The 72,089-nt window shown below is 28.9% G+C and overlaps 2 protein-coding genes across 2 annotated transcripts; both read left to right on the forward strand.

Moving 5' to 3' along the window:
• Positions 1-13,861: 13,861 nt before the first annotated feature.
• Positions 13,862-20,176, forward strand: LOC145839534 (thimet oligopeptidase-like). Its single transcript, XM_082947134.1, has 14 exons — positions 13,862-13,962; positions 14,291-14,416; positions 14,815-14,956; positions 15,360-15,468; positions 15,600-15,742; positions 15,998-16,148; positions 16,529-16,643; positions 17,222-17,347; positions 17,584-17,774; positions 17,967-18,091; positions 18,427-18,549; positions 18,777-18,923; positions 19,310-19,464; positions 19,747-20,176. The coding sequence occupies exons 1-14, from the start codon at positions 13,922-13,924 to the stop codon at positions 19,907-19,909; spliced, it is 1,857 nt and encodes a 618-aa protein (XP_082803260.1). The 5' UTR covers positions 13,862-13,921; the 3' UTR covers positions 19,910-20,176.
• Positions 20,177-30,903: 10,727 nt separating this feature from the next.
• On the forward strand, positions 30,904-58,562 carry LOC145839107 (protein unc-80 homolog). The gene is made up of 50 exons (XM_082946716.1): positions 30,904-31,010; positions 31,398-31,446; positions 31,906-32,062; positions 33,467-33,650; positions 33,826-33,945; positions 34,916-35,104; positions 35,816-35,886; positions 35,990-36,033; positions 36,586-36,652; positions 36,708-36,793; positions 37,759-37,974; positions 38,577-38,705; positions 39,093-39,252; positions 39,551-39,684; positions 40,178-40,311; positions 40,871-41,017; positions 41,103-41,205; positions 41,439-41,544; positions 41,991-42,178; positions 42,414-42,578; positions 42,859-42,961; positions 43,170-43,307; positions 44,003-44,322; positions 44,605-44,745; positions 44,840-44,928; positions 45,185-45,339; positions 45,602-45,783; positions 46,091-46,257; positions 46,558-46,724; positions 47,039-47,194; positions 47,577-47,768; positions 48,109-48,296; positions 48,644-48,796; positions 48,868-48,945; positions 49,360-49,533; positions 49,934-50,134; positions 50,595-50,715; positions 51,090-51,277; positions 52,274-52,402; positions 52,576-52,698; positions 52,987-53,081; positions 53,565-53,704; positions 54,827-54,974; positions 55,386-55,502; positions 56,079-56,169; positions 57,240-57,409; positions 57,713-57,821; positions 57,930-58,056; positions 58,253-58,426; positions 58,513-58,562. The coding sequence occupies exons 1-50, from the start codon at positions 30,904-30,906 to the stop codon at positions 58,560-58,562; spliced, it is 6,942 nt and encodes a 2,313-aa protein (XP_082802842.1).
• Positions 58,563-72,089: the final 13,527 nt, after the last annotated feature.

The following is a 72,089-nucleotide window of genomic DNA, read 5'->3' on the forward strand; positions in this document are numbered from 1 at the left end:
TAAATAATTTGTGTATTTACAAACTATGTTAAACTGAATAGAATTTTTTTCGTGTACGTAAATTTTGTTTCATAAAAGTAAATAATTCCTTATAATTTTCGTTCTTATTATTAAAGTTACTACATTCTTATTATGTACATACTGTATTTCAATAAAATGTTTGTTTGTGGCCATTTAATTTTTAAACTAGATTTAGGTATGCAAAAAACCTGGAATTTCGAACAAAATTCATCAATAAACCTAAAAAATCTGGAGTTTTCAACTACTTTTACATGTGAAGTAAAAACATTTGGATAAGTTACGATAAATCTATCATAGAGACAAACATTTTTTTGTATCATTTATTTTTTTAAATGAAAACACATTTAAAGTAGCTTCACAGTAATTTTTCAATGTTGTTCTACTTTTTAAGACAGTTTTTTACCTTAAGTTTAGTTTTGCACTAAATATGGACTACAAAAATTGTTTTTAAAAAACCTGGAGAAAAATTCAAAAAAAAAAAAACTGGAAGAAATTTTCAAAAAACATGAAACCCTGTAGACTATTAAAGAACAAGTACTTGAAAAACAAACTTTATTCAGTATACTACCGCTATTGTTTACTAACAAACGACGTATTTTTAAACTTTAATATAAAATAAAGATTATAATTTCAGTTACTTTAATAATTCTATTGGTAATGTATTTTTGCTTGACAAGCAGTAGTTGACCAACCATGTTATTGTATTTAGTACAACTGAGAATTCAAAAAAATGTTTACAATTGCTGTTAATTTTAACCTTTAAATTACTCAAAGCCACAAAAAATGTAAAAAACATTTTTTATTATCTCAACTAGTGATCTAGCGGATTTTAAATTAGGATCCGACCGGATCCTAATTTAAATTTTTCTAGTTAGACCCGGCCGATTCCGGATCCTAATTTTTTTATGTAGTTTCAATAGAGAACAAGCTTATAAGTTTTATTCATTATAATACCAATAATTTAACTAAAATTGTTTAATACAAATATTTTGTTTTTAAAAAACACATTGTTGTTGTCTAAATATTGTAATTTAACACTATGAAAAGGAACATTGTGAAAAAATATCTGCCAATATGAAATCTTAGTTTAAATGTTAAATTTAAGCTATTTATACGACTGTACCTTGTATTCTATCAAAGAAATTAATTTTAACAATGCTTAAAAAAATAACAAACTTTATTTATTTTAACTATATTAAGATTTACAGTATACTCTTATTTGTAAAAGATTGAACTATAAGATGAACAAAAACTATTTAAGCAACTGATTATCTTTACGTATTTAAAAGTAATTTAGTAAATTACATTCACTCATACCAACGCCATTAAGCTACAAAGAAACCTTTTCTTGTTTTTACAAGTTTTATGAAGATATAAGTTTTTGGCCAGTTTTTGAGAGCAATAGATTTGTATGTACAAATTACCAACTTCTGAAAATAACATTTCAGAAAAAAACGGAAGATAATGGTGCCAAAAGATATCTTCTTGCAAGTCCGGCAAGATATTTAAACTTTTTATTTTTGAGTTCCACTAAGACAAGGCTTCAGCTTTTTTAACATCTTAAGCAGATAATTTTTTTAACCAAAAAATAACTTAATTTCTGTCTCAATCTCTTGATCAACTGAATCCTGTTGCTCACTTTCGTGAGTGTTTGCACTTGTTTCCGGTTTAAATGTAGAATAGAACGACAATAAATTTTTGGCAACATGATTTTTAGGTAGTTGGTTTATTAGACGGTACTAGAGGAACTTGACCAGTCTCACGACAACTATTATTTTTTACTTTTGATTTCGGTAGCCTCACAGCCTTTTTTGTTTGAGAGGGAAAAAGCCAAGTCGATACCGTTGATCAACAGCTGTTGTGATTGAAAACAAGCCGTTATCATGAAGGTTTACTCGTGTGCTGTTATTAGTAGTATAAAACCTTCTTTTATATTTTCTGCCAAGGTTGCTAAGTTTGTAAAACTACTTTAACTTGGTGGACTATAAGCTTGTTAAAGCTGGACTATATACTATTGTTAAATTTTTATCATCAACGTTACCCCTTACCCTTGGTTGGTAAAATTTTTAAGTTTTATTTTTCTGTTTTATTAATTATTTCGGGAACAGGTCAAAATTGCACGAAGACAAAACTGCACGGGGTTACTAAATTGCACGAGAGAACTAAATTGCACGAAGATACTTTTGCACGAAGACAAATTTGTACGATGGAACAAAATTGAACGGACATAATTTTGCAATAAGGGTCAATTATGCACGAGTGTAATAAAAAAATAAAAATAAATAAACAAAAACTGAAAAAAAAAAGATAAATCAATTAAAAAACAATATTAAAAAAAAAGTTACTGGCCGAGGATAAGGGTTAGGATAAAAAAACAAAAATGGGAGCAAAAACTAAAAGAACAAACAATAAAAAATTTTGTTAGAAATTGTTTTAGGTATCTTAACCAAAGTTGAGTAAATGTGTAAGTACATGCATTACATTCTAACAAGTAGGATTACTAAAAATAATGAATAGTAAACACTAAAACTTAATAAATGTGTGTTTATATATTTTTAAAATGTAATGCTTTAGTTATTTTTCTTAATCAGAAGGTTTAAAAATGTCAATGTGATAAAAGTTTGTGTTTTAGTTTTTAAACTTTTTTATTATTTTTGGTCTCGTATACTATTTACAAGATTTTTTTTGCATTAAAAAAGTTTAACAACTAAAATACAAACTTATATCATGCTAATAAATTTTATCTTAATAGTAGCCGATTTAAACTAGTAACTAAGTGCTAAATAGCATTAATTTTACAATATTAAATGTTATCATATGTAGAAAAAAAAAACTACTGCAACATTTCTTAAAATGTCTAATGCTTTGATGTTAATGTAGAGCTAAGTTCATCAAGGTAAAAAAGTATGTTCTTTGAAGCACTTTAGAATCTTTTAAAGTTAATCTTAATAAGTTGTTCATAGTAGTTCAGAGTTTAGACATAAAATCTTACATAAAAATGATGCCTATGCAAAAAAAAAGCAATTTTTTTGCAAGTGTTTTTTTTTTTTAAACTTATGACTATTGTAGCATTTTGTCAGCTAGTGTTTTGTGGTACTAATATATAAATAGATTTTTTCACGTTCTAGAACATTGTTAAACAACTAGAAACTGTTTGGTAGAGATAAAAAAAATTTTAATTTTAAAATTGATTAATTTACACTCAAACTATTGAAACGGTTATTTATACGTTTTAAAAACTGAGATTTTAATTAAATTTAATCTAACAGTAACTGATGATTATATTTATACTATTAATTATTTGAGTGAATAATTTTTTTATTAAAAAAAATTGTGATTTATTTAAATTGTTCTAACAAATTTTCTTAAGCTAAACTGAGGTAGTTTGTTAAAAAAAAGCTATACTAAAAAAAAAAATTTTAAGAAATGTTCTAAACATCTATAGATTTTAAATTCCTATACAAGTTTTGAAGTTATACTAAATGAGTTACTAAGTTAAAATGTAGAATTTCTTGAACTTACTTATACTCTATTTCTGACTGTTGCTTTTTTTTCTTGATATGAGCTTTTTTTTTTGGATTAATTAATGTCATGTATTGAAAAAGATTTAATTTCAAATTTTTTTTAATTTTTTATAATCAGGAACCCAGTAGGTATTGAAATAGGTACCATAGTATTTTTATGGTAAATAAAATAAAGTTTTTTTAAATATTAAATACGTATTCAAAGAAAGTATTCAAAATTTCATTTCAAATTACTAAACTTTAAATAATAAACACAGCTTTTGTAATTTTCTATAATTTGTTTTTTATTTCCTAAGTGTTCTTTTAAAATAAAAACACACGCCTTTATGGAATTACTAACAGCTGTTTTTTTAAACAAAGAATCTAGTTACTGTTTAAAACTAAAAAACTTGTTTTACTTAACTTGGGTGGTTTTGAACAAAAAAAACTGTCATTTTTATCATCTATACAATTTTTTAAATGTCGTTAAACTTTGTAAGTTTTGTTTCATGAAAACTAAATTAGTTATCTTAGTATCTATAATAAAATATACTTATGTTTTTAAAGTTTAGTTCATAACATAAAATAGTTAAAATAGCAGCAACTTGTTTCCACAGTAATGCACAATACAACTTATAAAGAAATGGAATCTCAAAAACAACAACACATAAACCAATATTTTAATATTTTTCTCCATTGTGAATAATCTTTAGTAAGCACTGTATCAAATATCTTGGTATGGTTAACTTTTCATGGCAAGCATAATAATCTTGTTCATCTTCCTTTGTTCCATTACAAACTTTTATTTTTCTGCCACAGCTGTCACTTTCATAAGTTTCGATAGAATCAGTCCTACAGTTTTTCTCTGTGGTATATTTTTCAAATTCATGCTTTCGTAGTGTCCCTTCAAGGTCCGTTTTTGGTGAGCTGTTTTGTTTAGAAACAGTCTTGTTCTTCAGCTTTTCTGATTCAATGATTTCATTTACAAAGATAAAATTTTCTTTTTTGAATTCAAATTCCACTTTGTTTCCACATTTTGAGTTTTCTTTCCATTTATTATAAGTTTCATTTTCCCCGTTTTTACTAACAGAAAATAATGTTGCACAGAGAGGTCTTTCTGTTAGATAAACACCGGGTCCATATTTTCCGTCAATTGAAGGCTTAAAACCTAGTTCAAGCATTCCAACTATACCGTTAAGATTTGTGCCATGATAAAGTAGCAAGTTATCGCTTTGTTGTTTAACTTTTTCATTGCCTTCACGATTATTTACTCTATATATCTTAAGCTTAAAAACTTTTATCGATCTACTTTTTGAACAAGGTTTTCGCATTTTATCTTCAAAGCATTTTTTAATTAACTCATAGTCGTCACCTTTAGGTCGCATTTCGTTCAAGAAATACATTGAATTCTTTCTGTAACTCTCAAATAAGTTCACTGTAGCACCATTGATCTTGACTATTTGTTTTTCTTTCAATGTTTCTGGTAATTCAGTTAAATCCATACTAAGTTACAACTATATCTGTTGTAGTAAACTAAAAAAACACAGCTATTATAACCAAAAAAGAAAAATTAACGATAATTCATTTGAATGGAAAAAAGCTAAAAAAATTAATTGTCAGGCTTAATAGTAGTTTTATCCGTAGTAAAAATTTTGTTTAAATAACTCAGTAAAAAAACATATGAAATATAGCAAAAACTAAAATCTAGAAGTTTAAATTTAAGAAAGTTTACATAATTCAGTAAAAAGTCACATGTTATTTAGTTTGTAGTCTATGATCAAGTTGTTTGACATCAATAACATTTTAATTTATAATTTACGTTTTTGAGATCTAGGTATAAAATTTGGATATCTTTAAATGATTAAGATGTTGTTAAGTTTTAATGTAGTGTACAACAGCATTAAAAACCATAATTAAATTTGTACTCAACTTAAACTAAATGCTGGTACTTTATATTTAATTTTTAATCTATTTACTGTAATTTTATTTATATTCCATATACGTTAGGGTCTTCTCAAAATGAACATTTTTAGTTATCAGCACCTTCTGGGGCATTAATAAGTAATAAAGGATAAAACAAATTTTTCATTAACTAGTATAAGGGAATCTAAGTGGTTTACATTGCATTCTAATAAGCAGGATTATTTTAATACCCTTTAACTAGTTAATAACCAACTTTTTTTAATAGTTTTTAGTTATTGCCCCTCATAACGGAAGAAAGAATTTCAGAAAACCCTAATGTATATGGTCTATAAATAATATATAGTATTAAGTTGATCATTAAACATTCGATAGTATTTAAGAGCGAGAAAAACAAATTTGTGATTAAAAATTTTTTTAACTATGTCTGTTAAGTAACCCTTCATAACTCGATTCTCCATAATGTGAAGTCCCCTTTACTGAAAATAGTTTAATTCAAAACATTTTGTGTTTTGTATAATGTAACTAAGAAAAGCAGAAAAAACATCATAACTAAGCATACTAATAAATTGACATTGAATTTAACTTAATTTTTTTTTTAAGTATATTTGGGAAAGAAATCTAATTCATCTACATTGTTATAAAAATATTATCAAACACATATAATATATGTTTTTGGCTAGCATCTGTGATCAAACAAAAAAAAAAAAAAAAAAAAAAAAACAACTTGAAATGAAGGACATTAATAAAATCTTTTATTAAAAATATATAACAGAATGCATTGCATTTTCTTTAAATTTATTTAAGTACTTTCAAGTAGGACTCGTCAGAAATTGTTTCCTACTGGATTGGAATGAATACAAATTGAAATAAAATTATACTGCAGTTTAAAGTTTTAAGATATAAAATGACGTTATAATCAAATATTAAAAATTAAATAACTGCTAATGCCAAACAATTTTGGTAAAATAATAAAACTCGGTAGAATTAAAACTATCTAAATAAAGAAGCGATAAAGGTTTTAAATTGAAACTATGCTTAAAAATAAAGTTTAACAAGAAACTAATTACTTTGAAATTACTAATATAAGGATTTAAAAAGTCTAGTTTGGTAAACGAACTTTTTCTGCTTACATAAACTGGGCCTTAAAGATTGAATACATAAGGCTTCCAGAATATGCAATTTAAAAGAGTTCTCCGCTCTCACTAAGACTGAAAAATTGTCCTTTTTATAATTATTAACACACTCAGGATTGTCCAACAAATGTTGCCCAATCGATGAGAAGTATTGGCGATTGGGCAACATTTTCAATTCAATTTCAATTCAAAGTAATTAGTTTCTTGTTAAACTTTATTTTTAAGCACATTTTTAATTTAAAATTTTTATTGCTTCTTTATTTAGATTGTTTTAATTTTTACTGAGTTTTATTAGTTTGCCAAATTTGTTTAGCATTAGCACTTATTTAATTTTTAATATTTGATTATTACGTCATTTTATATCTTAAAACTTTAAGCTGCAGTATAATTTTATTTCAATTTGTATTTATTCGAATCCAGTAGGAAACAATTTCTGACAAGTCCTACTTGAAAGTACTTAAATAAATTTAAAGAAAATGAAATGCATTCTGTTATATATTTTTAGTAAGTTATCCACCAGAAAAAAGCTGTTCAAAAATCTTTTATGTAAATGAAAAGTTCTAAAATTTTGATTTGTTTAAATGGAGCCCCTAGCTTAGGTTACACCAAACTAAACAACATTTGATGCTAAATTTAATGTTAGAATTTTTTGATCATTGTATAATACAAATACATGCTAAGAAGAAAAAAGAGAGTACTAGGATGGTAATGGGTCAAGTATGCACTAAGATACTTTTGCACAAAGGGTTATATATGCAGGAAGGGACACTTTTGCACGATGACACTTTTTAAAAAAAGAAAAATATTGCACAAAGACACTTTTGCACCAACAGTAAAAAATTAAAATAAAAATTACTAAAAAAATATAGAACTAAAAGATAAATTAGTACAAAAACATAAAAGAAGAAAAATAAGTAACCTACTGGTTAGGGTTAAGGGTAACATAGATAGTAAAAATAACTAATAAAAGTTATTAATAAAAAATGAATAAATTAAAAGTAATTAATTTTATTTTTGAGAAACAAAAGTAAGAAAAAACAATACTGACCAAGGTTAAGAGTTAGGGGTAACAGTGATAGTTAAAATAAAATAAACAAAAAATAAATTTTAACAAAACAAATAAGTAATTAAAAAACATTTTGAACAGTGCAAAAGTGATCCTTTGTGCAAAAGTGTCTTAGTGCAAAAATGTCCCCTTGCGCAAAAGTGTCCCTTTGGCATATTTATACCCACCCTATCAGGATATGTTTGTTGATAAATTATTTTTAACAGAAAATCCATTTGTTTGTTATTATTATAAAATAACATACAATTATGTACAAATTGTAAAGCATAGTAAAATGTTCAAAACTAGCAATTTAAAAGCAGCAGTTTCCAAATAACTGATCAATGTTGCTTTTCTACAGTGCATAGGCTCTTTTACAAGATATAGAACTTGATAAACTTGTATATGTGTTGGCCATGGGTTTTAATCTTACAACTCAGAGAGTTTTTAAACCCATCTTTAGGCCATATAAAAAAAAATCATTTTAAGGTTTTGTGGTTTACCATGTTGTACTTAGAGTTTTTTCTAAGCTTCAAGATGCTTTTTATCGTTTAAAACAATTTGAATTATTTCATGAGATATGACCAGTCAAAGTCGGGCCGCATAATAGGTTACCTATAGGAGGAAGGAAAAACTAAAACAGCAAAAAAGACTATTTTATATAAAACCTATCTCCTCCTACATTTTTCAAGCAATCTTCTTCCAACTTTCACAATCTAATCTTTATACAATAACAGGAAAACATTACTTTAGAATTATTTTTTTTTTAAATTTATGTGATACAATTTTTATTTTCTTAAATTATTAAAATTCATAAATAATGTTTTTTCTATTAATATAAGGAACATTTCCTACAAATTTAAAAAAGATTGCTTGAAAAATGAAGGAGAAGATAATTTTTTAGTGAATTTTGAAACTTCTGAAAATTGACCCCAAAAATTTGTGGTCCACATGTTTGTATTGAAAACTTTTTACAAAAAAAAAAATATTTCAAAAGTTAAATGATATTTTTGAATTCTTTAAAAACTGGCTTGTAGTTTGTATTTAAAGCTTTCATATAAAAGCCAAAGTTTAATTTTGTAAAAAAAAGTGTATTACCCCCTACAGCCTTAACTTAAGCTCTTTTCTTTGACTATTTTTGTTCCAAGACTGTAAAGTTCATTCTTTTTGCAGCCTAAAATTAATAATCAAAGTAAATATTTTATTTAAACTTGAAATAACTATTATATTGTATAAAGATCTAGCAGTTTAACAAAATTAATACAATGTATTTTAGATGCTGTGAAATATATTTATTAAAGTTAAAAGTTAGCCTTAAAATACCTGAATACCTACTTAATTTACATTGACTATAAGTTTTAAACATAGTTTTACTTTATTGTTTGTTTTAGATAATTAAAAATAAAATATTATCATTAAAGATAAGGAAATAGTCAGGCATCTGCAAAAATTCAAGGCTGTTTGTGGTATTACAGAAAAGTAAAAACAATTCAAGTGGCTTAGTTGAATATTTTTGTTCTTATTAAATGCATATAAAATTTAAGGTTATAATATATTGAGACTTGCAGAAAAGTAAAGGTGTGTAAGTTTTAATTGCTTTATATTTACATTTAACCTAAAATAGTCTAAAAAGTTGGGAAAATATAGTTTTGAAAATTCTTTCTATTATCATTTGATACATTTGATACTTTCTGAAAAAATAAAGGAAATTTTTTCATATAAAATATAAGGTTATAATATATTGAGACTTGCAGAAAAGTAAAGGTGTGTAAGTTTTAATTGCTTTATATTTACATTTAACCTAAAATAGTCTAAAAAGTTAGGAAAATATAGTTTTGAAAATTCTTTCTATTATCATTTGATACATTTGATACTTTCTGAAAAAATAAAGGAAAACCTTGGGATTTTGGACATTTTTACATGTAAAATCTGTGTTGCCACACACATAATCAGGAAATTTTGAAGTTTTTGAAAAACTCAGAACAACTCAAAATAACTCAGGATACTTTTTTAAACTCCAACTGACTCAAAATAGTTTTGTTTTTTGAAAATAAAAAGCTCAAAGTAGTTATATTTTTATTTACTCCAGGACAGTTTTTTTGTATACTTTGAATGAGAATTACTTGATTTAGTTGTAAAATTTTGCTATTTTATAACTAGTGATGTACCGGACCCACAATTTCGGGTCCGGCCGGACCCGGATCCGGACTTTCTTTTCAAGTTAGAATCCGGCCGGAACCGGACCCGGACTTTTTTTTCAAATTAGAATCCGGCCGGAACCGGACCCGGACTTTTTTTTCAAATTAGAATCCGGCCGGAACCGGATCCGGACTTTTTTTTCAAATTAGAATCCGGCCGGATCCGGATATCAGACAAAAATGGCAATATCCGGCCGGACCCGGACCCGGATAGTGAGTCCGGTACATCACTATTTATAACCAACTTTGTTAAAAAACTTTTTTTTATGATATGAAAAAATTAAGTATAACTTAGGACAGTTTAAGACCACTCAAGACAGCTTTTAACTCAAGAGTTGCAATTCTGTAAAATGATGGTATAACAGGATATCAAACTGAAATTGAAAACTGTTTTGATTTGATAGAAAGTTTTGAGAAAACCTTGTTAATCCAAGTGTTTAAGAGAAAGCTCGCAAGGTCAAGTGTTTACTGATGCAATGTTGAATTCACATACTACAGTGATATATAAATACTCATCAGTTGGAACAGAGATTCATTCGAGCCAGGGCCTTGCTGCAGTAAAAATGTAATTCCAGAACAGACTTTACATTGTTTCTTTGTGTTATGTAAAGTTTTGGTATTTAAGAATGTTTTATTTTCATAAGTATTCTTATAATTTTAGGTTCAGGCAGTTAGTTTTCATTCTAATTTTAATATTCTTAAAGTATATTTGTTTCAGATTTGAATTGTGTTTAAAGGTTTTGATAATATGCAACTAGTTTCTAAAGCATTAAGTTTTACATGGTTCTATATACTTGTTGGTGTTTGCAAAAGTTATTTAATACAATATGCTCATTTATGTCATGCCGAGTTTTATATAGAGTAGCCCTAAGTATTATTTAATACCAGTAATAGTTAGGTATATTTTATGGTTTATAGTGTGGTCTCCAAGTATATTATAAATATACTGTCAATTAAGTTAAATAAACCACATTCTTATGTGGATTACAAAGAACTTTTAATTAGATAAGAAATATACAAAAATATTACTTAGAGTTTTATTCATTATAAAACACACTTAAAGTAGCATTACTTAACAGTACATTTTAGTAACTGTAATACATTTTAAAGCCTTGAATTAAATTTTTCCCTTAAAGAAACTTATACTTTTAAAGACTTTGAAGAAATTTCTATTAAATAAAAGGCCAACTAAGTACAAAATTTATTATTCATGAGTTTGTTTTTTGTTTCACCATAAGGAATAATCAGTTCAGAAAAAAAAATCATAAGATATGTATAAGTTGTTTAAATGTTTAAGTAATGTTTAAGCCAAACACATTTTGTGAGTAACAACATATGAATTTTTTGTGTTATTATTTTAATTTTGGTCAAATTCTTATGAATATTTTAGATTAAATGGCCAAGGTTTTAATGCTGATGATATAGGACAATAAACTTAATTTATTGATAACAATTTTAACATTTTATTGTTATTATTAAGTATGAGAGAAAGGCATTTTGTAAAGTTTTCCAATAAATGTAGTAAATAGAAAAATATATAATGTTTAGACACAACTTTTTCATTGTAAACTTTCCCAAGAATTAAAATGTTCATGTGTATCTATCCACTTTTATAATTTAAGCTAAAGGTCTTGACTTTTTTGGAAACATTCATAAAATGATTTAATTGATTGATGTGACATAATTTAGTTTTAAAGTTTAAAAAAAAATTCTTGAATTAAAAAACATGAAGGCTGGCTTCCTGTTAATAGAGTTTTTTTATAATTTTTACTTTTAGTTAGTTACCTTTTGAAAAATTAGTATTGAGTTAACTGTAAAATTTTGGTAAAAATTGGATTAGAAAAGATGGGGAAACAAGGTTTTTTATGAAGTTGTGTTTTTTAGCCTTTAGTAAGAAACTTATTGGAACCAAATTTTAACAAATAAAGTGGACCCCAATGGGCATGAATTATAACTCCTTGATGTATTACTAAAAGTATAAACATTTTGTATATTATAAGTATTACAGTATATAAAATACTACTACTTTAAAGCTCAGACTTACTAACTTTATAATTTTTATGGAACTTTTCTAAAAATTTTATTATAATAAAATAAATACCAAAAAATAACTTATAGGTTCAAATCTAAGATCTCATTGTAAATGAGTTTATTTACCTAAAAGTTGTTTAAAACTGGTCCAAAAATTTCAACTTGAAATATTTAAATTAAAGATATTTTTAAAAAGTTTTAAACTTTACTACTATTTTTAATTTTATATCTTTCAAAAAAGCAAACTTATGAAAAATACAAGCTTTCATCTAAACTTCTAATTTCAACTTGTACTCTCGTTTTTCATTCTTAATCTCCCTTAGTAATTTTTTAAAGTTAAGATCAAAATGTGATTTTAAGACCATAATGTGATTTTAGTGACCATAATGTGATTTTAGTGACCATAGTTTGATTTTAATTAAGACCATAATTTGATTATAGTTAGACCATAATTTGATTTTAGTTTAGACCATAATTTGATTTCAGTTAAGTTCATAATGTGATTTTAGTTAAGACCATAATTTGATTTTAGTTAAGTCCACAATGTGATTTTAGTTAAGTCCATAATGTGATTTTAGTTAAGTCCATAATGTGATTTTAATTAAGTCCATAATGTGATTTTAGTTAAGTCCATAATGTGATTTTAGTTATGTCCATAATGTGATTTTAGTTAAGACCATAATTTGATTTTATTTAAGACCATAAGGGGACAAGGTGGGTTTTTACAAGTAGATTTATATTAGACATTATGGACTTAGACATTTAAATTAGCCTGCAACCTTTATATTATTATGTTTAAAATAAATTATTATTTGTTTTTTTAATTATATTTTGCATCCATCTGTGATCTTATTTAAGTAAAAGAACCAGAATCTAGGGCACAAAGAGTTCACTGATAAAATTACTTATACTTACAGGTTTGCCACTTTACCTGGAAAAACCTTGAAAAACCTGAAATTCAACAATCTAAGCATAAAAAACTGGAATTTCAAACAAAAATCACTAAAAAAACATAGAATTTTAACAATTCTCACATGTTCAGTAGTAAAGTTTTGATTTGACTCAAAAAATCTATCATATAAACAACATTTTTTTGTCATCATCAAAATATTTTTTTGTTAAAAAACATATTTAAAGTAGCTTTACAGTATCTTTTTAATGTTTTTATACTATTTAACACAGTTTCTTGCCTTTAACTTAACTCTAAACTATAAATAGACCCAAAAATGTGTACTTCTAAAAACCTGGAAGAAATTTAGAAAACCTGGAAAATTTTTTGAAAAAATGAGTGGGAACCCTGTACTTACTAATGTTACATGTTGTTTTTTTTGCCATGATAGTTTCAAAAGTTTGAAAGAATAAATGTTTTTGGGAATGTGTAGGGTATAAGTTAGATTTGTGTATTTTTTAGCTCTTGTATACTTAAAAATTTTAATAGAGCTCTAGCTTGTTTGCAGTTTTAAATTGTTTCTATAAAGTCATGCTAGATTTTATGAATTAAAAAAGTTTTCAATAATGGTTTTTCCACATACCAAGTCCTTTTATTACTGTTATGATTTTAAGATTTAAATAGTAGTAGTTTTGTTATTTCTTATTATTAAATCAGGCTAGTTTTTGGTCATTCTTGCTTTTTTTGTTTTAAAAGTGGCAGTATTGTGAAACTGAATATAAAACTAAAAAACATTCAATTTTGTAGGTTATTAGTGTCATTTTGTTCAAAAATATTTAAAATAATTTAAAATGACTTATAAAAATAGTTGATAGTTAGGACATCTACACATTAATAGTACATACTTTAAAAATCAAGTTAAAATTAACAATTTATAAATTTAATGTATGTGTATTAAAATTCATACTTATTTTAATTGTTCAGCATAAATTTTAAACACACAAAAGAAAATGGAAACAGTTACAAACAGTAAAAATGTGTCTTTGGAAGGCCTCTGCTGGACTTACAGTGCTGAAGAGATTTCAAGCAAGACTGATGAAGCAATTGCGACAATTGTACAGGTCAGATCACAAATCAACTCAGTGAATGTAGAGGATGCCGCCTGTGAAAATGTTTTGATGCCACTTGCTCACATGGAAGCTGAAGTTGCCACAATCAAGTACTATTTTGGCTGTTTTGTGACTTATTTTGTGACTTAAAAAAAATTAAATTAAACTTGTTTTATTTGCTTTTGTCAGTAGCAGATAAATTTTAACAAAACTTTGAAGGGTTTAGATATTTTTGAAATTTACAAAAACTGGTTATCTTATGAATGTAAGCTGATTTATATAACATTACTTACAGTTTAAAGAACACGTTTTGTATCAGACTAATGTTGATAAAAAGAACTTGTGCTTTAAGTATGCTTGTGTAAAATAAGTATGCATGTTAGTTTTTTTAATTTGTCAAGCTATGTGTGTGTGAACTATTTATTTTTTTATTAACAGGAGATGCTTGGGGTTTTACAAAAGTGTCCACCCTGATAAAGATAGGCGAGATGCGAGCACAGAAGCTGCCAAAAAATTTGCTGCTCATGCCGTTAAAATGAGCATGGACAAAAATACTTTTGACAGGTAGTTTTAATGTTTAGCATGTTTGTATAACTAAAAATTAAACTTTTGTTTTTACTATCTGACATATAGTTTTAATTTATAGTTTGTAGTTACCTACTAACTGTATACTACTTAAATTTAAAACATTTAATTATAATGGTAAATATAAGTTTGGCTTAGTTACTATCTTTTGATGAAAGTTTTAAGTTTTATTTTGTAGGTGTATTCAAATTAAGTCGTTATTTTATACTAGAACTAATTACTTTATGATATTTTTGGTATACACTAGGACTTATTTTATCAGTTTTGTTAAAAATTAAAAATATATATAGAGTTTAGAGATCCTTTTAAACAAGTTTTATGTAATAATGTACTCAATTATTTAAAAATTTTAACATGTTTTAAACTTTTTTTTTCAGGATGAATGCAGTCTATGAAGCAGAAGGTACAAAGCAAGTGATAGAAAATGACAAAGAGCTTGGAAGATTACTTGAGCGAATTGTGAAAGAAGGCAAAAGAAACGGGTTGCATTTAGATGAAAATCTGAGAAAAGAAGTTGAGGTTTGAGTTTATTTTAACTTATGTTATTCTGTTTTAAAACGTACTAAACAATCATAGACAAAGTTTGTTTTGCTTTTCAAATACAAATATCGTAATATGTTATTTTCTAAGGTTTGTAGAGTAATTTACTTTTTAATTTATAGCATGCCTTTAAATTTTTATAGATATTTGTTAAAGTTGTTAAACAATGAAAATTTTTAATTGTAAAATCTAACTAATGTTTTAGTAGAAGACAAATAACTTGCATTTGTTGTTTTAAACAAACTACAAAAATGCAAATGTCAAAGGTATTGGTTATCTATTTTAGCTCAAATTAAACAACTTTGAAATATAAGATCATTAAAGTTCCATTTTTGTTTTTCTTCAAAGTACTATTTTAACAAAGTTTAACTTTAACAAACAGGAAATAAAGACTCAAGAGAGCGATCTTGGCATCACATTTAAGAAGAACCTGAGTGAAGAAAACACAAAACTAAGCTTCAACAGGGACCAACTACAGGGGCTTGATGATGGTCAGTGACTTTATATTAACAAAAAAAAAATTAAATACTTTGTATACTGAATGATATAAAACATTTTATTTGGTTTAATGGTATTTTTTGAGCGAGTTACAAGTAATAATTTCTTAAAATTTCAATAACAGATTTCATCAACTCACTGGATAAGAACGAAGATGGAACATACCAGCTGACTCTTCAGTATCCCCACTACTTCCCACTGATGAAGAAATGCTGTGTGTCTTCCACGCGCAAGGCCATGAACAAAGCGTTTGATTCGAGATGCAAGGTTTGAAATGTCACCACTTTCATTTAAAACTGTATAAAAAACTTTTTTGTTGTATGCCTACCCAAATGTTTTCAATCAATTAGCAGCTATTTATTCAATATGTTTCAAAGATACAACTTACCATTTATTTTTTTAATTACCATTCAAAACATGGAAAAATTTTGAAAAAACAATGGCAACCCTGTATATTTCAATGACCAGCAGCATCAGTTGTTCAATATATTTCAAAGACATAACTTACCATTTATTTTTTAGGATGCAAATTCGAAGATCTTGCAGCAACTGGTCGACTTGCGCAGGAAGAAAGCCACGCTGCTCGGTTATGAGTCGCACGCCGCCTACATTCACGAAATGAGAATGGCTAAAAATCCACAGAATGTACAAGAATTCTTGACTTCACTTACAGGTATTGTATGTTAAGTATATATTTTCAATGATAAGTTTGTGATTTCTTATTTAAATTTTGCGCAATTTACATTGTGGGGTGTGTTTAAATATAACGTATTTATAAACAATTAATTTTAAGTCCAAAAATATTGTTATAAGCAATTAATTTCTATTAATTTTTTTTAAGTTATACATTTTAAACAAGTAAAAGGCATCAATATTAAAATTATTTTTTTGTTCAAAAATAACAGAGCTCGTGTTATTTTTAATGTAGAATGAATCATTTTTTTGTTGAGATATAACTTATTTATTTCTTTACTTTTTTCACTGAATTAATACAACTTTTGATAGAATTAAAATCGCCTTTGATACAAAATTACTTATTTTATTAACAAACAGAAAAATTGAAGCCCTTGGGAGAAAAAGACATTGACTTGATGTTGAAATACAAAAAAGAAGAGTGTGAGAAAAATGGTGAACCTTTTGATGGTAAAATTAACATGTATGATAGAATGTAAGTTTATTATTTAATTTATTGTATACATTTAATTTAAACTATATTGACCAGTCTAACTACTCAATATATTCTGTCGGAAATTTTAAGAAAAAGTTAAAAAAGTACCAAATACTAAGAAATGATTTTAAAATTTGAAGAATACTCAGACTAAATTAAAAGTCTTTTTATTTTGTGTATTTTGAGCTGAATAATTTTAATGTACATAAAATAAATAATTTTTTACTTTTCTTATTAAAATGAACTTACAATTAATTTAAGAATATTGTGGTAAATTTTTTTGAAATCAAAATAAGTTTACATGAAGTAAATTATAAAAGATTTTAAACTTAAGTACTTTCACTTTTATTCTTAAGTAACAATCCGCTTGAAAATTTATATTTATTAGATACTCTCATATGTTTCTAGAAATTAAGGCTTTAGTAGATAAGTTGTATAGTGAAAAGTTTTTTATAACTTTGCTTCAAAAAACTTAATAAGTTTATTTTTTTAAAGTACCCGTCTTGAAATTAATTAATTTTAGTTTATTTTGAAAAATGCTTATAAGGAAAAGAGAATTTATAACTTTTATATTAAAGGTACTTTTCCTACAAAGTAGAAAAAGAAATGTACTCAGTTGATCACGATAAACTGAAGGAATATTTTCCAATGGAAACAGTCACCGAAGGATTGCTTAAAATTTATGAAAATTTATTGGGTCTCAAGTAAGCTTTTTTTGTTATTTCATCAGAAGTCAGTGTGTTGCATTAAAAAAAAAATTAAGTAAAAAGTTGTTGTTTTCTAAAATAACTTGAGTCTTATCATTAGTTAAATGGCTTTACTCTTAATATTAAACATTTTAGCAAACTTTCAGACTTTTAATTACATTTGGTCCATACAGTGCTACAAATTTAAAGTTCCAAAAATTTTTAAATTCAAACGTACATATTTTTCAAACCAGATACAGCAAAGTGGAAGGTGCGGAAGTTTGGCACAGTGACGTCACACTGTACAAGGTCGTCGATGACGAGTCCTCTCACGTGATTGGCCACTTCTACCTGGACTTGCACCCGAGGGAGGGAAAGTACGGACACGCCGCGTGCTTTGGGCTGACTCCTGGCTGCGTGAATCGGGACGGAACGAGGCAATCAGGTAATATTAATTATTTGCAGCTTAAGATTAATGTGAAAATTTTTTTGGTTATTACAACAGTTATTGTCGTAACACGTTGAGCACATGTCGAAAAGCTTCGCGTAAAAAAAAGCCGCACGAAAATATTTTCCTAAACTTAGTGGTATCAAAATCAAAAAATGTTCTAACAACTAACTTGCTTTGCAACAACAGCCGTAGCAGCGATGGTAGCCAACTTCACGAAACCGACTTCAGACAAACCTTCGTTGTTGCTCCACGATGAAGTTGAAACTTACTTCCATGAATTCGGACACGTCATGCATCAGATATGCGCTGAGGTGAATAACATTAGTAAATTATTGTTGTTTTTGTAAATGTATAAATAATTATTTTTTTTCATAAAAATTACATATCAAAATTAAGGATGCACGACCTTTAAAATTTCAATAACTCATAGTTATTATAAACTATCTATTTTGATGATTTTTCTTCAAGAAAGTTTTTACCATCATAATCTAATACTATACCTTCAAGTACATTAGAAAACTCAATTTTTCTTTTTAAATGGGGCGCTTTAAATATTTTTATAAGAATTTAAATGCCGTAATTTGAAATGTCTCGACTTGAGTTTTGTCTTATTTTGAATTGACGTTTAACAAGTTTATATATACAGGCTAGATACGCTCGTTTCAGCGGAACTGCGGTGGAAAGAGATTTTGTTGAAGCTCCGAGCCAGATGCTTGAAAACTGGTGCTGGGAAAAAGAACCTTTGTCGGCCATGTCCAGGCACTACCAAGTTTATATCTGTTGTAATATTTATGGTAGTTAAATATGTTCAGACATTAACAAGTATTACTTTTTGTAATATAATGTTTACTTGAACATGTTCAGACACTACCATTTATTATTTTTTTTTAATAATAAAATTCTTATAATTTTAGTTGTCGCTAAAAAAATTGTATTGTGTAAGTTTTAATTCAAAGTGTTTCAATCAATATCTAGCGCTATTTTTTTTTTCAACAGACAAACGACAAGGTGCCGGACAGCATGCTCGAGAAGCTGATATCAAGCAGGAACGCGAACTGCGGTGTTTTCTACTTGAGACAAATAGCGCTCACCACGTTAGACATCACTATTCACACAATGCAAACCACCCCTGATCTTGCTAAGGTTTGACAATTTGCACTTGTTTTACAGGTTTTTGTGTTTTAAAGTTTTAGTTTATAATTATTTTGACTGCTTTTTTTGGAAACAGACTATTTTTTGATGCTTGTAAAGCATACAGTTTTCTAGATCAAACCTCAAATGTCTTTTAGTAAGTCATTGCCTAGTTACAACATCTTATGTAATTACTATGTTTTAATTATGTTTTGTTAAAAGTCAACCTTTCAATCTGTTAGGAGTATACAGCTAATATCTAATTCATATTCAAATAAAGTTCTATTTACATTTGTATTTGTCTATTGAACCCAAAATTGAGAACTCTAATCGCTACACATTAAACCAAAAGTATATAAAACAAGTTTACAAAACAATCAAAAACTTTTATGAAACAGGTGTACGCGGATTGTTGTTCGAACATCATAGGAATCCCAGCAACGGAAGGTACTTGCATGCCGGCAAACTTCGGCCACATAGCGGGTGGTTACGATGCGCAGTATTACGGATACCTGTGGAGCGAAGTCTTCTGTTTCGACATGTTCATGTCAAGGTGATTAGTAGTTTGTAAACCTTAATGTAAGCATATTATCAAGATAGAAATCGTACCTTGATATTTACATTGTTTACAGATGTTTTTAATGTGCTCAAAGTTACCAAGATAGAATAATAACAAGTTTTTGTAAACCTCGTTTAGCTACGACTATTTTAACATACCTTAATTATTTATTGTTTTAATAGTTTAGAACAGTACTTTATTATTAAAACTTTTATATAAAGTATGGTAAACACGACCAGCTCAAAATTAATACAAACAATTATATCAACCAATCAGGTTTAAGAAGGAGGGGGTGATGAGCAGTAAGGTGGGAATGGATTACAGGAAGTGCATATTGAAACCTGGTGGTTCAGTTGATGCCACCGATATGCTGCACAACTTCCTCGGTAGAAAACCCAATCAGCAAGCATTCCTCACAGCGAAAGGATTGACGCAATAATGTGCTTTAGTATTTAGTTTGAGTGATTAGGTTAATGTGAAATCAATCATGATTATTTAAGTTTTTAGGCAAATAAATTTTATAGATTTATATTTTTGTCGTTTATCTTTGCACTCGTGTTGACTTCAGAAAATTCTGAGACAAATTGTTTCATACTTGTTTTTAATTTTATGCTTTCGATGTAGTTAGTAGAGTGCATGAATTTTGTAGTTTTTTATTACGTTTAAAAAATATCCACACATTTTAAAGTAGTTAAACTTTTAAAACACTAGCTATAAGTTGAACGGATTTTAATTTTCTTCTTGTTTAGTTTTTAACATCGTTTTAGAGATTTGCACTTTAGATTTTGATTCAGAAAAAAATAGACAGCTTATATTTGTCTTACTAATATTAATTTTAAATTTAGGATAATTTTTGCATCCCAATATACTGAACTTTTAAAGTTTTGTAGCAGAATTTAAAGGGCTCTAGATTAAAGTATTTTCAACAACTTTGTTTTTTCGGCATTATAGAACCTGCTTTTAAAAGTAATTTGCTTCTCATGTAGTGGTAAATTAATTACTTTAAACTGATATTATAACTAAAAAACTTGTTGTTCATAAAATGTTTCAACCACGAATGTTTGAGTTGTTAAAATAGTTAAAATTTTTATAAAGCAAATTATCCTCAAAAAGGAAAAAGATTCATATTTTTACGTTTGAAGAAACAGTTGGCTTAAATTTTTATTTAATTCAAACAAAGTAAACGCGTGAAAAATATACAATTAAGCGGAAGAACGATTCATGATTTTTTCTAATCTTCCATGTATATTCACGATTTTTGTACTGCAAATATTTTTGTAGTCCTCGGTTTTTGTATTGCCTTTTTGTTAGTAAAATTGTTGTTTTTAATAATTTTCCAGCTGTTATAAAATGTTTTTTTGCATATCAAACATGAAGTTTAGAGGTTTAATTTGTTTTAAAGTTTTAATTGTCACTTTCGTTAACTTATACTTGTCATTCATGAAAACTTGAACAAGCAAATACTAGAATAACAAAATTGTAGAATGCATTATTGTACAAGACTACTTGATATTATCAGTAGTTTACTTAATAACTAATAGTCTAAGTCAGGGGCGTCGCGTGGGGTGTTGCACTGCCGCATCTGCACCACCTTGAAATTTTGTAAGAAAAAAAAAAGTATCTGTAGCGTTTTCGTTATTTTTTAGAACGAAATCTCTTTTAAAACTCCAATTTTGAAAACGACCATTTTGCCCACTTCACTGCCGCAAACTCTTAGCTGACTGCCGCAAATGAACTCAAAAAAGCAAAATTTCTTCAAGAATTACCGCAAAATCGATATCTTGCGGTAAGTAAACTAAGTTGAAAATTCCCTAAAACAGGACATGCTTAAGTGTCATCTACAAGCTATCTAAACATAAAATAAAAACAAAGCTACTGCAAAGGATTAAACTTGAGATAATATACCCACATGGTTTTTTTAAATTTTAGAGATCACTTCTATTAAAACTGGACAATAAAAGAACAAAACTTGTCATGAATTAAATATTTTGAAAAAAAAAGATAAGAACCTTAAATCACTAAAGTCTAAGAAATTTGATTTTAATCTGCATACATGAACTTAATTATAATTGATTATTGTTATCATAAAGTTAATAAAATATTTAATTAAACTATATTTAAATGTAAAGTTTAAGTTCTGAAAAAAAAAATAAGAAGTTTATTATTAACTTTTAGTTCACTAGAAAAATAATTTAGACTTATATTAAATGAAAACTAGTATTATTGAAACAGTCATATATTTAAATAAAGTAAATAGCCTTAACTTAGAAACTTTGATTACTTAGAGTAGTTTAACATTTTAGGAACATTTAGTCTACTTTATATGACTTTTGGTTTAATTTTTTCATAAACAAAGCAAAAGTTTTAGATAAAATCGTTGAAACATGGTTGCCTTGCCTCATAATCAGGATAACTTAGAAATGTTAAAAACTCAAGATGACCCAAGATAAATTAAAACAGACCAAATTATAAAAATATTCAGGCTGACTAAAGCAGTTTTAGTTTTTTACTCTGAAAATAACAAGCTTATCTAAAATTAAAAAATAAGTGTTTTACCCCTATGGCCACATGAAAACTAACTAACCAATTTTTTACTGCTATAAGGGTTACTTATTTGTAAATTATCTTTAAAATTCTATTAAAAGTTCAACAGCCTCACCAACTAAACTTAAAAAAATTGAGCTCCTGAGAAAAATACTGTCATCAAAATGAAAAACATATTAAAATTAAATAAAGAAAAGATACCCTTTTAAACTATTGAATTTTAAACCTCCAAAAAAAAAACATTAAAATTAGAAAAAAAGTTAATAAAAATCTTAATGTTTGTAAAAAAATAAGTGCGAAATAGTGAGGGGTAAGGGGGGAAGGTTTATAGGCACTTTTTTACATGTTGTTCTTATTTTAACTTTTTCAAAAAACTAATAGTTACTCTTTAATAAACTTGAAATTTCCAATTAAACTTTTAGTTACAACCGGTCAAAGCCAGAGAGTACAATGATTTATTATATAAGGAGCAAATCAAAACAGCAAAAGAAAACAATTTTACTGAAAACCTATATTCTCCATCATTCTTAAAGCAATTTTTATCAAACTTTTTCATCCTAAGTTTTATAAAATTTGTTTACTTTTGTTGACGAGAAATTTTAAATTTATAAGTATCAATATATATTTTTATATATACAAAAAAAAAACTTTTGTTATAACTTTTTTTTTCTTAGTGTTTCAAATATCTATTTCAGCAATTTGTTTTTCTTATAAAAGAAACATCTAAAGATTTTGAGGCCAACTTATAAAAAAAAAAGATATGATTTTAGTGATTAGATTTATTTCTTGTTTGAGTTTATATTATATTAATATAGATTCCTTTGTACCTCTGACTGTGAGTTACCATATCTCAAAAGTTAATATGAATTTTTTATATTGATAAAAGATGAGTTGTAGTTAAATTAAAACTTTATAAAATAATTTCAGTCAAATAATTCTAAAGTAGATTTTAAGGGCATAAAAGGGGGGAGGGGTAAAACATTTTTTTAAGCGCTGTTTTAGTTTGTGCCTCCCATAAGGAACCTTTTATTGCCTTTGACTTTGACCAGCTATATCTAAAAAAATATATTGGATTTTTAAAATCTGTAAAAAGTATTTTTCTTAAATATTCTTTTTTTTTTAAATAAATGTTTTATTTTTAAACAAAGTTTCCCAAGTTACATTAGCAATTTAATGTAATTGTTGTAGAAAAAGTTCTTTATTTAAGATAAAAAAAGAGTTTAAAAAAAGGGTTTTTTTTTTTTTTAATTTTGCACCACCTAAAAAAAAATACCACGCGACGCCACTGGTCTAAGTCATAATTTTTAAACTAAAATGTTACTTAACTATCTAAAAAATAAATGCTGACTTTGAACTAGCCAAAACAAATACTTTTTTTATCATCTTAGGTAAAATAAACCAAATTGTTGTTAAGGTTGTGTGTTCATAGTAGTTCCTAACATTTTATTATCTAAGTTTATCCGAAAAATTGTTTAGCCTTGAGCTTATAATTTTTAAAATCAGTAGTTTAAAAAAACTTGTTCTCAATTTGTCGATATCTGTACATTAATCTTAAATAGTTTAAGTCAGTACGGTCAGTGTAGACGTTAAAAAAGTTTTTACGGTTTGTACGCAGATATTCTAAAAACTTGAGATATTTTACTCTTTAATTTTGAGATTCTCCATTTTTTTTAATGTACACAGTAAGTAATTGTCATGGTTGCCATTATCTGTAGTCGTAAGAACATAACAAAGCTTTTCTAACAAGTTGTTATTGCAAAAGAAAAAAATACAGACACTATAGTTTTCCTTCCAATAGAAAACAGATTTAAAAATTGTATTTTTGAAACCTAAGGTTAAAATTTTGTTTCGGTTTCTATTATTATTCTTTAAATACTGAAAATTTATTTTAAAATTATTGTAATATAAAAAAAAAAAAAATGAAGCTTCATCAAAACTACGTTTCTCAGAAAACATAATATGTTTAAAATACATTCTAGTCAAGTTCTAGATCAGGGGTCGGTAAACTGCGGCCAGCGAAGGATAAATCTGCGGCCCGCGAGCACGTTATTTTTTTGAATGGAATGCGGCCCGCGAAAGAAAATTTTGCGGTCCGCGAGCATTCAAATGTGGCTCGCTGAGCAAAAATTTATTTTAAGTTAAATTTGTTTGATAAATTTAGTTTTAAGTTCATTAAACAACGTTTAGAAAAAACTAAAAGACTTTACTGATAAAGCTTGAAAATGTAAAAAAGACAGGTTAGCATTCTACCAAGTTTTTTTTTCAGTTTCATAATAACTTTCTTCTTACAACAGCAAATTATTTTATAAAAAAAGAGGTTAAAAAGTGCTTTGAATTAGTAAAAATACAGTACGTGTTTGGTAAAAACTAAATGAAAATGCTTTCCGTTTAGTACAAAAGTAATACACAGTAATTAAGTAAAATGTCATTTCTTTAAAGTTAAGTTTTTTTACACGTTTTTTATACTTATGTTTCTATTACAGATGTTTTGTTTTTAAATGTTATATTTTATTTTACACAAAAACTTTTAAAATAAAATAATAGTAATAATAATAAAAATAGTAAAAATAATAATAACAATAAAAATAATAATGATAAAATTAATAATAATGATAATAAGAAGAAAAAAGGTTAATTTTATTTTGATTTTGACAACTTTGATTTTTTAGAAGTTTTCTTTGCATTTTAAATTAACTCCTATGCACACTAATGTACAAAAATGCTCATATTTTAAATCACTTTTTATTTAATACTTAACGAGATAAAGTTTAGTTTATGGATAATTTTCCAATATTACTGTTTCAACATGTAATATCTAAGTGTGTACAGACACATTTAAAACAATGTATATGACATAGATTAAAAATGTTTATGTTAGGTATAATTTTTGATTTTTTGGCAAAATAAGTTAATTCTTATGCGTTGCACACTAATATAAACAGGAACTACCTATTTAATACAAACTAGATTGAGATATGGTAAATTATTAAGTTTGTACATTTTTAATCAAAATAGTTCAAATTCGATCAAATAAACAAATAAAAATTGCCATACACTCAGACTATGACTAATTAAAAACTTCAAATCTCAGGCCAATTTAGTAATTTTTCAGTTTTTGGTTGAATTGCTTTTTGTATGTTAAAGTTTTGGTCACTCGGACTGACTTTTTTGCTTTAAAATCTAGATAATAGCTACATCTGAAAGCCATAATGACTTTTCAACTTATTTTTGCTTTTTTTCTATATAAATTTAAACATCCCAGACGTAGTATTTTGAAACTAGTTTTAAGAAAGTTTTTTACTACGTTGTTTTATTTAAATAACGAAGTTTCTCATTGTTTAACTAATCAGATGGTTGACAAAAAAATATTAATTTGAAATGTTCAAAGGTAGTTCTGATGCTAAACATCAGTGCAATTTTATTGATATTTATCTATAAAAACAATAACACGTCAATAAAAAGAAAGGTTTGAAAACTACTATTTGAAATACCATATGCATTAGTCTCTAAAATGTTTACATTTGTAATTAACACTTAATTTTGTTCATTTCACTTAAAAAATACATGTTTGTAATCATTGCCTAACCTTGTTTTAATGACAAAACAAAAACTAAACCAATGCTTTTTCAACACGTTTTCAAAGAATAAACTTACACCAATTTGAAATAAAACAAATGTTAAATTTTGGAAAAGTGAACTGTAGAATTTCAAGATACAATGATAACAGACAGTTTTAAAACTATTGTTGTTGTTATAATTTGGCTTAGTAAAGAACGAGTAATTATTGATTAATTAAACGATGAAGACCTTTGCGTTCCAATGCTTCCTAGTTTCAAGGGTATAGAACATCCTTTCCGACTAAAAAAAATAAAAGTATATTTGAATAAAAAAAGAGTTTAGATGTCTAATAAAAAAAGTCTGGTTCTCATCTACGAAATATTTTACATCTTTAATTCTAAAATAGTTTGAAACTGTAGCTAGTGTTTACAATAAACAATAAAATCAATTGACAAAATTGGTTGGTTTAAACTAGTCGAAGCTTGGTTTAAAATCAATAACTAGTTCTAACAATTTAACTTTACCGAAAAGGTATTTTAAATATATAGTATTTAAAAATGCTCAGCTTTTTTTCAGAATTATAAAATAGTTTTTAAACTGAAAAACTAGTATTACACAATAAAATTAAACTAAAAAATTTTTAACTGAGTAATGACATAACCGATTTTTATAAAGAAGTTTTAATAAATATTAAATTTAGTTGACATAAGTAAGTATTTGTAGCTATTGAATATGCACATAAAGCAGTTTGTTTACATAAAATTATGTTAAAAACTTCCAATACTGTATGCTTCTTTAATTACTTATAACAACCTGATAGTCAACTTTAATGCAAAAAGGTAGTTTAAAAAAAGGTGAAATCCTGACTTCTGTCACCAACCAAAGGACATTGACGCTTTAATTAAAAAAGCTGCTTTTTCTTAGTTTCCGAAACATTTTGGAATTTACAACTACCGTATCAGCGTTGGCTATAACATTAAGAAGTTACAACTATCACATCACAGTAGTGATCAAGATGTGATAGTTGTAGCTCACTACTACTGTGATGTGATAGTTGTAACTCATCACTACTGTAATGTGTTAGTTGTAGTTCCTCACTACTGTGATGTGATAGTTGTAGCTCATCACAACTGTGATGTGATGATAGTTGTAGCTCATCACTACTGTGATATGATAGTTGTAGTTCATCACAACTGTGATGTGATAGTTGTAACTCATCACTACTGTGATGTGATAGTTGTAGTTGCTCACTACTGTGATGTGATAGTTGTAGTTCATCACTACTGTAATGTGATAGTTGTAGTTCATCACTACTGTGATGTAATAGTTGTAGCTCATTACTACTGTGATGGGATAATTGTAGCTCATCACTACTGTGATGTGATAGTTGTCGCTCATCACTAATGTGGTGTGATAGTTGTAGTTCCTCAATACATGACGTCAATATTCAAAATTTTACACAGTTTTGTTCAATGGAAACGCGTCAAATATGCACAAAGACACTCTTACACGGAGGGTTACTTTTGGACTACAGTAAAAAAGTAAAAAAAAAAAAAACTTAATGACTAATTTACTGACCAAGGGTAAGGGGTAACAGTGATAGCAAATAAAAATAATAAGAGGAAAAAATAACGACCAAGGGTAAGGCTTCGGAGCAACAATAGTAAAAAAAAAAAAAAAAGTAATAATAAAATGATAAGAAGAAGAAAGCAAGGTTACCGACCAAAGCTAAGGGTTAGGGGTAACATTGATAATTAAATAAAAAGCTAAAAAGAAGAAGTTATATTAATAATAGTAAAATAAGAAAAAGAAAAGATAAGTTACTGACCAAGCGTAAGGGTTAGGGCCTATGGGTAAAAGTAATAGTAAAAAAAGAATAAAAATAGGTAAAATAATTTTCAACCCGTACAAAAGTGAGCTTTCGTACAAAAGTGACTTTTTGTGTTAAAAATCTAATCAAAGATTGAAATTGTGTTCAAATATATTATATGCATTCGAAAATTAAACGAAAATTATTTTTATTATACACTAAAGTTTATCTTTTTGGTTTGTCACAAAACAGTTTTTTATTTATTTTAATATTATTAAAAAGACATTTTTATATTGTCTTAACCATTAGCAAATGCTTAATATGAAATTTTGAGTGTGTTATGATCACTTTTTTGCTTAGTTATTTAGGTTATTTTAAACTTACAAAAAAAAGTTTAGTGTAACTTTTAAATTTGTTTGTATGTGTTTAACAACAAACCTTCAACAAGATATGTTATAAAATTTTATCGTACTAAAATAGTTAAACAAAAACCTTAAACCATTTAATAGTTTAGTTTAAGTTACAAACTAGCTATAAATAAGTATTATGTTTGAAGTGCCAATGTTACACCTTAATTTTTATAAATTATAATACTTTTTGTTTAAAATTAAAAAGTTTATATTAAATTTAGGGTTTTTTTGAGCTTAGAGCTCACATACGATTATAATTCATAAAATGTTTGTTCTAATAGAGTAAAAGAATTAAATAAGTTTAATGTTTAAGAAAAAAAAAGTAGTGTCGCTTTCAACAAACAGTACATTCTCTCTGCTGTATGAAATAGAAGTTCCATATAAGTGGGTACAGTTGTGTTTAAATATTAATCACATAAGCTCTTAAAACTTCATTATAGTACATACAACATTTTTACTTTGAAATGAGCAATTAATTTTTAGTAACTTTCGGTATTACTAACTCAGACGCAGAACCCGAAGGTTTATCTAAAAATTAAAATAATAGTTTTAAAACAGATGTATATGATTTTATTTTATAAAAAACATGCTCAGTTTTTTAAAAGGCAAGTGTGTAGAAAACAAAATGTTGTTTAGTTGTTTATAAAACCTGCTTATAAATAAATAAAAAACTTCTGTCAGAAAATTTTGAACTCGTTTGTTTGAAACTGTTGTACAAAAAATTACTTGATATTTAGTATACCTTATATAAATTTGCTATTAGTATTAAATTACGAAACCTTTTTGCTTTGGAATTTTTTGTTTTAGGCTTTATTAAATGTATCAAATTCTAACTTTATTATGAAACTTAAACTAAACCTTAGCGCCATTAGCAAAGAAAACTTTTTCAGGAAAGTCACACGTTATGGTATCAGATTTAATGATAGATACTAGTTTAATTTAGAAACTTCCATTGTTTCGTTATTTCTGAAGCTGTTTGTATTACTTGTTGTTTGTTAAAACGAGTTTATCAATAATTTATCTTGAAGTAAAGGTTTTAAAATTTCTTAAACTACACAAGTGTTTTTTTCTTTAGTACAACTTTTTTTTTGAGTTATTATATAACAAAAAAGGTTTTATTCGTTATATTTTCTCTAAAATTAGCTTAAGTATACCTATTTAAAGAAGTAGCGTGCCTTTGAAAATATCATTTTGTATATGAGTGTTGTAAAATTGTTAAAATATTGTAAAAATTTTGTTCATAAAGCTGTAAACATAACTATTCTCAGTTAAAGCAAAACTAATTTAAATTAAAAATGACACTAAATATACTTACAACAATATTCAAGTGTTAAAAACAAAACTTTGAAAAAAATAATTCGAAACTCGTGTTCTCTAATAAAGAAGAACATCAAGTAGGTAGGAAATCAAACGTAAGTAGATGCAATTAAGCCGATATAGCCGCATGACAGTCGATGAATTATTGATGCAAACAAGAGAAAAATTCAGAGGCTGCGCGCAACATCAATTTCAAAACAAATCATAATTCGCTCAACGGGGGATTTTCCCTGAACCGCGCGCAGCAACAAAAGAAAATAAACAAAAAAATCACGACTCCATTCAGATGGTAATCTCGTTTGCGCACTTGGCCGCCTGCTCGCGCGGCGTTAGCAGCCTTTCAGTCACCTTCAGCCACCTTTAGTCACCTTCCGATTCAATTCGGCAGCGAGTCGAAGCTTGCCAACTGCTTGAAATTTATTTTATTTTGTTCGAACGACAGCCTGCTTGTGTGGTCGCAGTTCTTGTTTGTTTTTTTTTTTAGGTAGGCGTATCAAGCAGTCTTTAGTTTGAAGCAGTTTAAAATAATTAAATTGGATAACTTTTAGAATTTGTGTTAGATTGGAATCTTTTTTTTTATTTATGAAGTATTGTTTGAAATTAGTTTTTTTTTAAACTTTAATGTTAAAATTTAACTTGTACTTTAGTTGTTGGAACAAATTTCCTAAAACACTGATACACATTTTGTTAACGCGGTTCTTAAACCATGCAAAGCAAGGCATGTAAATTATCAGTGTTTTACAAAACTTTGCCTGTTGATAAAACTGTGGCGCTGCGCCAAATAAAGCTACATTGTATTTGGAATAAAAACGCGCAAAAAGCAAGTAAAAGGAATGACTTCGATGCGAAATAAAAAGAGGCTAATTTTTTTCTGCTGCTGATCTAAGCTATTATTTATTTTTCATTTACAGAGCCACATTTGAAATAAAATGCTGCTCTAAAGCGAAACAGTTTCTTTTTTAACACACTGTTTTATGGTGGTTTTATATTACTATCAAACTAAAGTTAAGTTTTAGTTTTAGAATAAGTATTAAGAATCAAAATAATTTGTTTGTGTTAGTTGGTAATAAGCTTTATTGACTTTTATAAGTGAAGAAAAGTTTTTTATTTAGTTTTATATTGAAATTCACCTCTTTCAAATGTATTCGGTTTTAGATGTCATTAGTACATTTTAGGTTTAAGTTTAATTTCTTTTTTAAGTTTTGAGGAAACTAGAAAAAAAACAAAGTTTCGCAAATAAAAACATTTATTACCTGTTTTTCCTAACTGAGTTACTTGTTTAATTATCTCTTGTATGGCTGTAAAAGAAAAGTTAAATATGTATAAAAAGTTAAGAACGAAAATTCTGCGAAAATAAATATATATCCTGTTATATAGAGCTTATGAAGGCGAAAGTCAATAAATTACTCAGTTTGCTTTAGAACGAGAAAGCTTTATAGAGCCTCTATTTTCATTCTGCCATTCTCTATGAGATTAATTTCGATCTAAAAGTTTCCTTTAAAATATTTAAGTCAGGTTTTTTAAAGTGACTTATCATGTATACATCACAAAGTTTATAAAATCAATTTAGATGAAAAGTTTTTTTGCTTGTTTATTTATTTTTTGTTAAATGTAGTTGTTTATTTTCATAGTTTTAAGTTAAGTTTACCACTACAACCTTTTTAGCTAGTTATTGATACATACCAAATACTAAACAAGTTTAATTCCAAGGATGTCTCTAAAAACACTTACTAATTCAACCTGACCAAGTGATATACAACTTATTAGTTTAATCTGATTATTAGCTTTAAAATGATGAAATTTTTCAAGCATGAAACAGATGACGTCGAAACAGCTCTGACGTCAGACTTGAGTTATGACGTACCGCTTCCGATCCAGTCGTTTCTATGGAGACAAACCAAGTGATGTTTATTTGATGTTCATTTTAATAAAATGTGTAATAAAAAACTTAACAACTATGTTTAAACTTTTAGCTATTTGTTAAGTTTTTAACTGTTTTTGTATGTTTTCTACATTAAGTCTATTTTCAGATAGTAAAGTTAGTTAAATTTTAGCTAAAACCTGTTGCATAATTTGAAAACCTTGTACACCTTTTTAAATTACCATAAATCGAACTAAATACAGTTTATTCCATAAAATTTTAAAACTTTGCATTTTATATATAAAGATAAACACAAATATATTTTTGACTCAGCATTTTCTGCGCAATAAAGCTTTTAGGTTTTATATGTTCATACAATAAAAGATTATTGTCTTAAACTAAAATTAACAGTTAACTTTTTTTTCAGTCCTTTTTTAAGACCTAATCTTGGAAAGTTGTATCAAGCGTCTTGCACTGTGAGTTTTTCGTTCTTGTAAGAAAAGTAACAATAATGATATTAATTGTTCACTTTTCGCTAATGAATTATTAAAAAAATGACTATATATTTTCAAACTTTTATCTCAAAAATGAGTCAATATAAATACTTATTAAAAAAAAGAAATTAACACTCATGATTAAAGTAGATTGATTGAAAATAGTAATACGTTAATAAGAAATTAAACAAAATAATTAACTAGATAAAATATAACATGTTTTTACAACATTAAAACATTACATTTAAAAGTACTTAACTAATCTGACTATTCATTTAACGTAAACTTGTACTTTTAAATTAAAAAGCCGCTGCACACAAAACTTACAACAAACAAACTTGAAACGAAATCAGCGCAGACAGATGCCATAAACGCGGCAGCAACACCTCTCATAAAAAATCAATTAAAAGCTTACAATAAACCTAAAATTATTTTATGAAGAGCTTCGAGCACGTGCTGATCAACGGGGGCAAGATACAGGGGCTTCCCCCGTCGCTGAGCAGGGCCATAGACAGCATCAGCAGGCTGAAGCTGGTCGAAGCGTGCCTGCCCCACGTCCTCCACTGCGGTGCCGTGCTGCTGGAGAAGAGCCTCACCGGTGAGGAGTTGTTTGTTGCAGTTTGTAAAAACGACATTTTGGTCGAAATTTCATGCTTGGGCGCGCCTTCGTTGTTTTGCCCGAAGTTCATTCGCCACATTATCAATTTAATATTTATTGTGTTTATAAAATATTTTTGCAGTTTTAAAAACTCGTAAACAAATGCACGTCGTTAGTTTGTTTTTGTTAACAGTTTTTTTCATATAAAGCTTTTGTTTTTCAATTTGACATGATGATGAATGAAAAATTTAAGAATAGAGTTTGCTCAGTAATCAAAACAAAAGTTTGCAGTGAAGTGTAACGTGCAGTTAACTTAAATCGAAGTAAATAAACAATTAAGCTTATTAAAACGTAAAAAAGCGTTATTTAAAGTTATTGTTAAAACTTAGTTTGATTTAAAAAGTCCATATGTATATATAGTGATCATCCTTCATTAAAAAAGTCGCATACCTTTTGTTTTGTTATTAAACATGGTACTTACTAAAATATTTAAAAACACACGTTTTTATAATTGCATTTTAAAAGTCTAATAAGTTTTAATTAGCAGACTTAAAGGTGGTAAAATTTTATTATTCTAAAAAAATAATTACAATAATATGAAAGTTATTAGTTTTAATAGTAGTAGAATCTATACCCGATATTTTCTTTGTAAATGAAATAAAGTAAATGTAAACTAATCTAATTTAAATTGTGCCTCGTAAATAAAGCTAAAATAACAAATAACACAGTATGAATTTAATTCAATCAAACTATTTTTAGCTGGAAAACACCTTTCTAACTGAAAATGTTTTAATAAATGCGTGGTTTAAACTTGAATGACAGTATAACTATTTTTATTTAGTTATCAAAAAATTACGCAAAAAAAAACCCAATATTCCTTCAAAACTTTTCATTTATGTAACATTTAATTTTTTTTTGTTATTCATAGAATTTTTGTAGTTTTTATTTTAGTGCACAGAATTGGTAAATAAAAAAGAAAAGTCTTATCTTTACAACTAAACTTTATACAAAGGCTTGGCATAAACTTTTTATTTAAAGTATTGATAAATGCTAAATTAAAAGACTTTCCGTAATAGCCTTTTAGATATGATCTTTGTGCAACGCTAGTTTTTCTCATCACGCGTAAAACTGCAGCAGGCTTTTTAAAGTCTACAAGGCGTTCAACACAAAAAATGCAGAAGGTCCGACAAATAAATAAAACAAATAGAAATATTTATTTGTGAACGGACATGCAGGGGTTCCGACAAGTTAACTTGTTAAAAGCTTTCGAGCCACAGTACTGAAAGAAGTCATACCAAACAGTTTTCTGTTATCATCAACCAAACAATCCGTTTTACTTTTGATCTTTAATCTTAAAAACTTGGCAAAAAGGGAATCGATATTTCAACGCGAAATAATTCACAGACAAGCAGGAAGTGCGGGGGAGCACCATCGAGCAGCTGCTGAGGATCCTGCACTGGATATTCGGGGACAGCAAGTCGGCGGGGTGCGGCAAGATAAAGGTGGACGAGATCGTCCTCTTCCTCTTCCTCTTCACTCCCTTCGTCGAAAAGCTGGAAAACTCCAACATCATCCACTCGATGAAAAAGTAACAAGCGTTAAACGTTTTTAAAATAAATTGTTTATCGTTTAAAAAACTTTGTAGTTTTTGTTTAAACGGTTAGAGTTAACAAACAAATTAAGTCTTGTATATACAACTAAGCTTTATTCAAAGGCGATAAAACAATAATGTGATATTTAATTACCTGCCGTGTAAATTTCAGCCGAACGAGCATTTGGGAGCAGCTGATAAAACACGAGCAGCCGAAGCTGCCGTCTTTCGAGAGGTTGTACGGACCGAGCGAGTCGGCCACCATGCTCACCGGCGTCAGCTTGCAGCACGAGTTTGTTTCAATTTGAACTTGATCGCTCGTTTGTAATGTCATTCAAGCGGGAATGAAAGAGAAATTGTGGTAATGCAAGTAGAAGTTCAAGTTTATGTCAAAAATCAATGGTTAATCAAAATAAAATGTTGAATTTTTGTTTGACACAAAAACGATTTTACCAAGTTTAGGTTGACTCAGATTCATCTTTTAGAAAGCTAATGCTGTCTTTTTCAATCAGATAAAATTTGATAAGGACAAACTTGCTAAAGATTTTTTTTGTTAATTAGCTTTTTAAAATAAAAGTCTAATCAACCAACAGAAAACTAAAAGTTTTTGCTTAATTAGCAAATGATAGAGTTTTAAAAAGTAAGAATAATACTACTTAAGAAAAATTTAACATTTATAACTTGCATAACTTCGATACTTATAAAGACTTAAATTTTATTTTTATTTAATTCTATTTAAAAAATTTAACCCACTTTTACGAGCTTAAAGAATAATATTTATAAACGTAAACGACAAAAACTAAACTAAAGTTTTGCCTTTTGGCATCTTCTGTAGTTAAATACGCTGCAAAGATAAGCAAATAAACTTTATGACGTGGTTATGACGTAACAGACACAGCCTATAGCCGATATGTCAACAACCTGACGTGCATAAAATAATCTATCGTCGTTGTTTATTATTAATTTTTGTATGTCTTTAGGCATAACAAAACTTATTATCAAAAGTTAATGAGTTCAAAGCTATATTTTATAAGCTTCTTTGCAGTTTTAGTTAAAGGTTGGTTTGAATAAGTTTACGCATTTAAGCATGTTTCGTGCTTAAGTGAAATTATTTTTTTAATGTGTTTTGTTAATTTTGAGTAAATCCTTAAGCAATAAAGTGAGTTTTATTTTATTTCCACCAATAAAAAACTCTTAATACGAAACTCGAGCTCGGTTATATTAATGCACTGCATGTAAAACAACACCATTGTTCACCACAGGAACACCATTTCCACCGCGTCCAGCGTTCCGATCAAGGCGAGCGTGACGGACGTGGCGGTGATTGGCTGCCTCCTCAACCCCCACTTCCGGCAGACCGGCGTCGTGTGGGGCCTCAACTACCTGCTGAAGAGGCTGAGGGGGGCCAAGAAGAAAAGCAGCTTTTTCGACACCTCCGACGACGACACCTTGTGAGAACAGCTTGTTGTAGTTTTGTAAACAACAGAGAGTAATTTTCTATTTTAATTTCACGGTCAAAGTTGTTAACGACTGTTAATTAAATACTGGTTGTAAAAAAACTACAGTACCTTAAATTTGTTTGATAGTTCATGGAAGCTGTTTTAAGATAAACTTAGTTACTTGAAATACATTTTGTTAAAACACAAGTGAACCAATCAACTATCTTAGTTTTAAATAGCAAAACTGTTAAAATTTTATGTTATAGGTAATTTTAATTGTTTACGATATAATAAAGAATTTAAATATACACCTATTAAAAACATCAAAAGTTATACTTTTGTAAAGTTTAAATACTTCTTTTAACGATTTTACCATCTATTTAAAACAATTTAGTTTAAATGAATATTGTTTTTAACCCGTCAGTGTTTATAAATTAAAAATCAAAATTTGACAATACTAAATCACAACTATTTAACTAGACAACAAACTTTTAAACACTGCGTTTAAAGTTTAACCAAAGCAAAGCAGGCTGCTGTTAAATAGGTTATTTAATGATGAATCGATAGAGTCATAATTCACGCGATAAAGCTGCCGCCAATTTTAAGTCAGGCAGCGGCGCGTTTGATCAATATTTTATATTAGCGAGCCTCTGTGACGGCTTATCATCTGTGCGAAAATTTAGCACTGAAAGCGGTTTTTATTTTAGAAAATATACACAACAGGCAAAGCAATGACCTTGTGTTTAAAGAGAACGTTCGCAGAGGAAACTTTCAATCGTTGAATTGTTCCGAAGGTTTGTTGCTAGCTTGTTTACAATTTGTATTTTAGAAGAGGTTTTGTAGCTATTCTTTAAATTTTTATCAAGTTCAAAACAATTTGCATTATTATTTATTCAGAAAGAAACAACAAGTTTAAAACTCAATACGATGATTCACCTGAAGTTTGTTTAATTTTTTAAGTGTTGTTGTTACCAATAAAACTTAAAATAGACTTTTGCGATGTTTTGAAAGAATTTTTTCCAGAAAATTATTAAGTTGATACAAACCAATAAAAAATAGTACTAGCTAAAATTGAATTTATTTAATTAGTTCATATTTAGAAATCAAACAACACAAAGCATAAATCATCATTGAGCCAAGCCTTTTCGTCTTTGAAAAAACTTGGATTTTCAACTTCTTTCAAAACAAACATGAAGCACTCCACGAAGGTTAAACACTAAATGTTATGTAAGCAACTATCAAACAACTTTATAATAAAAATTTTAGTCGGGTTTATTTTTTTTCATTAACTTAGAGTTTTATTTTTTTCTTTTGCTAAAAAAGAATCAGCAACCAGTTAAAAAAAAAAACAAGTCATTTCTGCTTAGACTTTTACTAGAAGCACGCACAATAGCCATGTTTAAAGCGACAAACAAAAAAAACATTTTACTTTATTCACCACAATGTCAAATATTCCTCTATGGAAAGCTTTAAAATACTTTTCTTCTTCGCAGAACGACAGCGAAGGAAGGCTGAGAAACATGGCGAGGTCCATCGTCGACTTCGACCGGACGGTCAACTGTGAGTTGTTGTTTGTTTTGCGATTGTGACGTCACTTGAAAGTTTATATCGTCAGGCATCAGCGGCAAGCTGGTGAACGGGAACGACGAAGCGAAGAACAACTTCAGGCCAGCCACGCTGCTCGTTGAGAAGGCGTTCACCGTGAGTTGAAGTTTGTTGTAAAAAAAAATTTAATGAAAAATTATATTAACTAAAATAATTTTCATCAGCTCACAGTAGTTGCTGAGACTTGTTTAATTCACCGTGAGTTGAAATAAAACTAATTATAATTACTGAAATTTATTTTCATAAGCTCGCAATAGTTGCTCAGATTTGGTTAATTAAACAGGGCTAAAAGCTCCGACAGAAACTGTAGAATATTAACGCAGGATATATTTTAAGTACTAGCTCAGTCATCGTTGGTCGTTGCGTAATTTTAAAAATAACTTAAAAATAAAAAAATACCGTTTTAAACATGTTTATTATGCAACTGGGAATTTTACACTTTTTTATTTTCTGTCTATAAAAATAACAGCTCTTTGACGCAGTGCTGGAAAAAGTCTACTTTTTAATCTTCCATCTGTCAAGATAATTCAAAGCGGTATTTTTTTAGACGGTGCGTTATGTTTCGCGATAGCGCGGTAATTCCAACGCGATTTACATCGAATTTGAAGCACAAGGTTTAACCTAATGACAATTTTGTTTTGCAAACACACACACCAGCACAATCGATATCACAAATCGAAGCAATTATCTTCGCTCTAAGCCTCCTGGCTCGGTGTGTAGATCAATAAGGCTGTGAATTTTCATCAGTAGTTCACCTTGTTCTAAGTTTACGTAGCACACAGCAACAATATAATGTAATATGTTGAAGTAAAGTTGTAACATTATATCGTGCACATACCAAATGACAAGGTTTAAAATTGTTTGAATTGGGTAAGTTTAAGTAAGTTGAGTTTAAATAGCAATTTTTTTTAAGTAAAGGCTATGTTTTGCTTGACAGCTGTAAAGCACAAAAAAGATATGAACCTTTACTCAATATAAATATTTAACCTTTAGCTTTTAAATACTTCAAAATACAAAAGTTCGTGCACAAGTTTACCAATTTTTTTTAATAAACTTTTCAGCCCCTGCCCGGCCTGCTGAGCCCGCTGGGAAGCTCGGCGAGTGTGAACAAAGGTGTGAACGGGTCGTCGTACTTGGACGCGGACGGGTACGTCCTGTTCATCGTGGTGGTGCGGGTCATCGAGAAGTCGCTGACCAGGTGCATCTCCGAGAAGCTCATTGAAGCCACCCTGTCGGTCGCCGAGCACCTCCACAAGCTGATTGAAAGCGCCGACACGGTAAGTATTCAAGTGTTTTATTTTATATTGTTTTTATTAAACGAAACACAGTTTCGGTTACTGAGTTTTTTTTAGGCGGAACAGTGTCAACCTCATGACTTGTTGTTGAATAAAAATATGTCAATTAAGCTCCTTAAAAAAATGTTGAGCGCTGTACTTCACATAGTTTCTAGTTTGTATTAAACGAAACAAAATTTACTTAAAGCGTTATTAAGTTCTTAATTTTTTATGAAACTGTTTTTAATACACAATAATTAAAAAAAAAAAAATAAGTTGTAAATTTTCATTAACTTTTTAATTTATTTATCTAAAAAAAATTAAACTTTAAGCAGACTTCTCTAAAAATATTTTAAATGATAAAAACACGTAAAAACCGAACAATTTTATTCTGATTAAAAAATTCAAGCAAAACAACAAAAAGAAAGCCCGTTGGTAGTGTTCCAACAAGCCTATTCTGCCTTCTAGTATTGATTAGATAAAACAGAATTAAGGCAATGTGTTTTAACATTTCATATTTACTAGCTGTGTGCTAGCAAACTTTTTCATATTATGAAACATTATCATTTTGCGTGTTTGTCAAAACACAACTAACTTCAAAACAGAACCCCGGCCTGAGGAACGTTGAAGCTTTCATCAAAATGATTTTTGAGCTGACGCGCGTTGTGAAGTGTCCCTGCAAGAAAGCTTACAAAGTTAAAAGCCAAGAAGCACTGAATTCATTGAGGCAGAGGGTTACTGACCTTGATTGTTTTTCAAATTAAAAATTGATCGTGCAACGCTTTTTTCACAAACAACTATAACTTGAAAAAAAGCGATGTTTAAGTTGTTTAAGCCTAAAATAAAAAGCTTACAAAGTAAAAACTATCAAAAATAAATAAAATTATAACTATTATTTTGTTATTTAAAAAGCGATAAAATACCATATAAAACTTAAATTTACTTTAACTTCAAAAACTCGTGCTTAGACGTTTAGTTTTTATTCTTTAAACGGTCCTTTAAGATTTTTTTAATCGATTAAGTTCAAGTTTTAAAACACGTTTACGCTATAACATTACATTAAAATTCACTTTGAATAAAAAGCAACGTGTACACTTGCTTCAATTTACCGTTGCACGCAGATGCTGGATATATTCTGTCGAGTTTATTTCAAGAACAGAAAGTTTTGCCAGCGTCACATGAAGGCAATTATCGCGAGCAAATCAATCAACTACGTGCTCGAGCTCTTCCACTCGCTGTTCTGCTACTGCAAGACGGAAGCTGACACCTGCGAAGTAAAAGGTGTTTGTTATGTAAACTGTTTCATTTTGATTTTATTATAATGTTTATATTGTTTTGTTTATTTATTGAAACAAAAGTGCGCATATAAGTTTTGTAAATGCTAAAAAAGCATTAAAAAACAAAGAAAATAGTAGTACAGCATGAATTTGCATACGTGTATTCAAATAAATGTTTAAAATTTTCTTTTTACAATATTATTAAATCAATACAACACAAAGTTCTAGTTATTTTCTGATGGTATCTTCAACATAAATCTGTCTTTATTTGATGCACGTTGAAGTCAATTTTCAACATGCAGATTTTCCGGAAATGACGAAATTAGACGACGACCCAATGAAGTCGTTCGAAATTGAGATGACGCAGAGCTGTTTCGGGGAATTTGTCGACAGATGCATCGATTGTCAAGACGAACTGCACATGGCTTGCAACAAGGTGGTTTTATATTGAATAAACTCAAACATAATATTTAATTGGCAACAGCGCAACTCGACAATTACCCAATATTTGATAATATGGTGATATGTTACAATGTTTTATAAAAATGCAAAAAAAATTTTACAAAATCAATATCGAATAATTACTACAGCTGCTATAGTAGCTACTAATTTGAATATAGTTTATTCAAATGTTTGCCAATTTATATTTTCTTTTAAGTTTTAATAAAGTATTTAAATGCAAGAATTATAAACGAAAACTTAAGTTTGATACAGTTTTTACAACAAATATTTAGCTAAACATAAACTAGCTTTTTTTTTTTTTTTAATTTTATCGAAATCATTTAAAAATGTTTAAGAAAATATTCCTTAAATATATAAAACAACATAAACTCACAAAACATGTTCTTGATTATACGGGATAAGTTAGAGCAATGTTTAATAATTGATTTAAACAGAACTATTAATAAGTGAAATAATTCAAAATTCAGGATTTGTACCTGAATGTTCGCAACTACATACAGTTTGTCAGAATTAACCATCCGTTTGTGTTCAACGCCAAGTTGCTGACGGTGATGATTGTGCCTTGCAAAAAGAAAAACAAATGGAAAAAAGAAAAGGTCCAGTTTATAAGACTTTTGTACAAATTTTTGTAAAGGATAATAAGTTTTTCTTTAATTTCTTAAATGATATAACAGTATATATTGTGTTACTATGATATTTTCAGTGTAGAAAAATGTAAGTAAAGCTTTAAACATTTGTTTTTCATTTGACTATGTAAACTTTTGCTAACATTTTATAACTTTTATTTACTTTTTAGCTATTAATTTTTCAAATAGATGAAAGGACCAAAATCACTCACGACATTACATAGCTCATCAGAAAATAGCACCAGCTTTCACAATAGAACGCGGTAAATTTTTTGTCAAAAATACTTTATCTACCTTCCGTGAATTTCGATAATTTTTTTTTGAATTTACAAAAGTTTTTGAGACATTTTGAAGTTTACCATTGACTTAAGAACATAAACATTTCAAACTAGTAAATAATCTTCTTTATAACACTTCATTGAAAGAGTTATGGTTTATTATATAAAAATCGTCACTTTATTATAAAAACGATCAGAACAATATAATTAAAGTTAATCAATTTGTATTCGTTTTGACGTAAAGTGCTTTTTACAGTCGTGGCGCGGTCGACATGCCGTTCAGTCCCCTGCTGGCGCGAACTCAGTCGGACAAGTGTTACCTGAAGAAGCACAAGTCGGTGTACTCGCGACGCAGCGCTGACCTGGAAAAAATGTTCGAGTTCCGGTACGGGGACAACCAGAAGTTTGTTTGTTTTTTGGGAAACGACAAGTCAAAAAGTTTTTAAAAACTTAGTTTTAGTTTGTAATACTGTTAACTCGCGTAACAGGCAGAACTTGGAGGAAAATTCGGATGAGAACGAGTCGATTCCGAACGAAGACACCTCCCTCTTCGACAAACTGCCAATTAGAAATCCGTTCAAGTCGAAAAATGTTAGCGAATTTGACCAAAATTTAAAAAAATTGAAAGATAAGTTACTGTGTTTTATTAGAAATTCAAAGTAATTAAAATTAGTTTGTTATTACAATTTATCTAGATAAAACGATTAACTTACGAGTGGGCGTGAACTGTTCATGTGGGCTTTTAAAATCAAGTAAATTTATATTCAGCAGTCAAATTAAACATAGTAAACGTAGTAAACAAAAAAAAATTATGAACCAACCAGAACACAGAAACGAATCTGGAAGGCAGCTCGAGAAAAACAATAATATCGCGGTTGAAAGGATCGATAAACATGCACGAAAAAGACAACGTGTCAAGAACCAGCTCACGTTTGCTTTACACTTGTGCTATAATTAAACTAATTGTTAAAAACAAAACTATATGATAAACAAACATTAGAATTAATAAAAACAAATTTAAAAGTAATAAAGATATCATACTAACTGGGTTTATTTTTTACTATAAAAAAACAAATATTTTATAATTAAAACTGACTTTTTTATGATAATTTGATGCATTATTAAATCCTTTAAAAGTTGTTTACTACTATCTCAAAAATATTTTTGTATTTTTGTTAAAAATATATTTTAGTGTACATGTTGCATCCTATTAACTTGACAACACTTAAACCCCTAGAAATATAACGAGACTATTACACTCGATAGTTTTTATTTTACTTTAAATAAGTCCTTTAAGTGCGAATTCTTTAACGTCAAGTAAAAACAACATCAAACTTACACTCTGCTCAAAACCTGCAAGCTCAACAACTTCGCAGGCCACTCGACGGCGACGATGCTGGACGAGATCTCCATGAAGGTGAGGAGGTTTCAAAGGAAGCAGGACGAGTTTCAGGTGGACCTTCAGGACGTGAGGAGGGGAGTGGTCATTGTGGACTTCCTCATGGAATCCTGCCCGCCCGGCACCGTTCCCGACCCCGTCATGCTGGCGGCGATACTCACTCAAGTTCGTGAAAAATGAGTTTTTAGTAATGTTAACTAAAATTTAGAATGCTACGTGTTTTCATGTACAATGTGTTTCGAACAGCACCTTTACCGTCGAAAAAGTTTTAAAGATTGTGAAATAAAAGTTATTATACTTTTTAATAAAATTTTAAAAACGTTTAAATTGTAAACTGATACACTAAACACTTTCAGCAACTACTATTTTTGTTTTAATCAAAACGATGTCGCTGCAACAGGAAAGCACGGTGCTGTCGCGGGCGTGCATGTACGTGCAAGCGGCTCACTTCGTGAAGAGATGCGCCGACGGCGATTGGCCTTCGTGGATGAACTGCAAGAACAGCAAGGTGAAGTACGACAGGATCAGGAACTGTTCCATGCACCTCATGCACCAGTGGGCTGTTGTGAGTGTTTTTGTAAAAAGTCATTGATTGTAATAAGTCTCAAAAGAAATTAAATTGCTTCTTTTTTTCTTAATTTTTTGCCTTTTTACTAGTTAATAACCCATTTAATTCTTCAACTCCGCGCTAGTCATTGCCCTAATAGCCAAAAGGATATATCACCCACTTTCGGAAACCCTGAACTACGTTAAGTATTAATAATTCTAATAAGCAATAAATTTAAGTGTTATTTATACTTATTTCACGTGTGTCGCACTAAATTGACAATGTTTAATAATTTTAGAACCTGTCCAAGAAGCTGCACGAGCTGCACAAAACGAAAACGCCCAACACCCCGGAATCAGTTGTTTCCAGCTCCGATTACCAGGAGGACTACTTGCGAGACAGTTAGTTTTTTAAAGTTGAAAAAAAAAATCTTAAAAAGTAGTTAGCTAAAAATTTTTTATATTTTTAAGGTCTGTATTAATTTTTATGGATTTTTCACGAAACAGCTTTTTCTCTTTTTTATTAGCGTACTTTATAAAGGTTCAATAATATTTGAAAACAAAAGCAGTTTTATTAACTAATTTTTCAAGTAAGTTAAAAATTTTTCAGCTGTTATCAATCCGAACGGTAACGACTGCCCATATGAGTTGAGACTGACCGTGGCAAACCTTATCAGGGAAATAACCAGCTTCATAAGAGATTCGCTTCCCACCATGAGCAAAAGTTCTGTAGATGACTACGATAAAGGTTTCTTATGGCTATGTAATGTTGTTTGAAGAATAACACATTTAGTTGCAGTAATACTGTTTCATTAGTTGAGCATTATTTTACGAGTAATTATTATTTTATCAAATAATATTAAATATACTTGGTAAAGCTCGATAAAAACTGCTCCTTTATATTATAATTTATTACATTAAGAAAATAAAAATAAATATTGGGTATTGAATTACCAATAATTATACTAAGATCAAGGCTGTTCTACTCCTAAGAAATCATCTAAAAAAATGTCGAAAACAACTGGATTAGTTCAAAGTGCGTTTATCCCTGAATCACAGAATAACAACGAAGACCTTAAAAAGCAGAAAACTTATTCAAGTTTAAACAGTTTTGAATATATAAATAATCTAGTGTAAAATATTCTCATACTTGAAAAAAACACCGAAGTTATACATTTTCATTGTTAAAGCACGTAATTATGAAAATACTTTAGAAGACTTAACTCTACAAACTCAACAGCATTAATATTACTTCTTGATCGTTCACATATATTGTGTAGCTTACAATTCTAAATAGCAGTTGAATATGTTTAAATCAACAAAAAAAATATGCTTAAATTTTCGTAACATTTATGACCATCAAAAATAAAAGGTATGATAAAAAGCTATCTTTCTACAACTTAAAGAAACCTTTTAACACAATTCTTAAAAAATACAAAATAGGAGACTGCATCGATATGGCCATCAAGCGGAAGTCGAGTGAGGACAAGTCTTCAGGACAAGCCTCGAACATCCGACAGAGCCGGATAAACGGAAACACGAACCTGCTGGTTCCCAACCTGCTTAACGCAAACATGACGCCTGAAGGACACATGGTCGGGTCCGCTTCTACGTTCAGCGTCGCTTCGGCCTACTCCGAGTACAATGTTGGCGGGAAGGAAGCGGAAAACCCGCCAAAAGCAGCCAACCAGAACAGCCAGCCGCCGAGCAGTCGCGCCACTTTCTGCTCGAGAAAGTGGGCCAAGAACGTGCCCTGGCTCGAGGTGATTTTGAAGATTAAAAATTATCTAAGCATTTACATCATGATGTATTGAATAGAATGTTAATACTTGGTAATTTATGAAATAAAATTTTGGAGTTAAAATATTTTTAAGACATGTCTTCTGACAGCTAAAACAAACTCATACAAACTTAAATTTCAATTTCATTTCACAATAAGTGTATATGTTTTTCGGATTATGAATACGTTCAAATGTATTCAAAAAATGAGGGGCGTTATTTTCCTAGATTCAAACTTAAACAAATCTTACCGTTTTTGTTTCAAGGTGATGTTTTTGCTTGAGAAGGACTTAAACGAGCACTGTTCCCACGTTCACCCGTGCGTGACGAAATGCAGCAAGAGAAGCTACAGGTGCTGCCTGAAACTGATGACCACCATGTACTCCGTGTTCGTCATAAAACCCAAAGTTTGTTTGTCTTAATTTAAGCACAAATTACTTGTAAAGTTTTGTGTAGAGATAAAGTAAATTTTAAAGTATTTTGAAGTAATTCGTTTTGCAGCGCTCAGCAACAAGATCGAGTGAAGTGAACGAAAGTGAACAAAAACCGAAATCACAGATTGCCATGAAGCGTCTACATAGCGTTTTATGGTAGTTTTAAAAATGTATTTAGAAATAGAGAACAGTTTAAATTAACAAACCTCAGTTTCAAAAACACACAGAAAAGCAACACATCGATAAAAAATAGTTATCAAAAAATAAAAAATATTAAAAGTCTTGTTAATAAACCTATGTACTTTTAAGCGACATTTTAAACTGTGTAAATAAAAGACATATTTGAAAACAATGATTTAAATATTTTATATTAATTACTTCATTCAGGTTTTTAATGATACATTACTAACAGTTACACCAAAGCGAAACAAATGCACTTGACGGAGGCGCCGTTAGGTACCTTACTGAAAGCAGTCTGCTCAATTTCAGAAAAACTGTTTGTTCAAATTCAAAAGCTCAGTTGGAAAATGTTACTCAATGAAAACTGCCAAAGAGTAGAGCTTGCAGGTTTGTTATAAGCTTATTGTAAAAGCACATTTGTAATGCTCGAACAAGTTATTTAAGATTGAAAAGTTTTAAAGTATGTTAAGCTTGTGTTTTCCATAAAAAGTGTTTTTAATTAGATCCTATAATCAAAAGTACATTAATACTACAAATCAATTAAGCTTATCAAAATGATTAAGAGCTAAGAGTTATCACGATAAGCTATCGAACATTCTAGATGAATATAAAGCATGACACAAAATTATTTGTTTTACGTCAACCTCAGGCGCTTTACTTTTACTTTGTGCCGCTAAAAGACCATTGGAGGTGAAGTCAACAATTCTCAACGACCTCAAGAGCGATCTGCCGGAAATAAGATGCGACGCTCTCAAGAAGGTACAGATCATTTGGAACTGCAGGAATAGGGTGTGGAAAAACGCTGAAATTGCTGCCAGAAGGGAATTTAAAGTTTGTTTCCTTTTTTATATTTTGAACTTTATTTTAAGCCCATTGTATTAATATTTTTAAAGCACTTTAAAGGTGTTAACTTTTACATTATTAAAAACTTCTTTATTTAAAAAAAAACTGACAGCTGCAAAATTTATTAAACAAAAACTTTTGTCTCAGCTGCTTAAATATTTCAAAATACTTTGATTATTTTTTCGTCATGATTCTTTTAGTTAAAGAATTATCATCTTTGTAAATGTATTTAATTATACACAAACATTTTAAAAACGATAAAAGACCACGAAAATTACTGCAAAAATCAAAGCAGATTCCGAACCCGACGTTCAGTTTCACCTTCTCCCCCTCAACGCTGGGACTCAGGAACGAGTCGCTGCCGGACCCGCCGTGGGTGCCCAACGTCATCAACATGACCGACCTCATCGCGCAGAACGGATCAGTCATGCAGAACTCGTTCGTGCTGGCCACTCACACGCTGTCAGTTTGATAAAATAATGTGTTGTTGATTTGAATAAAAAAAACACGTTTTGATGAAATATTTCATCCGTACTCTCGGAAACTTGTTTTAAACTTTGTTCTTCTTTACTGTTTTGAAACGAATGTATGTAAAAAAAAATTTCGCAGTTTTATTGAAATCTTTATTGAGGTTTAAACAATAAATTATTAGAGAGCTTTACACTTAAGGAGCCTTTATACAATTAAGACAAAAGTATTTTATTGAAACCTTACTTGTGTAGATGTAACCCTTAAAATACTTTTTCCATTCCCTCATACAAGATCGCACCTCCGGGAACAGCAGAAGACGAACCTGCTGATAAAAGAGTCGGAGGAGCGAGCGAACGCGAGGAAGAGGTTTCTCATCACCAACGAGCCAACGGTGATGCAAGTGAGCCACGAAATGAGGAGAAAGTGTCTGACGGAGGAAACTGAAGACAGTAAAAACGGTTAAAACTGCTTAAAGTATTTTGATTGAAGTAAACCAGATTGAATTACTTGTAACTTTTGATAATATTAATTTTTGTTTGTTTTTATAATTCAGCTTTTTAAACTAAAACATACTTCTAATAGTTAGAAAAATTGTGTCGTGTTTAATTTTTTCCTGGCTTTTATTTTATAAACAGTCTCTTTGAAAAACATGATTCAAAGCTTTACTTGGTATGTTGATTTAGAATAACTTTTAACTTTTTAACTAAATAAGCTAGTCAACAGACACAACTTAAAACCTGAAAAAAAATTCAAACAACAATTTTTTCTGCAGTCGACGGAGTTCCGGTGGCGAGCCGAAGGTTTTCCATCAGGCAACCGTCGGAAGCTTCGTGCACGGGGATCGATCCCGGCTCCAAGGAGCATACCGGAAATCACATGTCCCACTGCAGGTCCTCGCTGTTCTCAAGAACCGTCCACTGCGATCACGGTTTTAATTGATAATTATCTGAGCACTTTCCCTTTTAACTGCAGATGTTTTTCATTCTGCAAAGTGTAAAACAATAATGATCTTATGACCTTTGAAAAAAATAATAACAATGCACGCGTATGGTTGTGTAGTAACAGTATTTAAAAAGAATGAAAAATTGTACAAAAACTTTATATCTAATGAGGTATTTAATTATTTACTTACTAAAAAGTTTTTAATGCTTTGTATAAATTTTAAAAATATATTAAAAATAATGATTGTGAAAACAAATCAAACCTTGTTACTTAAAGTAACAAAAATATAAAGGCTCTTTTATTAAACTCTATCGTTGCAGTATTAAATACAGTTATTTTATTATCTATTTCTAAACTTTTACAAACAGCAGCGAGCCAGGAGAACATCAACATGAAGGGGGAGCTCCCCGGGGGAAATGCCGCCGGGGGGAGTTCCCTGTTCAGCAGCGGTCACCTTGCCAACTACCCTGTGTTTCCCACTTCGATCGCCGCCTGCATTCCCGCCATGATCGACCTGATGACCGACTTCAGCGTCGTTGATGGAGTTCAAGTCATCCAAGGTTTTGCTGAATTGTATTTAAATTGTTTTTTACAGTTTCGTGAGGTCTGTTTTCAGTTATAAATAAAATGCATTTTGCATATCAGAGTGAAAATAATTTTTTTTGTTATTGGTATACTTTCTAATGCTCTTTTTTATTAGTAAAAACATAATAATGGCTTTCAAAGTTAATTTAAATCAAATTGTTTTCACTTTCAATTAGACCATAAACATTAACTACATTTTCATAAAAATATCGATCTATTATATATTTTAAAGTAAACATAAATCATTACTACGAATTCAAGTTTATAACAACAATACTTGATTAACATTCAACCAAATAACAAACGAACCACTAGTGGGCGAAGTGGCGAAGGAGGTGATATTCTCGTGCATGATGGAGGACACCAGCCTGTTCCTCCGCTGCATAGTGGACAAGCTGACGAGCAGGCAGGGCAGCAGCGAGATGCTGACCAGGCTGAGGAAGCTGGTCAACAACACCATGTTCATGTCCCCCAACATGGCCACCACCCTCATCAACCATCTGGTATGTAAAATTATTTATTTTTTGATTTACAAAGCTACAAAGCTAAACTTTTTACGAAATTTAATAAATAAAATTAAGATCAGGGTTTCCCATACTCATTTAATACTCACCAACTTGGCAAGAATTAAAAAATAAAACACTCTTACTGTATTGAATATCGCCGTTTTACAATTTACCACTTCCTGATAGCTAAGATAGCTTGTTTTGATAAAATCTGCTCCAAAATAAAAAGCTAGTTGAATAATATTTTAAATACTAACTTCAGAGAAATTAATTTTTTGACTTACCGGCTTTAAGTTCTGAAGAACACTTTGTTTTAATTTAATCACTTAAAACATTATTATCAGATAGAATCAATTTCGAGGTTCTCACACTCGCCGCTGTCGGACCAGTCGACGGCGGAACTGGTTTCGGCGATCGCCAGCATTCTACCGAACGTGTCCTCAATCGACCTGAAGACCATGAAGCAGGCCCTCAACAAGGAGAAAATCGAGCTTCAGGTTGGTTCGAATACAATCTGAAACTTCACCAAAAAAACTGTCTTTAATTTGATAAAACTTTTTTTCTCTAGCTGTTTGTTACTGCGGGCATGTCTGGCACAAAAAAGTTGACGGTGTTTCCCCTGAACGACTACTACATACCTAGTGAGGTGAGTTAAGCTAAAAAAAGTACTGTTTTACTTGAGTTCATACTTTAAAGGTTTTAAACAGTCATTTCATATGTTTGAAAATTAATTTAGAAAACGAATTTGATTTTTTTTATCGAACATTTAGTGAAGAAAATTTTTTTTAACAGTAAAATTAAAACGAGCTTTATGATTTAATTTACTATTGTTAAAACTAAGATTATCTGATCAATGATGTTTAAATGTGCTTTACAACTTAATTGCTTATATCTTACTTGATATTTCAAACAACTTATTCGAAGTTGAATTTAAAAAATTGAAAAGTATTAGTCTATTTTTTTTACTTTAAAGATAAGCTAGTTTTTGTGTATTAAGCTTGATGAGTACCTTTCCCTAAACAATAAAAAAACTTTAATAAAGTTTTTCATACAATAACAGATAGAAGTGAACGATAGAACGAACTTTGAAAGCGTTTTAAAGGAAACTCTGACCACGATAACAGTGGACGACATGGAAAACTACCACTTGATTGACAGAAAGTCACAGCAGGTCCTCTGCAGGCATTGTTACGTGCGCGACTTTTACCAGTTCAGCAAAGACTCCGTACCTGAGGTCAGATTAATTGAAAAGACCTTTTAAAGTTGTTTTTATTAACTGTAGAGCATTAAAATTAATAAAAGCGATAAGTGTGAAATTAAGTAAAGCTTTTTTTTAATAACACTTTAGTTGTTCAAATTTCGAAAAACATATAAAGTACAGATATTTTTTTAAACTAAAAGAATGCATTATTTTTAGAAACAGCTTATGTTTACGATTTTTAAAGTTATAATAAAAAATACAAATAAAACGGGAATATAAAAGATATTATGTCTAAAGAAGTAAAAAATTTTTACTCGAACTAAAAATTCGAACTTTTTTATATTACCATTACTCTAAAGTTCTACTCCAGTAATCTAGCTTTTTTATGCTGATTTATGTTACAACATTTAAAAACATACTGTTGGTTTTTAAGTTGGTTCTTGTGAAGAACAAATCAGACGAGGGCATTCAGACGACCATAGTGGACCACGTGGTCAGACTGAAGCTGAACGAAATTGCCAGGTTACGGGTCATGTGTACCGCGTTCCAGTATCGCCATGGCAACGTGGACCAGCAGCTGAACGCCACGTTCATTTTGGAAGAACTGAAAAAGCTGTGGTCTTTTCCCAGAAAGGTTGCTTTTTAAAATACTTGTGACGTTGCGATATGTCTAGTGTTATTAACAAAATAAAATTAGGTCAGAAATATTACAAGAATCTTAAAAGTTTTCTAACTTTAGTTTTTCTAAATAAACTGAATTTTGTGGTCTTGTTATTAACAATTTAGTTAAACGTTAAGAAAGTTTGGTATTAAAAACGACAACATATATTTTTGTATGACTTAAGCTAAATCGTAAACTAAATTAGTTAACATTCAGAATAATCAAAATTAAGTTTGTTATTGACTCTACTTAATAAAAAGTAATTTAAATCTACCTTTTAAAAAACTAAGTAAAAATGAATTTTATAAAAATTAATCTATGTAAGTTTGAAGTATATATAGAGCCATTGTCTAAAATTTTTTATATAAAAAAAAGCTTTGAAAAACAACTAGATTATTTTTTAATAACTTTAAAAAACTAACATTAAAACCAGGCAATTGACGCTGAGGTATTTTTATTTGACACAAAATATGAGAACGAAATCCGAGATCTTGACTCAACACAAAAGTTTTACTGGATCGAACTGATATCAACTGTATTTCTTTCTTTGTCAAGTAAGTTTCCACGAATAACATAAATTTTTGAGTTTATTAAGCATGCTTTTATAAACCAGTTTTTCAAATTTCAACCATATACTTGTATTAGGGCCTTAAAAAATGATTTTATTAAATTCGGTGTTATCTTTCTATCCATTTTTTTGTAACCTATTTACAGATTAGTCATGAGCTCTAAACTGTTGTTGACAATATAATCTTGCATTTTTAACATTAAAAAAACGTAAAAACACATTCATAACAAGCTTCATAAACTTGACAAAATAACTTGACTTTTGTTAAAATCTTGAAGAGCTTGTTTATTTACATAAAAAATAATCAGTACTTTCTACGAGAACATACATAGAACATTAAAATTTTCTCACGCAAAACAGAGGACTACAGCTGGCAGAAGGAGGACCTGAAGAGCTTCATCAGCGTGTGGTGCGGGATAATGATCCTGCACACCAGTCACGCTCCGCTGCTCACCAAGCTGTCCTCCACGCTCATCGACATATTCACCAGGTTCAGCCGGGCGTTCATGATGCACGGCTACAGCCTCATACTGCCCACCATGCTCAGGGTTGGTACGTTATGAGGGCAGTGTGTGTTCGAAATTAAATAGTCAACACAGACAAGTCTATAACCTTGTTTCGCTTTTTACTTCTGCTATTGTTTGCATGTTTTCATACGTTATTTAAAAAAAAAGTTTTATAATGGTGATAGACGTATCATAAAACGGAACAAACTTTAAATATATTTTTAAGTGATGTAAAATTGTTCTTTAGCGTATAAATTTCTACGACTTAACAATTTTTTTAAATCTCTCATTTTTGTGAACGTTTTATTAGCATTTTTAGAAAACCTCAGTTGCTTTTAAGAAAAAAACTTAAACTTTAAAGTTTAAGACAGGGGTCGGCAAAATGCGGCCCGCAAAGGGTAATAATGTGGTCTGCGAGCGTATCTTCATTTTAAATTGAATGTGGCCCATGAAGTATAACCTGCAGCCCAATTTAAAAAAAAGAAAACTTTAAATAGATATTGGAATAAAATCAAATAATTATTTAATTAAAACTTGAAAGATACACAAGGTATTCTGAGATTTGTAGTGAAAAGTAAAAAGTAAAACTGCACTTTCAGCCCGTAAATGTTTTTATTTTTGAAATTTTGCCCGGAAACACCAAATGCCTGCCGACCCCTGTTTTAAGATGGCATATCTTTTATTTAATAATTCTAAGTTTTTTAAACAGTTTACAGGGTTTAAGTGACGTATTTTTTCGTTTTCAATATAATACAATATTAGTAAATTACGTTTAATTAGACAAAATATTTTTAAAATGAACAAAGTTAAAATATTTTGGGATACTACAGCTAAACTAGATGATGTTTAACATCAATTTATAAATTTATAGTTTTAGTTTTATTAAATCAATCTTTCTTTTTTATTTGAAAACAGCTTTTTTAACATTGTTATTACTGTTTTTCTATTTACATTATATCCAGAAATAGTTTTATAAATTAAAAACAAACGGTTTTAAGTTGTGTATGATTAATAAGTTGAAATTAGTACTTACTTTAGTTGTACAACAAACATTACGAAAACAAAATGAGTCGAAGCTGCCTGGAGCTGATGTTCAGACAAATGCAGAGGGTCCACCGGAAACCTTTCATACTTGAACTATTTTCATGTGCCTCCGCTCTATTATCAGTAAGTTAATTTTTGACTATTTTATGTGATTTTCAAGCTTAAGACTCGAAGAAGAAAGTTTTTAGTATACCAAACTTTAGGACAAATAAATTGTGTTTCATAAAATGCTTAAAAATTACAGGTTTTTCAACTACAGAAATTATTTTAACTTTGTTTAACTCAATTTATTTTAGGAGTATTATTTTCGGTCGCAATCATCAGACAAGTTCGACCAAAAAGACGATTCGCTTTCTCCTGAAAACTTCTTCAGAATTCTTGTTTCGCTGCAGCGTACCAATGAAGCAGACAGACTTGATGTTAGTTGTATATGCAGAAAAAAAACCTAAAATATCTACCTTTAGAGTTAAAATAGTATCAGAAAAGTTTTAAGAGTGTTATAACTCGATATTTAATTACTCTCATCTTGCGTTTTCAAATGACTTGCATATTACAAAACAACAGTTTTATTATTAAAAACTCAGCAAAATGTAAGCACCTTTATTTTTTTTACATCTACTTCGTTAAAAATTTCTCTTCTTTACACAATGATTAAAACTAACAAGTGTTGTTTCTACATATACAAAGTCAACAAATAAATGCATCAGGTAATGAGGTCAGTGACAGCAGAGAAGCCGCTAGCTCCCGACATGCTGTGCGTGGACGGAGACACTGAAAACTTTTCTTTTGAACACCATTTCAGGTTTGAGTTGTTCTTGCTTGCGCTTTTATGCAAAAAAACGCTTTAAGAGCTTTATTTTTTCTATAGCGAGCAAAGAGACGTATAATACGTGGTTAAAGTTCACTTGGTTATTTTCTAACTTAATAGCAATTACTGTAGAAATAATTACTATTAGAACAAAGAAGAATTTTAGTATTGATTGTTTGTTTCAGACACATAGAATGAAAAAATTTTCAAAGAGTTTCTTTATAAGTACTAGTTTGTATTTCATAGATTTACTTAAAACTTATGAATAATATTTACAGCCACTTATATATTCGTTTATTTTCTGTCTGAAATTAAATACAGCCTCAGTTAGGAAAACAACCTTACCTAAACGAATTGTGTATTTTGTATGACAATTTTATATAGTCGTTTCAATTAGTTTGAATGAGCTGCTGTGCAAAAACTAAATCAACAGTTTAAGTACATTTTTCTAACTATTGTAAATTAATAATGTAAAAGGTTGGCTGTGACGGTGATAGCTTACAACCCGGAGTCTCCGAGGACGCTCGAGATGCTGAACGTGATCAACAGCTTGCTCTTCTGCTTCTTTGAGCACCTCAACCAGAAGAACAACAGGAGGAGTACTCCCAACACTGAAGGTTGGAGAATCATGAATCTCGTTTGTAGTTTTTTGGACAAACAAACAATTTGAAACTAAAAAAAAATTTTTTACATAATGTTAAAAAAATAGTTTTTTTATGAAAAGAATACGTTATATTTACCAGCAAAATTAAATTTTTAAACTATTATAATATATAAAAAATGAAAAGTAATAAACTAGACGGTTTTAAAATAATGAAATTAAATTTTAGAATATAACAAAATCTTAGTTAAACTTACAAAAAAATATTGTACGATTTTTTTTTTAATTTCTAATATGTTTAAACCGCTTTAGTACAATACATTTTGAATGATTTTTCAAATTCAAATACGCTGGTTAACTAACTAAGCTTGAAAAACTGTTTGTAATGTTAAACCTGGGGTCGGCAAATCCCGGCCCGCGACATGCAAAAGTAGAAAACCTAGTTTTTTTTATGATTAATATATACAAACTTGTTTTTTTGCCAATGTTTCGTTTACTATATTTTTTATACTAATTATTATTGATTTAAATCACAGTTTATTTTTTTTAATTTACAAACTGCAAAAAAAATATCGGTATTCTTAAGTCGCACCTTAAAAGGACTATCGTAGATGTTTAAGTCACAACGACTTTATAGTATGCATAAAAGGAACCGTATCGTGTATAAAAATTTACTTAGCATATTACATATTATTAGAAAAAAAATCGAGTTACAATTTTTTTTGTTTATTAAATAGAAAGTAAAGTAAAGTTTTTAAATTAACCTTGACAAGTAAAAGTAATTTTTACATTCAGTATTGTTTATTTATAAGTGTTTTTCAAACAATTTACGTAATTTTATGCACTTACAGCGTTTAAATAGATAATTATAACTTTTATTTTTCGAAAACCCGCAACAAAAAATTTCAAAACTTAAAATAAACTGTCATCTATGAAGTTAATTGATCTTTAATATTTATTAATTCTAGTATTCTTTTAACAACTTTCTAAAATTTTTTACTTTTTCACAGAAATTTCAACATCACAATGAAATCATTTTAACCAAAATAAATTTAAACTACGTGTTTTTTTGCTAAAACAAAAAATACCCGATACGTAAGAAGAAATTTTAATAAGCTTAAACAATGTTTTCTCGCAGCGAGCATGCAGGAGCTGCGAAAAATTTCAATCAGCTTTCAGTCGTTGCTCGCTTCCGCGGAAATATTCACGAAAACGTTCCAGCAAAACGACAGCTTCAACGACCAACAAGTCAACAGCAACGCCAAGCAGGAGACCGATCCAGAAAAGTTAGCGCCGTCGATTGTTTCCATCAAACTTTATGAGTTTTGTTTTAAAATTTTTACATTTGTCAATAAGTTTTTTTATCTGTTATTATATTTTGAAGTGCGTTCGGATTTTTTTTCTTTTGATTTAAAATGCCTAAAAAAAATAACAGTATGCGTAGGTAATTAAAAATAAAAAGCGAAAATTAAATTAAGCGAACTCGGTAAAAAACTTAAAAAAAAATATTGGAAGTTTAATTAGTAATTCATCAACTTATTTTTTATAACAAAAACGATGAAAGTAAAAACTTTTTCACTGTCTTAAGAAAAATTTACGTCAACTGCATTTTAAAAGCATTTTATATTGTAAGACTTGTTTTTTCAAGCGCTACAGACAATTAGAATAAATCAAAACTAAACTGTGGCTCAACGCAGGGGTCAAGCAAACGCGGATTTGTCGGCGAAGATGAGAAGGGCAATTGACGAGTTCATAGTTCCCAGGGACCTCATACTGCAACTCTGCACAACTTTTTACGTGAATGCCCACCACAGGTATTTGAAGCTTACTTACATTATTTACTTACTTATTTGAAGCAGATTAAGCGTTTTACTTCAGTCAAAGTCTTTAAAAATAACAGAAATATTAAATTTACTTCAAAGTACTTTTTTTGTAAGGACAGACTGAAAGCTTAAATTTTTTTTACGTAAAATAAACTTAGATATTTAATTTTCTCAACAAAAGCTGTATATATTTTTAAACAACAACAACGTTAGAGGTTATAATTAAGTTTAATACGAAAAATCAAAGTTTTTAAAAGATATAAGTCTTTATGCCAACTTTAAAAGCCAGTACGTATGTTATGACTTAAAAAACATTTAAGTGAATATTTGCTGTGTTCGTTTAAACGCTTACAAAAACGTTTAGAAAAATTGAGGAAATTAACAAAAGAAAACAAAAGTTTTTAAACTTGCAATTATTTGTAACATACGATTTGTAACAGCTATTGTTGTAAATTCTTTTGTTGAAAATTTCTAAGTTTATTAAACTGGTTTAATATTTACATTTCGTTAACATTTTTATCCGTCGTGCTTATCAAATTTAAAAAGAAGAACTTTGAATATTTTCAGATTTCGAAACATGAAAAACGGGAACGCAGAGCAAATTTTCAATTCAAAGTCTCACATCAGGCTGAGCGAAGTTGCTCAGTCGTTACTCAAAGTTTGTTTTCATGTTAAAAATCAAATTCTTAGTTTAAACTCAATTAAGTTAAATTATTTAGATACAGCTATAGTTTTATTAGGTCAGCATAAAGAAATAATTTAAACGTGTCCAACAGAATTAAACAATTAAAGATTATTTTATAACTTTTAAAATTATAAGTATCTTTTTTACTATAAACATGCTAAAATATTGTCTTTAATACTTTGTTGCAAATTTATAAACTTTTTTAAAAGATTTATAAAACACACAAAACTTAAACAAACAGTTATACGTTTGCATAATAACCTAAAAAAAATTCAAAACTTGTTTCATATTTTAATCTAAAACGAAAGTGATTTAAAAAAACCTATTATAAGCATCTTTGTCTGAGCGATTTAAAAATTAAACACGTCTCACTAGTTTCTCACAGTATTATCTTTGTTAATAATCTATCTTAACTAACCAGATAATATACAATGTTGAAATTTATATTTATATTTATTTTTAGGGTTCACTAATACTTTTGCTTAATTACTGTTTAAATGAAATATTGGTAAACTAGAAAACATTGATAAATTTCGATTGTGCAAAACAACAATGCAGTAAAAATAACAGATTGAACTTTAAACAGAATAAAATAAAAAAAGTAAATTTATAATCTAAATTTGTGTCTTTTTTACTTTTTGCAACCAATGAACATACAGTTTTTAGTAAACCAATTCTATAACCTTTAGATACTAATTTCTTTACTACAATATGTCAAATAGAGGTACATGTCTATCAATGTAGTAAACCTAATAAAATCAATAGCATTTTAACACAGACTTACAAGCTGTTCTAGTTTAGCTTAAGTTTAAATTAAGTATTTAAAATTTTTTGATCGATAAAATCTTAATAAAATTTATGTGTATTTTGCGTGATATATAAATAAATGTTAGGCACACCAGTTTTAAAAATAAGCTTACACTCTTGCTTAATTTTATTCGCTTAAAGTTTCATTCTTTTTTAATATCAAAAACTACTTAACAGTTATTAAAAAAAAAAAATTAACACCAACTACCCACTTGAACGGAAAACTCACTTTTCAGCTGCTCACAGACGAAGAGGTGTCCCTTGTGAGCGTTGGCCTGACGACGTACATCAAATACTACTTGCCGCTAGTCGATTGGTCGGACCAGTCGGCCAGGCCCGCGCTCTTTGCCGTCCTCAAGCGGTTGGACAAATTTTTCCAAAAGTTGAGCAAAAGCAAGCACATCAGGTTCGTTTTGAAACCGCTCGCGAAAGTATGAAAAAATAAAGATAACGAACAATAAAAAATATAGTTCGTACGATTGTGTAACGCTTTTGATCATAAAAAAATTCATTAGTATTCATTAGTATTCATATTCATTAGTATTAGTATTCATATACAAAGTCTGATATTTCGACTTGCTTATACTACAGGATAAACATTGTTGTGGTCTAATGCAATGAAAAATAAACAAAAAGATAAAAAGTTAACTTATACAGTTTATATACAGTCCAGATCACAAAGTTTTATAAGTAAATGTTCAATATACAGAACGGAAATCGATGATAGAGCGGTGTGGATGGTGCTGACGGGGCTTCAGGACTTGTTATCGAGGCAACCGGCGATCGCGCATGTACCACACCTGAAAACATTTGTAAACGTTAGAAAAATGTTTCCTTGAAGCTTTTGTAGATCAACTTGCTACTAGATGTGTTTGTGTGGTTTTAAACTGTCATGTTTTACTAATTTTGCTTCGTTATTCAAACAGGTGTGCGCTCAAATGCAGATAAACTCGAACTTCAATTTCAAACAAGAAGAAAAATATCCGCTGGGAATTTTCAGGGACGCCAAAATTTTGTCGCCCTGCCTAACACCTGAAGTTGTCAAACTAGTTGGTTGGTATTGAAAACAAAAAAATATTTTTTGCAAGTTTTTCATGTGTTGAATTTACATCAATTTTTAAAATGATCAATTTATATGTAAACTTGATAACAAACTCTCAGTTCAAATTGAGCTATAGTTAGCAGTTTGTTTATTCCTTTATTTAAAACATAACTTCACAAAAATTCACCCAAAACGTATCTCGTGCAGTGTTACATTCCGAGGCTCTTCGCTCTGAAAACTGCGGGCTGAAAAACTTCATGCTGACCAATCTGAGCTTGGGCGGTTTGGAAAACTTCATCCTCAACTTCATCATTCCTATTTGTTATTCCGCTGCTTCAGAAACCGCCATATACCCCAAGGTAGCCGAGCAAGATCCGAAAAGTAAGCTGAAACTAAGAGTGATAAATATCAGTTTAACATTAACAGAAAAATTAGTTTCTTCAAAGAATATAAAAAAAATTATTAAGCTTCCTTTTATAATAAAACCGGAGAAAAACTTCTTAAAGCTTTACTATAGGTTTTTCAATAAAATTAATTAAAATATTTTAAAAATGAATACAAAATACGAACCAGTGCGATGGACCTTACCCATCGAATCGAGCGATGCTGAGCAAATTGTAAATATTTTATTTGAGGGCATCAAAGGAAAGTATAAGAAAAAGACAACAGAAATAAGCCAGTTACTGTCTGCTACAAATCCAAGTATGTTTTAAGTTTTTTTTTTCAAACCTTTCTAAAATTATGTTTTGTACGTTCTAGGTTCCTTTTTTGTTGTTATTAATTTTTTTTTTCGAAAAGATAAAGAAGTACTAGTTTTATAATTCTTTTAGTTGTAACAACCTTTATTAAAGATATTTTATCAAGATTATTTTTTACTATTAGCAAAGATAAAAGTGTAAAACATGATCTTAATAAATGTAAGTTACATTAACTTTTACTTTTTTTAGTTTCAAAAAGAAGTGAAGTAATCACAAAGAAACTTATACTACTCGCTCTAAGAGTTATTATCACTGCCTTCAAAGATAAACTTCAAGGTTGTTGGGCTAAAATGGCCAGATCAATAAAAGATATCGCTCTACAAACCTTAGGTGGGCAACTTTTGTTTAATTTGTTGATCTTTTTAAAAGTGTTTTTGAACTTAAATATATATTTAATATGAAACTATAACTTCTAACATACAAGCCAAATTAAAAACAGCTTCTAATGTAAACGGACTAAACACAAAATTTATTCCTAACTTGTATGTTTTATATCGTGTTATTTTTTGATATTATTAAGCCAGGTAGTTTATGATATATATTAACTTATTTTTAAAGTCAAATAGATGTTTTTAGTTTAAGATAATTAAAACTTCTGATTGAGTTAAAATATTTTAATTTATAACTTTATAAAAACTATTAACTTAAAAAAACTATACTTTATTTTGTTTAAATTAAAATTTGTTTTGCTTGGTTATAGTCAAATCAAATGTTCACCTTTTTTTAATAAACTAATTTTTTCACCTAAGTCTCAATAACTTCTTGCTTTTTGCCACAACTTAAAGAACTTTTCAAAATCTTCGAAGGGTTAATAATAAATTGTTTTAAACTTTTAAAAATTGTTTCAACTGTTGTTGAAATTGTTTGTGAGCAATGTTATATTAAAACAAACAAATTGTAGTTTCAAACAAACGTGCCAACAGGGGGTTCCGCAATATGGAACTTCATGATTTTCGTGATGAAGTACAAGACCCCTCTCGTGTTCCACTTGAAACCGTTTGTTGGCAGCAAAGTAAGTAAATTATATATAAAAAAACGCTTTGCAAGACGAAGTTTAGTGTTTAATATACACTTTGTTTTATTACTAAATAAAAAATGTTTTATTACAACTGTTAGATAGTTGATAGAAAAAAAATATTATCAATATTTTAATAAACTTTAATTAAGTAATTTTTATAAAAAAATAAATTAGCTTTGTCGGTAGCACAAAAAAAAAAAAATATCAAAACGAAACACGAACAATCCGCACAGTTCATCAAGCGGAACGCGGAAACGGAGGAGGAGACGGGGCTGAAGTGCACGCTGGAGGGTCTGCTGCGGAGGAGGATGAAGAAACCGCTGCTGTTCTCGCTGATGAGCCGGCAGTTCGCGTACGAGTGGAAGGAGCTGAGCAAGGAGCTGCTAAGCACGTCCACCAGCACCGCACCCGTCAAACGTTTGTTGAAAGTTTTATTTGTGAGATAAATCCAAGCAATGTAGTCATTGTAATTGGTGTAATTTTGCTTGTGTGTGAATTGTTTTTGTGCGGTTAAACCTAATCATTATGTTTTACTTGGTATAGATACGTCATAAATTAAAACAACGTCGAAAACAACTTTATAACTGAGAAACGAAATCATCTCGGATTAAAAGAAACAAAAAGTCAAAATATTTGAAAACCTTTATTTTTGTTAAGTTTTTTGAAGTTTCAACCTTTTATTTTTTACAGAAACTATTTTTCTTAGTGTTTAAAACACTTGTACAGTTTTATCTTACCAAATGAAATCGTAAATAATAAAAATAGTTCAATAAAAACAAAAACGTTAATGTAAAATACATTTTCGCATTAAAATTACGATAATTTATAGTAAGAATCAGTAGACTTTTTTCTATATCTTTTTGTGTGATTGGTTGAAATAATATGTAACATTTAAACCGCCCCGTTAAACGTTCTTTGTGCAAAATATCTGCGAAATATTTTCTAGTGAGATAAAATCCAAGCAGTAACTCTTTTGCTTGGTATAATTTTGTTTGTGTGTTTTCGTGAAATGTGTTTTTGTGTGGTAAAAGCTAATCATTATGTTTTACTTGGTAAAGATGTGTCGTAAATTAAACGTAACGTCAAAAAAACTTTATAACCGAGAAACGAAATCATCTCGGATAAAAGACGCAAGACGTCAAATTATTACTTTTTTTTTTTAGTTTTTTGAAGTTTCAACCTTTTATACTTTTTATAGAAAACATTTTTCTTAATGCATAAGCGATTTGTTTACAAAAAAAAAGTTTTATCTTACCAAATGAAATCGTAAATAATAATAAAATAGTACATTAGAAACAACAACGTTAATATAAAATACATTTTCGCAATGAAATTACCTTAATTTAAAGTAAGAACCAGTAGACTTTTTTTCTTTATTCTTTTTGTGAGACTCGTTGAAACAATATGTATTACAGTAGAAAATTCTTTCTTACCTTATTCGTAACAACAGTTTTAACATTAACTAAAAAACAACGCTGCAGCTTCGCCAGGAATCAGCAAGATAAGGTTCGGGTCGACCAAGCAGTCGCCGACCAAGGTGTTTTCCCGCGTCGGCTCCTTCCGGAGGTCCAACTCTTCCATCGACAGGAGGACCAGCGACAAGGAAGAAACCCACAAAGAAGAAAAGTAAAACTGTGGGCATGAAAGTGCATGCCGCTGATTGGCTGTTTGTAGCTTCGATGCATGCCGCTCTAAACAACTTTAACGTAATTATATTTGTGGCTACTTTCGTGTAAGGCTTTTTATTTTCCAGAGCTCAGCTTGAGTTTAAAGCAAAACTGTGTGCGCTTGTAACAGTAAGCTGCTTGTTTGCGGAATAAGTTTTATTTTCTAAACGGTTAAGATGCTCGAGAAATTTTGAATATGTTAAGAAGTTATGTTTACTAACTTACAAAAATTTTATTTTAAATTTAAAATGGATGATAAGCATTTGTCTCTCTTTTAAAAACAGCTCGTACTTTTAAGAATTTATAAACTTTTTATAAGTGTATGTCTTGCCTTTAGTGTTTTTATGTTTATTATTAAAGTGAAAAGCTTATTTCTACATACTTAAAACTCCAATTAGATAAGTAAATGAAATGCAAACTTTTTTAAAATTTTATTCCTGTTTAACATTTACTTGTATTATTTTATACAAACTCACGATTGATTACTTTATTTTTTGTGTAATTTTTTTAAGTTAAAAATTTAAAATCGTAGTCTTTGAGATCTTTTGTACAACTTTGTATAATTTTTTTTTATACTACTAAAAATCGATATAAGAAGTATTAGAAGGACAGCGCTAAATACTTTACTCTGTTTTGCATTTACTATTATGACAAAAGTTTCCCTTCAATATAAAATAAAATTGTTATTATTTGGATCTTACCACAACAAAATACCATTATAAAGCTTAAAGTGTAGATATTATAAATTGAGACGCATTTTAATAAAGTTAAAGCGTAATTTAATAGTTTCTGGTTAATCTTTTTGAACTTTAAATTCAAAGTTATTTTAGGAAACTTAAGTTAGGTTTTCAAAGTTAACTTGTTTTTAAAGGATTTTTTACGATGTTGATCAAAATATATTTCTATATACTTGTCCTTAGATTTACTTGCGTATTTGAAACCAAGCATAGAATGAATTGCTTATAGTCATAACTTATAATAAAATATTTAAGTTTAGTTTTCAAAAAGCTGTAAAATGTAGAAAAACTAAAGCATTTTATTTTTAAACTTATAAGTTTATTGTTGTAAAAAAAACAAGGTTTATTTTGGTACTAACTTTGAAGGTTTTCGTTCGAACATAACAAGTTTTTTTGTAGTATTCTATAGGTTGTTACTTGAAATTATATTTGTGTAAACAGTGACAAGCTGAAAGTTAACAAAAAAATCTTGTTGCGTTCTCCGGTTAGTTTGTGTTTTTTTTAAGTTTATTTAAAAGTGAATTAATATACTTCATTTATGTTATTACACTAATAGTTCACTTAAAGGTTTTCTTTACTGGACAAAGTTACTCTTTTTTTTTTTTTTTTTTTCCGCTTTATTATTTAAGTCTTTAGTATTAAGGCTGTTTATTATGTATTTGAAATACTTAAAGTTATACTTACAAATACTATAAGAGCATTTCGTTCTAGAAAAAGTTATATACGTTTCATAGAATTAGTTTAAATTTTTATTTTATACAATTCTTTGAGTAGTTTATGTCTTTTTAAAAAAATATTTATACCTGTTTAGTAAACGATTGCAAAAACAGATTTTTAATTAGATTTGAAAAATTACAAAGTTAAATCGTTGTAAATGTAGGAAATATTAATAAAAAAGATAACAACATTTTTTCACAGCTAACACCACAAACACTTTTCAGACTTTACAACCGAGAAACAGCTTCAAAAAGACCATAGTCAACTCGAGAAACAGAAAAATTTATTCCAGATCCTTCAGAGTGAACAAGTAGGTTCCAAGCAGTTTAACAAACAATATATTCATTCGCAAAACCACACACGTATTTTCACAGGTCGAAAATACAGAACAACTACAACATAACATCCAACGAAAGCGTGAATGCTTCTCCACTGCTGGTGAAGCGAAGGAGGTCCATACCCAACATCAAAGTGGAACAGTACGAAGGAAATAAAACATCCACACTCGAGTTAGTTCATAATAACTTAATATTTTTTTTAACTGTTTTCAAATCTACTACCAGATACTTTTAAAGTAGAAACTTTTAGTTGCAACTAAACTTAACAAATAATTATTTTTTTAATCTGAAGTTTTATAATTTACGTTGTATTTTTTTCTCATAGTTGTTTATCACTATGTCATTTACAATTTTGTCAAAGGTGCTTTGAAAGAAGCATACAGTATTGGAAATTTTAACTATACTTTTATGTAAATAAACTGTTTTATATGCATATTTAATAACTACAAACGCTTACTCAAGACAACTAAATTTAATATTTGTTTCAGCTATTTGTTAAAACTGGTTATTTCTTGCATAATAAAATTTTTTCTAGTTTCTAATTTCGTTGTGTAAAACTAATTTTTTAGTTTAAAAACTGCTTTACAAATTTAAAGTAATTTATATTAAAAAAACTTAATTACCAAAGTTAAATTTTTGGATCTAGTTATTGATTTTTAACCAAACTACGACTAGTTTAAACCAACTAATTTTTTTTTGTTTATTTTAAACACTAGCTAGAGTTTCAAACTATTTTAGAAATACAGATAAAAATATTTTGTAGATGACAACCAAACTTTTTTTTATTAGACATCTGAAATTTTTTCTTATTCAAAACTACTTTTATTTTTTAGTCGGAAAGGATGTTCTATACCCTTGAAACTAGGAAGCATTGGAACGCAAAGGTCTTCATCGTTTAAATAACTACTCTGTCTGTACTAAGCCAAATTATAACAACGACAATACTTTTAAAACTGTCTGTTAATCATTGTATCTTGAAATTCTACATTTCACTTCGCCAAAATTTAACATTTGTTTTATTTTAAATTTGATGTAAATTTAAAAACGTGTTGAAAAAGCATTGGTTGAGTTTTTATTTTGTCATCAAAACAAAGTTAGGCAATAATTACAAACGTGTATTTTTTAAGTGAAAAAACAAAGTTAAGTTATTTACAATTGAAAATAACATATAGACTAATACATACTGAATTTCAAATAATAGTTTTCAAATCTTTCTTTTCTATTGACGTGTTATTGTTATTATGTATAGATATTAATAAAATTTCACTGGTGTTTAGCATCAGCACTACCTTTGAACATTTCAAATTAATCTGCTTTGCATAACCATCTGATTAATTAAACAATGAGAAACTTCGTTATTTAAAAAAAATACCGCAGTAAAAAACTTTCTTAATACTAGTATAAAAATATTACGTTTGTGATGTTTAAATTTTTATAGAGAAATAGCAAAAATAAGTTGAAAAGTCATTACGACTTTCAGATGTAGCTAACATCTAGAACTTGACTAGCATGTAATTACTACATGATATAACTAAATAACCAGAAACATTGGATGAAAAACAAATAGTCGAAATCCATGGTGCTACTGTGAACTTATTTGAGAGTTACAGTAAGAATTCAGTGTATTTATTAAATGAAATGCGACCTAAAGATGACGATTATGAGTTAATTAAAAAATGCTTTGTAGACAAAATGCGATCGATAAAAGTTTTTAAGCTTAAGATACACAGAATAAATAATCGTTAAGGCAATGAAAAAGTTGAACAACAAAGCGATAACTTGCTACTATCATGAAATGATAACTTTATCATGGCACAAATTTTGATAGTACAGTAGGAATTCTAGATAAAGGTTTTAAGCCTTCAATTAACGGGAAATATGGACCTGGTGTTTGTCTAACAGAAAAAAAATTTTGGGCAACGTTATATTCAGTTAGAAAAAACAGAGAAAATGAAACTTATAATAAATAAAAAAAAAACACATGATGTGGAAACATAGTCGAATTTAATTTCAAAAAAGAAAATTTTATTATTGTTAAGGAAATCTTTGAATCAGAAAATCTGAAGAACAAAAACTGTTTCTAAACAAAACAGCTCACCAAAAACGGACCTTGAAGGTACACTACGAAAGCATGAATTTGAAAAATATACCATAGAGAAAAACTGTAGGACTGATTCTATTGAAACTTATGAAAGTGACAGCTGTGGTAGAAAAATAAAAGTCTGTATTGGAACAAAGGAAGATGAACAAGATTATTATGTTTGCCATGAAAAGTTAACCATACCAAGATATTTGATACAATGCTCACTAAAGATTATTCACAATGGAGAAAAATTGAAATTTTGGTTTACGTGTTGTTGTTGTTGTTGACATTCTTTTTCTTTATAAGTTGTATTGTGCATTACTGTGGAAACAAGTTGCTGCTATTTAAACTATATTACGTATTAGTTATATAAAAAATTAGTTATATTTTACTTCGATAACCGAAAGGTTTTTGTTCTTTAAGTCCCAGGACTAAAACATTTTAAGCGTTTTTTTTTTTCGTCGTATAATAAACTATATTTTTCTTTAAATATTAAGATTATTAATTTAGTTTATGTGATACAAATGTTAAGTTAGAACAAAATATCTTATTCTAAACATTAACTATATTCTTTGTTTGCTGAAAAGTTGTTTATAAATTTTATAGACATTTTATAAGTCATACTATTTTATTTTAAAACATGTTAAGTAAACTTCAAAAATAAAAAAATATGTTGTTTATCAAACATATTCAGATACTAATTTTTTAACCATTAAAATTAAAAAAACTTTTTTTTTTAAACTTCAAGTAATTTAAAGTAACTAAGGTGCTTATTTAATATTTTCAAAAAATTGAACATAACTACCGTAACAAATTAAAACTACCTACTTGGTTCCTTTAATTGTAATATAATAAGTTAAATAAGTTTTAACATAAAAACATTTTCAAAACCTGATATTTATAAAAACAGTAGCTCACATCAAGAAAAACTCAACAGTCAGAGTCTAAATAAGCTCAAGAGACTTTACACTTAGACTGCACGTTTTTATTGGTAACTCATTAAGTATAAGCTACCAGAAACAAATAAATGAAATTTATATATATATATTTATAACGTTTCTTAAAACTTACTTTTTTTAGATAAGTTGTTTTAAACAAATTATCTCATTTTAACTAAACCAAATGTGTTAGAATAATTATAAGAAATCGCAAACTTTTTCATTAAATTTTTTTCACTCTAACAGTCAATGGTATAAATAAAGTTATCAGTTAATAATAGGTTTATTTTAAGTAAAATCTCAGTTTATATAAAGTGATTATAACAGTTTAACAGTTTGTATCAACATAGATACGTTAAAATTGCTTTTATCTCTACAAATCAGTTTCTAATTATTAAAGACGCTTCTAGAACGTAAAAATATCGATTGAGATGCGGCGAAACAGTATATCAGCTGATAAAATATTACGATAGTCATAAGTGTTTTAAAAATCACTTGCAAAAAAAAAATTTGTTTTTTTTGCATAGGCATCATTTTTTATAAGATTTTATATCTAAACTCTTAACTACAGTTTAACTATGAACAACTTGTTAAAATTAACTTTAAAAGAATGTAAGGTGCTCTCAAATAACATATTTTTTTACTTTAATAAACTAATTTACGGTAGCTGTCAATTTTGCACGATGGGAAAAAACTGCACGAGTGCACAAAATTGCACGAATATACTTTTACTCGAACGGATAAAATTGCACGGAGACCTTTTGCACTAGTTAAATTTATTTTTAATTACTTTTTTGATTTTTTTATTATTTTTTTTTGTTATTACTATTTATTACTACCTCTGTTAACCCTAACCCTTACCCACGGTTGGTGAGTAATTTAATTTTATTTTCTATTTTTTTTTACTATCACAGTTACCTCTAACCCTTACCCTCCGTCGGTATATTTTTTTTTAATCAGTTTTTTTTTTAATTTTTACTATAACTGTTAAGCCTAAGCGTTACCCTCGGTCAGTAATTTTTCTTTTTATTTAATTATCTTTTATTTTTTTATTTTTGTTTTATTTTTATTTTTTTTTGTATTTTTTTACTCCCGTGCAAATTCGTGCAAAATCGTCTGACTATGGCTATAAACCAGTGAACGAAAATAAAGAATATAGTATTACGCGCGGTTGATAAATAGTTTACTATGACAGTGGTTTCTCATGAACAAGTCTCCCTGATGATTTATAATAAGAAAAAAATTGGTAGCAACATTTTATTTCGGAAATTGTCGATGATTGCCGTGCATAGCAGTTTAGCGCTTTTTGTATGTTTGCAAATAAAGTCACCTTTCCTAAGAATAACCAACAAGCTGCTATTAATAAGTACGATTTCCTAATCTTTTGTTAATTTAGCTCTCATACATGAAAACAGGTTTGCCAGGCTTTTATTAGTAGCAATCCAATTTTATAAAAAAATGCTTGCGGGTCGCAGTAAAAGAAAAAAAGTTTTTTGCTAGCCACATTTGTTTTAATTTTTTTTATTAATTTATTTAAAATTAATTTTCAAATCAAAAAATTATAGAACAAACTTTGTTAAAAATCAAGCTCCTTATCGAAGATTTTTTTTCAAAAAAAGTTCTTTTTATTTTCTGAACTTATGCTTTATCTCATACAATATGTAAATGTAAATAAGTTTTATAATGTTGAAAAAGTGCTACGTTGCGACCGGTTTACTATCATTTCTAACTCGCTATTAAATAAATATATCTTTCTTGGTTGAGTTTATTCACAAACTAATTACAAGAATGATAAAGTCTGTAATACAAAACATAGTTAAACTAGGTAAATACTTATACATCTCCCCCCAGATTTTATCTACGAAGGAGATAAAATGGTAAATTTGCCTAGCGAAACAAAATTATTTTAAAACAATTTGTTACAACTTAAACACATTTTTCAGGTCTAAAATTCAACGAAACTAAACTCAAAAAGACAAAACATTTAAAAAATTACGATTAACTTAGTTCACTATTAAATGATTTGTTAAAACAAACTACAACTTAAACAAACAAACTGTTACAAAAATTTGAGACTTAATCTTAACTTTTCTTCACTTTGCTGAATACAAACATTCAAAAACTTAATTGCTTCAGCGATTTGAACTTTTCAGCTTTGAAGAACGAAACCACACGCCACTCATCTAATTAACTTGAAACTTCACTTAATTTGCCGATAAACATCTTTATCATAATTTCGACTTCAAACAAAGTAGAATGTGCATTACTGATGGCATTAAACACTGAGGAAATACTGCTACACTTATTTTCCTAGTACTCGATACCAACTAATAGTTCGAATTTTTGAAAGTCAATCCCTGCGTCCTCATCCAAGATTACTTTGAACAGATGGCTGTTAGACAAGTCTGCTGCAAAGTCAACTACAAACTTTATGACGTCACCATTAGACTGAAACTCATTCATTAATTAGACCATAAAACATTAATTTACAGTGACCATTCCAACTTGACAATAAATGAATATCAGCAACATCAGTGTCACGAAGCTTTTGAAAAGCATCATAAAGTCTTACACGGAAACACTGCAGATAATCTGACAATTTCACACACTCATCCCGGACACATTATTGTTTGCAAGTAAACTTTGGTGGTCTGTTTGCTTTTCTGTATAAAATATAAGTCAAGAAAGTATAGATCAAAGCAACTCACTTTTGAAGAAAGTCATTAGTATAGAGGGAAATTACACAACGCTTATTCAAAAAGAATCTTCCTTCTGGAAACACAGAACATCAAAATTTTTCTTGACATCTTTTTTTTTTTTAACTTTACCAGAAAAGACAAACTTTTTCAGTGGTTTGTTTGCTTTTCTCAGATAAGGGATACCATTTTGAGATTTGCAAACAGGAGGATTAAATTTTCTTAAAAACTTTCGATTTCGTACAGTTAAGCGACCTGATCCATCAATCTTGACAACATACCGATGATAGTCTTTTAGCTCTACTATTACACCACTTTTCCCCCACTTGTTAGGGAAGTTACCTGCTTGATTCTGTATCATGACATGATCACCGCAATTCAATGGTGGCAACAATCTTGTGTGCTCACTTAAATTCTCGAGAGACTTAACATAACGAGACCTAAGAGCTTCTTCCTTTTTACTCCATGCTTTACGCCAAATGTTTAAGATCTGCGGGTTATTGTAAGCCATAATACTCTTCCTGAGGTAAGGCAAGGAGTCCTTTAAATTTCGTCCAAGAAGGATCTGTGCAGGTGATAGTTTGCATCCTGGATCAGGCGTGTTTCTCTGCGTAAGTAAAGCTTGTACCATTTTGTCATTATTTAGTTCACCATTTGAACCAACATTCTCCATTAACAATCGCTTAGAAGCCTTTACTGCTAATTCCGCCCTACCGTTCGACACTGGATGATATGCAGATGACATACGATGGTGTATACTCCATCGTTTCAGAAAATCTTTGGTAACTTTTGCAGAAAACTCTGGACCTCCATCAGAAGATATTTCAACTGGAACACCAAAAGTCACAAAAATACGACGCAAAGCTTTACACAGCCCTTTTGAACCAGAATCATTTGTACCCAATTTTATTCTTTGTTGTTCTGTCCATCCTGAAAGTCTGTCGGAAGCTACAAAATAATACCAACCTTTGAACTGAAAATAATCACAAACAATTGACTCAAAAGGAACCTTTGGAATCAATGGTTCAATTGGAGGTAGGCGAGGATTGCTTGGTGCAATTAAAATGCAACTATTGCAATTTTCCCGACAACCTTGAATGTCATTTGTTATTCCCAGCCAATAAACAATCGATTTTGCTCGCTCGTTCATTGCAGTGACTCCTTGATGAGCAGAATGCAACACTCTTAAAACCTCTTTTCTTAATTATAGAAAGACTTTATCATAAATAAATATATCTTTCTTGGTTGAGTTTATTCACAAACTAATTACAAGAATGATAAAGTCTGTAATACAAAACATAGTTAAACTAGGTAAATACTTATACAGCTATCATTTCTAACCCGTTCATTTCTAACCCTATCACTTCTAATCCGATCACTTCTAACCCGAACATTTCTAACCCGATCACTTCTAATCCGATCACTTCTAACCCGATCATTTCTAACCCGATCATTTCTAACCCGATCACTTCTAACCCGATCATTTCTAACCCGATCACTTCTAACAAAATCATTTCTAACCCGATCACTTCTAACCCGATTTAACCCAATCATTTCTAACCCGATCATTTCTAACCCGATCATTTCTAACCCGATCATTTCTAACCTGATCATTTCTAACCTGATCATATCTAACCCGATCTTTTCTAACCCGACAATTATTAACCCGATCTGTATCAATATATTTGTTTATTGTTGTTCTAAAATAAGGATTTGTTTTAAAAACAAATTAGTCTCGACAAAGTTGTTTTTTTTTGATGAAATTATTTAGTTTTGTTTAAAATAAAACTTAATGCTCAGATAGCTTTATTAAAATTTGATTTTTAATTTTCTTTGCTATTGAAAGTTTGTTATCCTACGCTAGACCCAAGCATCAAAATCTGGGCCAGTTAAACTGAATGCCACTTAACAAAGAGACGAAAATTTATATACCTTAAAATCAAAAACTATAGTTTTTTCTAATATTTATAGATTAACAGCAAAAGAATTTAACACTTTTGTATAATACTAATTTACTTATTTATGATTTTAAGAAAATGTTTTTAACAAATTTGGTTTTAACTTCTGAATAAGCAAGTTTAACATCAATTTTTTCATCGATCAGTGAGTTCTAATAAAACCAAACATAGCTGCACAATCTTTCAATTTAGAATTAACTTCCACTTTCTTTCCAACAAAAAACCTTCACTTAAAAATTCAGCAACACATATTGAGAAGTTTTAGTAAATTATTTCAATGATTTTAGTGCAGAAATCAGCAAAACAGTCTCAATTACGCACTTTTTCATTAAAAGAAGGTTCATGGTTACTTTTATAAAATTCTTTTAGAACATACTAGAATGTCAGAATTTAAACAAACTACATAAGTTCATGAATAAAATTTATTTTTGTTCAAAAATCAACCGGATATACACATCCTGACTTTTAGAGTTAGGTTCTGTACACTTGTGCAACCGTTTTGTATTTCATTGTTTTCTTATCAATTATTTTTGTCGTGTTGCCAAAGCATAATCGATACAATTAAAATAAACATTATTGGAATTAAGGTACAGACAATTGTAAAAAAAATAAAAAATTTATGTGCATTGACTGACCACTAAATTTAAAGTCCAAAGCACATTAGGAACACAGAATAAAAAATATCTATCAAAAATATTGAAAAACCTTGTACTATTTACAGAGGAAAGGCGCTGCTAACAAAATCAAACTATAGAGTTACCCAAGTTCTACATATTATATTAATGGTTTATAATGGTTTATTTTCGTTAAGTTTATAAATAAATGGTTTATTTTCGTGGTAATAAATTATTTAAATAAAGTTAAAATGGATTAATTATTAACTGTAGTTAATTAGTTTTAAAAAGCATTACGAAAATTTTAAGTCTTCTGTCTTCTAAAGATTAAGTATTAAGTTTTGATAGTCGTCAATGTAAGAAATATAATGAGTTTTGCAGTCGTTAAAGACTACTCCGTACTTTTTCTTTGAAGAGATTTTATATGGTTAATATACATTTTTTAATTATGGAGACCAGATTGGCAAGTTGCATTCAAATTTAAGGCGAATTTATATAAAATACAACTTTTTAAGAATAT

Source organism: Thalia democratica, chromosome 6 (genome assembly GCF_965202585.1).
Source record: "Thalia democratica chromosome 6, ktThaDemo2.hap1.1, whole genome shotgun sequence".
NCBI lineage: Eukaryota > Metazoa > Chordata > Thaliacea > Salpida > Salpidae > Thalia > Thalia democratica.

Coding starts and splice junctions, on each gene's coding strand:
- LOC145839107 (XM_082946716.1), top strand. CDS start 30,904: ATGAAATTTTTCAAGCATGAAACAGATGACGTCGAAACAGCTCTGACG. Junction 36,034..36,585: donor AATACGATGATTCACCTGAA/GTTTGTTTAATT, acceptor TCTTCTTCGCAG/AACGACAGCGAAGGAAGGCT. Junction 38,706..39,092: donor TGAATTCATTGAGGCAGAGG/GTTACTGACCTT, acceptor CGTTGCACGCAG/ATGCTGGATATATTCTGTCG.
- LOC145839534 (XM_082947134.1), top strand. CDS start 13,922: ATGCCACTTGCTCACATGGAAGCTGAAGTTGCCACAATCAA. Junction 15,469..15,599: donor ACTACAGGGGCTTGATGATG/GTCAGTGACTTT, acceptor TTTCAATAACAG/ATTTCATCAACTCACTGGAT. Junction 18,092..18,426: donor TGCATCAGATATGCGCTGAG/GTGAATAACATT, acceptor TTATATATACAG/GCTAGATACGCTCGTTTCAG.